The 71,170-nt window shown below is 51.9% G+C and overlaps 1 protein-coding gene and 1 long non-coding RNA gene across 3 annotated transcripts; one reads left to right on the forward strand and one right to left on the reverse strand.

The window, feature by feature from the left end:
* Positions 1–4,906: 4,906 nt before the first annotated feature.
* SLX9 (SLX9 ribosome biogenesis factor) lies at positions 4,907–50,866 on the reverse strand. 2 transcript variants are annotated; one of them, XM_063101959.1, is made up of 6 exons: positions 50,676–50,866; positions 42,571–42,685; positions 21,084–21,152; positions 14,311–14,458; positions 7,919–7,984; positions 4,907–5,218 (listed from the first exon to the last, which is right to left on the reverse strand). In XM_063101959.1, exons 1-6 carry the CDS (start codon positions 50,811–50,813, stop codon positions 5,095–5,097), a joined length of 660 nt encoding a protein of 219 aa, XP_062958029.1. In that variant the 5' UTR covers positions 50,814–50,866; the 3' UTR covers positions 4,907–5,094. The 2 variants fall into 2 exon arrangements, with proteins under 2 accessions (XP_062958029.1, XP_062958019.1); XM_063101949.1 differs by having other exon boundaries at positions 7,919–7,987; positions 50,676–50,864.
* A 108-nt stretch (positions 50,867–50,974) lies between these two features.
* On the forward strand, positions 50,975–55,838 carry LOC134362770 (uncharacterized). The gene is made up of 4 exons (XR_010021643.1): positions 50,975–51,336; positions 51,788–51,842; positions 52,629–52,758; positions 55,493–55,838. It is a non-coding gene; the product is annotated as an uncharacterized LOC134362770 (long non-coding RNA).
* The last annotated feature ends 15,332 nt before the right edge of the window (positions 55,839–71,170 follow it).

A 71,170-nucleotide genomic window follows, 5' to 3' on the forward strand; every position in this document is an offset into this window, starting at 1 on the left:
AGGGCCCACTCAAATCCTGGGGCGCATATAGGAGCCACACAGTGTCCAGAGGAGCCACTAGAAGATGAAGGCCTGCTGCGTCTTTCCCACAGGAGCCAGGCTCAGAGGACTGACCTGTGCCCAGGTTCTCCAATTACACATCCTCATGTAATTAGAATCTTCTCCCAGACCCAGGAGAGAGCGGCTGTGCTGCAGATAATTACCGCTGTGCTGGAAAATCCCAGAACCAGAAGCAGAGGAAGCTCTCGCTGCTCGCCCTGGGGGGGCGGGGGCTCTCCTCCGGGGAGGACCCCCAGACACCCGACTCCCTTCCTGTCACCCCATTGCCCTGACTGCATGTGGTCAGCTCTGCGAGGGGGTGAGGGTGAGGACTTTGGACCCTGCACGGCAGCTTCTCCTAGAAGGAGGAATGTATGTGTGTGCATGTGTGTGCATGAGTGTAGTGTGTGCATGTCTGTGTCTGTGGTGTGCATGTCTGTGTGCGTATGTGTGTAGTGCATGTGCAGTGTGCACGTCTGTGTGAATGCACGCATATTGCATACGCAATACGTGTGTGGTCGCAATACGTGTGTGGTGTGTGTACTTCACATGTAGTGTACAAATGTGTGTGCGCACGTGTCTGCATGTATTTGTGATGCATGTGCCCATGAGTATAGCATGTATATGGGGGGTAGGTGTGTGTGTGCGAATCCCCTCCCTGAGCTTGGAGGACCAGATGGATTGGCATGGAAAACATATCACCAGTTTATTCTGTCCCTGCCAAAGGGCTGCCCTGCCTCCGCCCGTGATGTCTAGGTGCTGTGCCTCCCAGAGACCTGCACCAAGGGCAGGAGTTTGAGTAAGTGGGGTCAGGGGCAGAGGTCAGACCCTAGAGTTCAGGAGAGGAGAGGCTGAAGCTCTGCATTCCTGAAGCTCAGCACCCAGCACCTGGCTGGGCCCAGATGCCTGGGATTTCCAGCCAGGCACCCACCTTGCCGGGTGCCAGGGTGGTCCCTCTTGGCAATGTGGCCAGAGCGACAGGGGGGCTGAGCCTCTGAGCCCACTAGGAGGCCTCACCGGGGCTCTCCACGCCCCAGGCACCGGAAAGGAATATTTGGAATCAGAAATACAGGTAATCACTGATTTCTCTGAGAAATATTCTACCAAACGTTTTAAAATTGGACTTTCTTAATTTTAAGGAAGATTTAAACACAACTCAACATCAGGCATAGGCCTGTAACTATCATTTTAACCTATATTATTTTACCATCTGTGGGGGAAAAAAAAGTTTAATTGGGTCTCTTTGCCTTTAAATAAGGTAGTGCTCCATGCAGACCTGAGGAGCCAGGGGCTGGGCAGATGCCCCAGGAACGCAACTTCAGAGAGAAAGGCCAAGGCCGGTGTCCTGCTATCTCCCTGGCCGCCAGCTCCCGACATCCTGGAAGCACAGGCAGCCCCGAACAGCCCTGGTTAGTCACAGAGCAGCAGCTGAGAGCCCATGGAGGGGCCGTGTCCGGGGGCTATGAGCAGACAAGACCTGGGTGGCAGCCAGCAATGACCGAGGATGCTGTCACTGGCATTATCACTGTATAGGGAACATTCCAGAAGCAGTATTTGCTCAGCACTTGGCTTCCTAGAGGCACAAAAGCCAGACTTGCCAGCCTGGGAGCTGAGTTCCACCCAACCCCCATCCCATCCCTGCCCTGTCCCCACCCCGCCAATGCTGCCCAGCCACTGGCCTCCTGCCCCATGCCTAGCAAGCTCACAGTGTCTAACTCCACCTCACCCAACAGGCGTCAAAGGTGCTGGGGTCACCTCAGGCCTGGGCTGGGCGCTGGACAGCAATGGGCAAACCAGAGGTAGGCCCTAGCTGGACAGAGTCCACATGGGGACAGGCGCACCCTCAGTCCAGCAACCCAAATATACCCAGCCCCTCACGGCCTGGGCCCTGGGTCCCACCACTTTCAAAGATATGCACCAGAAACCAAAGCAGCCCCAGGGAGCTGTGCGTGGGCCAGGGCTGCCCAACTCCACCCTGAGTCTGGGACAGGTAAAGGATGGGCCTCTCTAAGCCTCTGGAGGAGCACAGCCGCCACACCTTGCTTTCGGGTCTGGCCTCCAGTACTGCGGGAGAACGCACCCGTTTCAAGCTCACCGGTTTGTGGTGATTTATTACAACAGCCCCAGGACATTAATTCTTCAGTGAGCGAGTCCAGCCGGGACGAGTCGGCCTGGCTCAGACTAGGGGAAAGTACGTGGCCGCATGAGTGCCGCTGTTCACTCTGCAGCACCACTCTCGGCAGCTGCCAGCTGACACCCACAGCGGCCAGGGGCCGCCTGCTCACAGGACATGGCCCAGGAGGGGCCTAAGGAGGACCAGCACCTGGGGAGGGGGGTCCAGGAGGTGCTGCATGTGGTCTAGAAGTCTGGCCGGTGCTGGGGAGGTAACGTCCACGGCCTCCCAATCAATGAGCTGCCACACTGAGCACAGCCTGAGGACACTGCAGGCGGCCAGCCCCAAGCAGGGACAAGGGAGGTACTGGGGGCCTGGAGGGGCCTTGGGGGAGTTGGAGCAGGGGCTCAGCCAGGAGGAGCCCTTCCCTCCTGGCCTGTCGGCTGGATGCCCCCCGCCCCGGGCCCTCCCTCCTCTGCAGGCAGACTCTGCTCTTCCTTCCAAACTGCTGGGGAGGGGGGGAGGGGACTCCTCTGTTGTCCCCCATGCCTGGTGCTGCATGGCAACAAGGACATGTCCAGGGGAAGGTCTGTGGGTCTCATGCTGCCTGGGGGTGGGGCGGGGAGAACTTGTAGGCAGGCACCACAGCTCCTCCAACCCCCAGGAGGCTTTTATCTGTTCTGTTTACCTTTTAAATCAGAAAAAGGAACTGAAGACTCCAGAGTTTAAAACTCATGAAAACCACTGAACTGCAGAACTTAAGTTTATTACCAAGTAATTCACGTCCACTCTACAAGACTAGAACACACACACACACACACACACACACACACACACACACACACACACACACACACACACACACACACACACACACACACACACACACACACACACACACACACACACACACACACACACACACACACACACACACACAAATAGAAAAGTCCACAATCACCCACCTAGAGACCTGTGTCTCAGGGGATCTGCCTCCAGGTATCTGTCCACAGAAAATGAGCACAACTTGTTTTGCGGATGACCCTGTGTCTGTCTAGACCTCTATCTCCGCGTCACGTCCAGCACGGAGCAGCACTCAACAGAACAAACCTAAAAGTGAGCACCAAGTGCTTGCAGACCTGCTTTCCTGGCGACTGGATGAACCAGCTGTCTGAGCTGCGGCCACTGCTGGGCGCAGGCTCTTGGCTCTTTCCTTTGGTTGGACATGCACCCCTACATCTGTGATTTCTCAGGCTACTTCCCTGGGATGATCCTGAGTCCACCTCAGCTCTGCCTGGTCTCCTACAGCCCCCACACTCCTCTGCCCCATCCTCTGAGTGACTATCATCATGGCCTGGGGCCTGTTCTCCAGGCAGGACCTGAAGGGAAGGCCCTGGCTTCCGGGTGGGAGCATGAAGTTCCTGCAACCATGAGCATCACTCAAATGGGCCACGGGTTGTGCCAGCCCATGCTCAGCCATCTGAAGACCAGGGAGCTAGCTTCTCTCTGAAGAGAACACATAATAAAATGCACATTCACTACAAAAAGTTCAGACTACACAGAAAAGTTATGACAGAGAGAGTAAAAGCAACCTGCAGCCCATTTCCCAGTCACGCCATGTGGGCCCTACATCCAACAGGCTTTTTCTCCCAATACATATTTTATTGCAAAATGGGATGGTCCCAAATACTGTTTTGTAAACTGCTTTTCTCTATTAAGTGAGAACATATTCCTGTCAACAGCTGCAGCCAGATGGCTCAGGGATGGCACTGTCAGGCTGGACAGTTGAGCTAGTCTCTGACCGATGGACTGAGGGCTTGCACATTCCTGTTAGTCTCTTTTTATTTGCCACGTGCCTTTGAGGGTGCGCATGCCATGTCTGCAGTTGTCTTGTCTGTTCTGGTCCAGAGAAGGGGCCCCGGGCTCTGGTCCTGCCCAGCCACCCATCAGCTGGGCAGCCTCAGAGGATGCTGCTGGGCTCTGAGTCCTGAGCACCCCAGTCCGTGCTGGTCCACATGGCTGCCAGCCCTGCCTATCCCCCACAAGACATGGCCAGTGAATCCCTCTGTGCTGGGGACGCACCATCCCCGACTTCCCAATCCTGAAAATTAGGGTTTATCAATTGATGTTCCCCCAGTCCAACAACGGACCCCAAATCCCAGTGGCTTCTAACAATAGATGTGAATCCGTCTTGCTCCTGGGTCAGCCGAGGGGCTCCGGGCCAGGCCTTCTCATGTGTCTGAGGTGCAGTCACAAAGGGCAGTGTGGGGAGCAGCCTGGATTCAGAGCGGGCCAGATGGAGTCAGGGGAAGGCAGAGTCCCTGTGGGGTAGGCGGGAGGAACAGGCGCAGCCGTGAGCTCCATCTGTGCCCTGGTAACGAGATGCACAGCAGGGCGGGCGGCCAGCCCCAACAGCAGCCCCAGCAGACCTGGGCACTCCTTTCAGGAGGAGAGGCCCAACAGGGCCACTGCAGAAACAGAAGCTGAAAGCCAACAACAGCAGCTCAGCAAAGCAGGCTGCTGTGGTGAGGTGCCTTTCTCACACTTACTAACGTGTGCAGTGACACGGACTCCTTTATAAACAGAGCTGGGAAACTGTGCTGCGGTCTTGGGAGGCATCAGCTCTGTATAGGGCCTGGGGACTCAGGCTTGGCTCCCAGGGCTACCGAGCCCCAGAAAACACGAGAGCCCCCGGGAAACACAGGAGCCCCTGGGGCCGAGGTGAGATGTGGGAACAGGCCCGGGGTGCAGGAAGGTGCTCACAAAACACTTTATTGACCCTCACAGTTGGCTCTTCTCCTCCCCACGCCCTAACAAGTCAAAAGGACCCGAAGGGAGGGGTGTCCACCCAGGCTCTCAACATGATCCTCAGGCGCAGGCCCCTCTGGGCACCCTGTCTGCCTCCGTGCCCCTTGGAGCCTGGCGCACAGCCACCACTCTGGTCAGAGCTGGCCACCACCTTCCAGCTGCATCTGGTGGGCCAGCTGCTGCCCGATGGCCAGCAGGGGGCTAGCTCTGTAGGCCAGACTGGCCAGCAGCTCTTGAAACCGGGTCCTTTCTTCCTCCCTGAAAGAATGGAGACCAGAGGTCAGCAGGTGGCAGGGCAGGAAGCCCCCAGACCCCAACTGAGTGAGTAGAACCGTGGACCAGCATTCAGCATCTCCAGGACCCAACATGACTCGCCCACCCCACACCCAGGCACCTTGGGCACCTTGGATACCAGAGTGGACAGCAGAGGCCAGAGGTCACCACGAGACTGAATGCCTGGGGCCTCAGAAACTTCCAGCAGGACAAGGAGGACCCAACAGGGGCTGCCGTGAAGGCAGGAGGCTGAGCCGGCAGCTTGCATGCACGCAGACACGTGGCTTACATAAGAGGCGCCTCCCTTCACAGTGCACCCAAAATAGACACTCGCAGAAGAGCCAAGAGCAGGAAGGGCAGAACAAAGCGGCCTGTCAGGGGGCGTCCATGCTCGGGGCCTGCTCAGAGGGGCACTGGGCACCATGGTGACAAGCCCAACACTGCCCCAACCCCCGACCCCTGCTGCCAGCCCAGCGCCCGCTCAGGATCCACCTGCCTTTCCCTAAACCCAGCACGGTAAGGCCTCCTGCACCCCAGAAGGATGCCCTGTGGGACAACAGTGACCTGAGTATCACTCTTAGACACACAACTACAGGGCAGCTCTAGGACAAGCCTGTACCGGCCCTGCCAGACGCCGTGTTGGGGACAGCCCTGGCCTTGGGAGGATGCAGTGGTGCTGAGCCCATCATCTGATCTGTGTGCCCAAGTCCAAACCACGCTGGACCCAGGTTTTCTCTGCTGCATGGGAACTCCTCGCACCCCACTGGATGCCTACCTGAGCCAGATGCCCACACACCAGTCGCTGCAGGTGCCGCTCAGCAGGAGGATCCCTGCACTAGGGTCAGCCAGCCCAGCCCATCCCAACTGCATGAGGCAGCCAAGTTCTGCTGGTCACTGACCATCCCCTCCTCCTGCCACCAATACCCCGGCCCCTGCATGACGGCCCTGCCAGTCACTGGGAGAAATGCCTCAGTCAAACCTGGATGCAGTCCAGGACCCTGGGCCACCAGGACCCAGTGAGTCCCCACCTGGGCAGATGAGCCTGCTGCCTTCCTGGGGAGCATGAGGCCAGGGGAAGCCCCAGGCCAGGGTCCTAGCCCCAAGGTCCGTCAGCCAGGGTCCCAGGGTCAGAGGCGCGGAAGGAAAAATTGCCAGTGCAATGCCTGGAAGCTGGCGCTGTGTGGGTCTGCGTGCAAGTGGAGGCAGCCTGGTTGGCAGGAGGGGTGCTCCTGGTCCCCACAGCTCTGAAGCCCCCATTCTGGGCCAGGCCCCAGCTTCACACTGGACTACCATAAGATGGGGCTTGCAGGCAGAGGCCCACCCACCCGAAGGCAGCCTTTTGCTTGGTCTAGTGACACCCAACACCATGGCTGACCCGCATGCTCACAGGATCAGATGCAGGGTACAGACCACAGCCCCTGGCACGTGGTGGACACTGTCCTGCACCTGAGGAAGTTGGGGGTGGGGGAATACACTTCCCATTGGGGACCTCGGAGCCGGAGGGCCCGCCACATGTGCTGGTGTGGCCCCACACAAGTGAAAAAGAACAGACAGCGGCTTCAGAGCAGGAGTAAACAAGTCGCTTTCTTCTCTCAAAAACAGCTCAAAAGCAGCAAGAAACCCAACCGGGAGACACGTTAACCTGAGCTGCTTCCAAATGCTGTGAGAGCAGGGACATGGGGAGTGCTAGAGGCGCAACCGCAGCAAGACTGTGGGCCGGGCTTGCGCTGAGAGGCAAACCCTGCACCCCATGCAGACAATGAGGGAGGGAGGCGGGGATCAGAGACAAGCCCCCTGGGGACTTCTGTGTGTCCACAAGCCACCCTCGGACATCTAAATGAGGAAGAACTCGGTTCACAAAGGGCAACAAAAAGCACAGGTACAAAACCTGTGGAACACACAAATGCCCAGGCCAGAGCATCCAGAGAAGCAGCGGACTGGAGAACGGGGCCGGGGCTCAGCTCACACTTAACTGGAGTCCCAAGAAGAGCACCAAAACGACAATGTAGAGGGAACACTTGAAGCCTTAAGTCATACAAACTTCCGAAAATAATAGTAATTATTAAAAGACTATAATTCGAAAGGGCACAATGAGCCTCAGCTAAAATTGACACAGAATGTTCCACACTAAGAAATACCTTAACAAAGATACTTTAAAGACAAAAAATATCACTTCAGCAGCTAACCCCCCCAAAATCTTATAAGGGTGTAAAATTCATGCTGCCTCAGACTTCCCCAAATCAAGCACAGCAGAAACCAGAGCCAAATCTACAAAGAGGCTAAGAAAGTGTAGCCTGTGAATTTTGTACCCAAGATGACAACTGGTACAAATTTGTGCAATCGGGGCACTGGCCCTGCTAACCAGGGACTGGTCTCATGAACCAGACTCTGGCCCCAGTCACAAGGCCCTGAGGTGTAGTCAGTGAGGGGCTAGGCCACAGAGCAGAATGGAAACCTATGTCCCATCCACATCAGCCCAGATCATTACACGTGGGGCTGGGAAGGGCAGAGGGGAGGAGGGCCAGTGTGTCCTTCTGATGAAGAGGAGGGTGTCACAGTCCCGTGGAGCACTCCTGATGGCAGCTGGTCACCTCACCCCAGCCATGCCACTTCTAACTCCCTCTGAAGAGACCCACATACCACTTTTAAACGTGCCACAGCCTGCAGAGGGCAGGGCATACTTACAGGAGCTGGCGTCTCTGGGCTGCGCTCATGCGGCTGAGCTCGGTGGGCCTGGGCTGGCTACACCCCCTGCTGTGGACACAGAGAAGCCCGGTCAGTCTCATGCCTCACTTCACTCGGGACCGATCCCCCTCCCTCCTCAGAGCATCTCGAGGGACCCAACCTCTACAAAACCATGTGCAGCACTCTTGCTGCGGGAGCTGGGCTTGGATGAGCCAAGTAACTGCCCAATGGTCACCTGACTGCTATATCCGGAGCTGGACGTCCACAGCATGTGGGACCCTCCTCAACCCCTGGTGGCTCCCGTGTGAAAAGGAGGGAATGACAGGCCAGGACCACCGGATGACCAGCGTTTCACAACATGCACACCGAAGCCTCCCAGCCCATCTGGCAGGTGGCCTCACACTGCAGTCCCCGCAGCCTGGCGCTTGGGGAGAACTGACCCCGCCAGGGCAAAGCTGCTGCTGCTCTGAGAGCAAAGACCCGCAAGCCACCACCACCTGCCAATTCTCTTCTAACTTTTCTCTTAAGAAACAGGAAAGAGCACCAGGTTTGTCTGAAGGTGGGGTGCTGCATCTGCCACTTGGATGACTGACATCAGGAGCTGGGGACAGAAACTCCACGCAGACCCTGCCTTGCTGCACTGCTGAGGACACCAGTGAGCGCCAAGGGCATCTGCACGGGTGGGCTGTCTGCCGGCCGCTATGCCAGGGCACCACGTGGCGCTGTTACCCAGCTGCTCGCTCCTGGGATCTGCCCAACCACCATGCTGGGCCTTGATCCAGGGGAGGCGGCAGAACACCCTGGCCAGTTCCACACAACATGATCCAGATGGACTCTCAGGTCACCCTGGACCCGCTCACTGTGCAGGTTACCTATGAGAACCTTCAGGAGTGCGTGGCCTCTCTGCAGACAGCGCCAGCCAAGGCAGCCCTGCATCTCTGGCCAACAGTCAGACGACGCTGGGCCTCGGCAGGAAGAGCAACCTGGGGACCAGCCACGCCAGACTTCCTGCCCGTGGAGTCGCTGCCTGACCTGACGACAGACACCAGGTGGAGGCACAGAAGCCATATGGCGGACATGGGACCCAGAAGACAAGCAGAAAGGACAGAGACCCACTCAGACACCTCAGGCCAATACCTAAATTTAGTTTCCAGATCGGGAGACCTGATCTTTTATTCATGTTTCCTTTAAAATATGAATGAACAACGTGTTGTGTCTACTCAAAATAGCGCCTGCCCTCCCACCTTCCCCTAACCATCTTTCGTGGGCTGATGTGGGAAAGGGGCCCCAGGCCTGGATTCCATTCCCGCTCCAGTCTGCTGGCTGAGGGGAACCCCGTGTCTCCCATGCCCCTCTGCTCGCTCAGAGGCGCAGCTCTCAGTCAACGCCAGAAGCTCGCCCTCCCCAGGCTCTGCCACTCTTGTCAGCTGACCCCTCCTCTCCTTGAGCTGCTGCCCCCCCCCCCGCCCCGAAGCAGTAGTTGGCACAGGGCTTCCTTCCTGCAGGCAGCACCCCAGCTCTGGTGCCAGGAGGTCAGGAGACTCAGCCTGGGTCCAGGGCAGCCTTCCCATTCGGGGGGACCTTGGTGGATCTCCCTGCCCATCTGTAAAGAGGTGAAAGGGCAGATGGAGCTGGACCAATACCCCCAAGGTCCGAAGGCAGCGCAGTCACATCCAAGAGCCACACCCTCCTGGCCTCCCAGACGGGACACAGCTCTTCCTGAACAGGGCTTCGCAAGAGCTAATGGTACTTGGACAAAGTGCTCAGTGTTAATGTCACAGGCCCAGGTGAACCCTGAGGGTCAGCATCCTCTGTGACGTGACTCCCCAGGAGTGGGGATGGGAAGCCACTAAGGAGGAATCGAACCCAGGCCTCGGCCTTGCACCAGAACAGGTGGAGAAAAGTCAACAGGGTCAGGAGACAGGGAGCAAGGACACTGAACCCTGATGGGAAAGTGTCCCCCTCTCCCCAAGTAGCACTCTTGTGAGTGACTGCCCACACAGTGGAAGCAAGGATGCCAAGGCCTGAAGCTCAAGGGGCCACTGAGGTCAAGCATTGCTGGGACACCTACTTATACAACAGGCCCCAAACACGTGCCTGTACTCACGGCCTTGGCGTCCCACACAACAGGGATGGGGGGCTTGGGGCAGGCCAGGGCAAAATCCCCAGGAAGCCCCTCAAGTCCTGTTCCTGGACCCACTGCGTGGCTGCTGTGAGGACCGGCTCTGCCAGCCCAAGCCAGACAGCTCCCTGCTTCAGTGTGACATGTGCCAGGCAGGTCGGGCTGGAGCCCTGAGAAGGGTCTGTGAGGGGCTCCTGTGCTGCGTCCACCCCAGCCTACAGGTGCACTGAGGTGTGGCCAAAGCAGCCAGGCCTTGTCAGATCCCTGGCATGGGCTGGCTGTGTCTCTACCCCACTGGCCTGGTGGCTCCCCTGCATGAAGCTTTCCTGACTCGTTCACTAGAAATGAAAAACCTGCCAGACCCTGTGAGGCTCTTCTGCCCACAGGAGGGACAACCTGGAGAACCTACTCTCTCCCCGACAAGCAGGTCCACTGGCAGTAGCACTGTCCACACCCAACTCCAGTGTCAGAATCCCCCGTGGACGTGAATCTCCAGAATCCCCAGTTGTGCATGAGGCCCCAGGGACCTGCTGGGCAGTACAGAGCCTCAGGCTCCAACTGCCCCGAGAGGCCAATGTCGCTGGGCCATGGTGACTCTGTAGTCACAGGCTGTCCCCATGCCATGCCCTTTCCAACTCTGAATCCAGGACCCTCCTGGTAGGGGTGGTGGCAGCAGAAACACCACTCAGCAACCTGTGTGTCCCGAGAAGTCACCACCTGGGGTGGTGCAGTGTTAGATGGAACAGTGTTCTCCTCACTACAAGGAATCTGCCTGGTGAAAGCACCAATGCCAAGGACCATTTGAGGCTCCAAATACATGATTAATAAACACTTGAGGGCCAGGCCCTGGTTGTGGAGCTGTGAGGCCATGAAGTAATGACCACAAGGGACCCCAAACTTTTGGAACAGTGCTGGGCAGTCAGGCATCAGCAGGCCGGGAGGCCCGACGGGGTATGGGAGTGGAGCTCAGGGACCAAAGGCAAAGCCCGCCGCCTGCCCAGGGAACAGTGCTCGGTGCAAGTGGTCACACGAGGAGGCCAGGAAAGTAGCACTGTCCTAACCCCAGGAGAGGGGACAAGTGGAAGCCCTGCAACTGGGCCCTCTCCAGGCTGTGCCTAGGTGTCTCCTCCCTCAGCCGATTCCAGTCTGTCCTCTGCTGGGATGAACCACAAGCGTGAACGCAGCAGCCTGCGAGTCCTTCCAGAGAAGCATCAAGCCCAAGAGGGAGTGGTCTGGGGACCCCACACTTGTAGCTGGTGTAAGAAGCAAGCATGGCCTTGAACCTGGTCCCCTAATTTTGCGTGCATGGACACAGGTCCACGCTCACAAGCATGTTTCTTTGCTGTCTGCTGAGGGGGCCTAGAAGCACCCAGCACACCCAGCACCGGATCCTGGTGTCTAACACCCTTCTCAAGGCAGGGAACCAGGGCTCTTTGGAGAAATGGCTGGTTCTAGGGCTGGGCCTGGAAATGCCCAAGATGAGCCTGGAGTATCAGCTAGTGCTAGGAAGTAAGGAGGTGCTCAGAAACAACACATAACCCCCCACATTGATGGGGCACATCACTCCAACCCAGGAACCAACTGAAAGAGCTCCCGATGGCCAACGCTGGAACAGTTTCAGCAACAGAATGAAACAGTATTGGATCATAACCCAAAGTATAAAATAAATAACCATGAGTCCATACTGACATAAATAAATAATTGATAAATAAGTAAGTGGGGGAGAAGAGTAAATCTCCTGTGCAGAATTCCAAATAGATTCTGTAGACTTGAGCAGGTGGAGCATGACTCCCCACCCCTTAAATGTGGGCGGTACACAGCAATCTTCTTCCAAGAAGGACAATATGGAGAGGGGGAGAATGTCACTATATAGTGAGAAACCTGATCAACACCCCTCAGCCAGGTGACCAGGGTCAGCATCATGGTGACAGGTCATGTTGTAGTGTGTGCCTTGATAGGATGTAATGACGTGGGCATGTCATCTCTGTGGTCTCACTCCCAGCAGTCCACAACCCCTGCTCCTACCCATGAGGACATCATGAGCACATTCCAATCTCAGGACATCCTAAAAAATGCCTGACTGGTCCTCGCAACTGTCAAGGCCATCAAAAACAAGAAAAGTCTGAGAAGCTCACAGCCAAGAGGAGCCTGAGGAGACCTGACAACTAAAGGTCACATGTCCCAGATGGGATCCTGGGAGGAAAAGGACACTAGGTGAAAACTGAGGAAATCTATGGCATAGACTTCAGTTGAATATCATTTTAAATTTATTTTCATGTGTCAGTGCTGGCGCCGAAACTGGGCCCATGTGCCACACTGACATGGGATGTCACTAAAGGGGAGGCTGGGTGCAAGGCACACGGGAACGCGTGGTACTCTCTCTGCTCTTTTCCTGTAAACCTAAAAGTGCTCTAACATACAATTCATGCAAACAGCTCCCTGCAGTGCCAAGATGCACCTGAGGAGGGACGATGACTCCGGCTGACAGGTGGCTCTTGGGGCTGCAACTGGCCGGGGACTTCCTTCATGTAGGAGGAGCCCAGGACAGCCGGGCAGTGAGTGGCTGGCTGGGCACATTCCTCCTGGGGCCTGGCAGCCCTGCTGCTTACGCAGCAACCTCCCTGCTGGGAGCCCCAAGCACATTTTTCAGATGAGAAAGTAAAAACAGGGAAAGGATTCTTGACCAGGGTCACATTTTTGCTCGAGAACCAGCAATGGAATACGCATCGTTGGCTCTGCTCAGCCCTCACATCTCAGCTCTGGGGGGCTGCTGCTCATCCGGACCACATGTTCTCAGGAGCCAGCCGGGGCCACTTGCTCTGCAGCACATCACCCGCCAGGCCCAGGTCTGGGTGGCCAGGTCTGTGAAAGGGAGGGGCCCCAGATCTGGCAGTGCGTGCAGCCCCTGCCTTCTCCTCAGAGAGAAATTCAGAGAGAGAGAGAGAATTATCATCATTTTTTGGGTGGCTGGCTGGCATGGGGATCTAGACCCTTGACCTTGGTATTATAACATTAGCACTCTAACCAACTGAGATGACCAGCCAGCCCGAGAGGCCTCCTGCAGGCAGACCTGGGTCGGACGCCTCCCCAGACTCAAGCCTCAATTTCCTTTTACGGAAATAACAGCCCAGGAAGAGCAGAGAGCTGAGCCGTCACCCAAGGCAAACAGAGGAGCTTTCTGGGAGACAGGCCTGGGGCAGCAGCTTATCTTGGCAGATGGGGACAAGGACAGGGACGTGCACATCACATCTTCAGGACACATGGGACTAGTGACTGGCCAATGGCCCACCTGGTGCTGGCGGGTCAGGAGTGAGCACTTCAGTGCATCTGTGAGGGGGTCACATGCAGGGGACAGACCTCACCCCAACACTGGGGGGTTGGAGAGTCAGTGCTGGCCAGGCCCAGACCCAGGTCAGCTGGCATGACCACTCACACCCATGGGGAGCAGAAATTCACCACTACCAGCTCTCAGAAAGGGGCAGGGCAGGGGTCTCTGACCCTCAACAGTGACAGGGGACCCCATCTCTTCCCTGAGGACATTTGGAAAATAAATTGTGTCCAGTGCCCTGGCCGAGGCTGAGCAAGGGCCTCCTGTGCAGAGTCCTCAGGAGAGCAGCCACACTCAGGTTGGTCCCTGGTCCAGCCCTCTCCAGGACAGGCACGTGGTGCAGCTCCCACCCCGAGAGGACAGGCTCAGAGCTCTGGGCAGCTGAGGCCTGCAGGTGTGGGTTCCCCACACACTCACTGGGCAGTTGACACATGCGGTTGTCCAGGAGCTGGGACGTGCAGGATCACCCGCCCTAGTGTGGCTAACCCTCTGAGGGGCAGCAGCAGCAACAGAATGAGGAACTGCATGAGGAGCAAGGACAGGCAGACAGGGCAGCCAGTGCGGCCAACTGAGGAGGGGTGCTGCCAGAGGAGCCCAGAGGCTACACTCAGGGAGGCACAAGCCGAGGCCTGCAGCCCCAGCTGGGCACGTGGTGGCAGATGTGGCCATGGCAGGGTGCTGCTGCAGGAGTGGGCAGCAGCAATGGGATCACGGGGAGCCATGGCCAATCAGAAGAGGGGTGTTGGCAGTGCCACCAGGCCATTCTCTCCCCAAGCGTCCACTGACAAAGCCACCACCAGCCTTGTGGGCTCTACCCAGGGACTGAGGGCTCTTGTTTCAAGACACGGACCCGGCTTGCCAGCTTCTGCCAGGTCAGGCACCACCTGGGCCCTCACCACTTCCTTTGGATACCGCAAGAGCCAGCCTGTCCTGGACACTCACCCTCTGGCTGGCCGCTGACTACCAGCCTTCAGCTCCAGCACCTCAGGCAGGGCGTCCCTCAGGGGCTGCAGGTCCCCCACCACCGCCGTGGCCCTCCGCCTCTGCTCTTCCCTGCGCTTCTGCTCAGCCAGCTTTATGGCTTCAATCTCTGAGGAAGGGGGACAGGGGTTAGAGCAAGAAGCAAAAGCCAAACCACTAGCACACGGCCTGGAGGCCCCTCAGCAGCACACAATGGACGAGCCCATAAGGGTTTCACCTCGGAGCTCGCCAAGAGGGTGCTCGTCCACCAGAGCCCGGACATCAGCCCTGCTCCCACCCCAGGCAGGCTGTTCCCTTTTTCCTGCTGTCACCTCCATGCCACCTGGGATGCCAGAGGGCGGCCAGCTCCAAGTTATTTCCCCCCTTAATCACAGAGGCACACTGTCTAATTACAGGGTTGATTATGAGGCATTGCAGGCATGAATGCTGTTTCTTCTGCAAAGGGACCCTGGCACAGTGGCCTGGGGACAGTGGGGTGGGCGGAGGTGGCCATGTGCAGGCACAGAAGGTGGTGAAGGGGGAATGAGCAAGAACAGGACCTTGACTTAAACTGAGCAAGTCGCTCACTGGGCATCAGATGCACCTCTGTTCCCCACCACCTGGAGAAGATCACGGTGGGAGAAAGTAGGTCCCCACAGGGGACAGTGGAATGGGAGGGGAGCAACTGGGTCATGTGGTGCTAATACAAAAGACTGCAGGTCCTATGGCCCAGGCAGGTGGTGCCAGGAGAGGGACAGGGCCGGGGGTGTGGGGGCCATGGGAGGCCGGGCAGGCAGCAGACAGGGCCACATAGAGAAAGGATTCCAGCAGGGCCAGGATGGGGGAGATCCTCAGGATCCTGGGATGCCTGAGGATTTGATTTTCATTTAAGTGTATTTATCTCAAAATTGGTAATTAGACATGTGTCCAAATGCACTATTTGTCTGAACATGGCTTGTGGGAAACATGCAGATCTTGGAAAAAGCCCTGCTCTCCCAAGGGGGACAGGGCAGGACAAAGCCCGCGGTCCAAACACCTTGTGGCGCAGGGCGGGGGGTGCAGCAGGTTTCCCCGGGCAAGCAGCCGCCAGCTCCTCTCCAATCCTGCTTCCCACCAGCAAGGTCTGAGAGGTCGACCCCAAGTGGTACGGGTGGGGACACTACCCACCTGGGCCCTGGGTATCCAGGATTTGCTGACCTCATCCCAAACTGTTGACAAAGACCAGGGGACAAAGACCACCCTTCCTCCTAGGTCTTCAGCACCCAATGAGGGCAGAACTGGAACCTGTGCACAGATCCCCACTCCGTCCCCTCAACAGCCTTGGGGGTTGTTAAGGCTCATAAGTTGACAAGCCAGTACTTTTCAACCCTGCCTGGAATATGGCAAACAACTTACTCAGCACCTCATCAAAACCAGAGCTGAAGCACGCTGGAGGGCTGAGCCAGCCCTGGGTGGGGCTGGGGCAGAGGAAAGAAGGGGGGCTGGGCTGCTCCAGGATGGGGAGAGGCCCCAGGGCAGCTCGTACATAGGCTGGCAGACCGGGGGCTGAGGGTAGCGAAGCAGAGGGCTCTGCTCCTATGAAGACACAAGAGCCCAAACGCCAACAGTCAAAGCCACAAGTGCTTTAAAAGAGCAACATGCAAGGATGGCTCGATGTTAGGAAGTGAGTCAGCATGACCCACTGCAGGGGTTGCTTAAAAGGTAAAAAGCCTACAATCAGTACAGGAGTGCCAAAAAAGGTTTGATAAAATCCACTACCTACTCACAATAAAAATGACTATGGAACCACAAATAGAAGCAAGGTCCTTGACAGAAAACACCTCCCAGAAACCTATAATGAGTATCATACTTGGTGGCAGAACATGAGGCACTCAGTTACAAAGTCAGAACAAGAAGAGGGTGACTGCAATCTCATGACAATCCCAGCTGGTGGACCTGATGTGAGAGACACACAAACAGACACAGACAGACATGGAGGGCCATGCGGGGCGTGTGCAAGCCACCTTGTCTGCAGCAGCCACGCCAGCTACTGAGCAAACATGAGAATGAGCAGGAGAGCTCAGCTCTTCCCATGAATCCACACATCTGATACAGCTGCAATCAAAACTTAAACAGGTTTTTAACTGAACCTGTGAAGCTAATTCTAAACCTTCTCTATCAAAAAAGACTAAATGCATAAGAATAGTCAAAACAGTTTTTAAAAAGAACAAGAGAGTAGAACTACTGGATATTAAAGCAAATTATGGAACAGAAATGGTAACCATGCAGCAAAGAGAAGGAGCCACACAGAGGCATGCCTCCAGGAAGTCCTGCGTCAGGAAAGCAGCCCTGTAAACGACCTGGCCGTCCTTCTGGAAAAAAACGGGATCCCTCTTTCACTCACGCTATTTCTAAAAATTAATTACATACGAATTAAATATTACAAATAAAGAAAGAGAAATCAAAGGCCAACTCCATTAGAAATCAAGGAAAAGAAAATTACAACTACAAAATACAGAACTTCACCTCCCGATTGGCACACTGAAAAACGTTTAATAGCCAGTGTTAGGGAGAGTTTGGGGAGCTGCAAAGGGAAAGGGGATGAATCAGCCCAGGCATTTTGGAGGACAGCTGGCGGAAGGGAAACTCCATGTAGCATGAACCATTTCAAGGGTCACTGGCGCTCTGCCCGCCCCCCACCAGGTCCCGAGGACCCATGTCAGTGCACCGGCTGTCTGATGAGACTCGCAGCACCATTCTGGGCATTGTGAGGCATGTGAACAGGACAAAGCAGAGGAACAGGACAAGGAGTGACCGGGAAGTCCTCTGGGAGTGACGGCTTTCCAGAGAAAGAATGGCAAAGACACAGTGCAGGAGCTGGTCCTCACTGAGGCAGGCCCTGGAGACAAACCCACAGGAGTGGCACGGGGAAGTTCCAACACACGTTCAGAAAAACAGCAAACTGAGGGGGTCCACACACACAGAAAATATACATTTTTAAAGATCCAAAGGAATCTATACATAACTACCAGACCTAATACACGATTTTAGCAAGGTCACAGGATACAAAATTAGTATTTTTAAAAAACCAATTGTACATTTGTATATTATCAAAGAAGTGGAAAAAAATTCCATTTCCAGAAGCATCAAAAACTACAAAATACTTAGGAATAAGCTTATCCAAAAAAAAGTAAGACCTCTACACTAAAAACTATACAACACTAATGAATGAAATTAAAGAAAATCTAAATAGATAGTGAGATACATACCATGTTCATGAATTTGAAGATTCAATATTGTTAAGACGGCAATTCTCTCAAAACTGATCTATAGATCTAATGCAATCCCAGTCATAGTTCCACTAGGTTTTTATGGTTGTTTTTAAAGAAACTGACAGCTAGTGATAAAATTTATATGGAAATGCCAAAGACCTAGACCATCCAAACAATCTTAAGACAGAACAAACAAGATGTAGGACTCATGTCACCGGCTTCTGGACTTACTCTGAAGCTACAGTAATTGAGACAGTGTGGTACTTGCTAAGTCACAGCAAATAGATCAATGGAACAGAAGTAAGCCCAGAAACAGACCCACACTTAGGAGAGACCATCTGACTTTACACAAAGGCACCAAAATAGTCCAATGAGGAAAGAAAAGTCTTCAGAGCAAATGGTGCTGAAACAACTGAATGTCCATATTGAAAGAAAAAAAGGACCCTGACCACGAACTCACACCACAGACAGCATGAGTTAAAGATGGATCAGAAACCTAAATAAGAAAACTAAAACTTTAAAGTTTTTAGAAGAAAACAGGAAAATATCTCCATGACTTGGGATTAGGCAAACTTCTCTTAGACAGTACACACACACAATAACCATATATAATTATAAATCAAACTTCTCAAAAATCACACTTCTGCTCACCAAAAAAAATCGTTAAGAAAATAACAGATCACAGTCTGGGAGAAAATATGTGCAAAACATATAGCTGACCAAGGACTGGTCTACAGGACACAAGAAGAATTCTCAGAGCTCAATAAGAAAAAGGCAAAGAACCACCTGAGAAGCGGATTGCACTGAGGACAGAGCATGAACAGGCAGCACTACATGACAATGCTCTTCTGTGGCAACAACAGTGGCTGCCATGAGACAGCGCTTCACAGTCACAAATGGCTGAGGCCAAAGAGCCTCACACCGCACGCGCTGGCAGATCTGTGTAGTGACAGCTCCCATGCACAGCTGGTGCTAGTGCCACACACAGCCTCTTGAAAGCAACGTCTGGCCATTGCTTACGGAACTAAACATACACCTACCCTATGACCCGGCGTTCCACTCCTAAGTACTCACCCAAGAGAAAGGAAAACACATCCACAGGAAGACTTGTGGGGAGTGGTCACAGCTGCCTTATTCTCCTAGTAGCTAAAACCACAGAATGGCCAGGTGTCCACCCACAGGAGAAGGGATGGCAGACAGCGGGCACACCCAGAGAAGCTCCTCAGCGGGGAAAGACATGGGCCACTGCTGTGTGATGCCAGCTGTGTTTCAAAATCATGACATGAGCACAAGAAGCCAGAAACGGAAAAAGCATATCCTATGTGACTCTGTGTACATGAAACCTAGAGCAGAAAAACCTGAACTATGAGCAAACAAAGTCAGACAGTGGTTTTTACCAATGGGGTAGTCAGGAGTGGGAACTGACCACGAAGATTCCAGGCTGATGGTCTGTACCTTGAAAGGAATTTCGGCCACACACAGGCATATGTGTTTGTCAGAAGTCACTGAATGGCACACTTAAGATTCACATTTTATTGAATGTGAACACTGTCTTCAAAATAGAAAGAAAAAAACCCCACAAACACATACTGAACTACAGCCGAATTAATTACTTCGGGAAAGTACACGGATGTCTGCAACTTGCTTTGGAATGCATAAAAAGTGCTGGATGGATAAACGGACAGGAGCACATAAATGAACAGTGACGTAATAAAGAAGTAAGTGGTCAATGTAAAATTCTTCCTACTTCCCAAATGAAATTTCTCACAATAAAATATTAAGTAAAAACAACTTAAGAGGTATAGCTAAGGCTGTACTCAGAGACCAACCTATAGCCTTTCATTCCTAAAAAAAATAATGTGAAAATAGATGAGCTAAATAACACAAACAAACCTAGAGAAAGCCAGCATAAGGAATTAATAAAACAGAAGCTAAAAACTCAGAAAACTAAAAGAGTAGAATTGATCGTTACATGTAAGAATTAATTCCTGGAATGGAAGAGACAAAACTTGTTAACTCATCAGAAGTGAAGTGGAGACACAAGTAAAGAATGATAAAGAAAACGTACAAGACACGTAACAATAAGGAAGCAGCACATAAGCCTTTGCTAATAGAGACTGAGATCTGATAGGTCAGATCATTTCATGATAAAACATCGTGGCCAAAGTTGACTCAAATAGTAAGAAAAAAAAAGACCAGACACCATGAAAGAAAATGTACATGTCTTCAAAGAATCAGAGCCCAGAAACGTCTGGATCTGAGTGGTCCTGGTCCATTAACTTCTCCAGACCCACTTTACAAAGCACACTTTGCACAGCTTTATGAGAGGAACGGTGCATGAAAAAACGGCCTGGCCGGTTAGCTCAGCTGGTCAGCGTGCAGCCTTATGGCCTCAAGGCCACAGGCTCAGACTTATGCCAGCCAGCTGCCCTCCAAACAAACAAATAAACATTGTTGGCTAGCTGTCTTGGCACAGCTGGTTAGAGAGCAGCCTTATAACCCCAAGGTCACAGATTCAGATCCCTGTATCGGCCAGCTGCCAAAAAACAAACAAAAAAAGAAAACAGAGGAGCAAATAATTTCTTAGGAAATATCCAAAAAAGTGACAAAAAACATAAAATTAATGATCATGGAAGAAACTGACAAATTTCTTTAAGTATTATCCTCTGAAAAACCTTCCTCTGAAAACCTATTATTTGCATTATTTTTTCCTTCAAGGAAAAAATAATGCAAATAATATTAACACGTGAGAACATAAAGAAGAAAATATTCCAAAGTAATTTTATAGAAGTCAACAAAATCACATTAAAAAGAAAAGTAAGAGAAAAATTACAAAACGACCTCAACAAGAAAATCTCTAGGAAAACGTTAGCGCATATTCAGCATCACAGAAAACAACTAGATGTGCTGAGACACGGTGACTGAATAGGGCAGTGGGGTGACTGTAGCCGCTGTGGGCACCGGCTGCCGGCGCCTGGGAAGCCACCTCCCCCACAGGGGCTGAGAACAGGGACCACTGGCTCCCGACATGTGGGCAGGCGCCCAGGAGCCCCAACCCTGCAGAGACCCACACAGACACACGCCTGACCCACAAGGTAGCTCACATTTACTGTAGGGATTTCTCAGGCATAAAAGACTCAAACAAGCCTGTGTTACTTTTGTAAAATTTTCATCATGGGAACCAAAAATAGACCACTTTTACAAACAAGGAGCCGAGAGCAGCAGCTCCTTGAAACCATGTTCTACAGAAAGAACAAGCCTGGCTCTGCAGGTGCCCACACAGGTGGGTTGGCAGCATCACCCACTCCAAGGATAGACCACCTTGGCCAAGCTGGTGAGGCTCTCCCAGGAACCCCTGCGCCTCATTCATCACTGGGCCACTGTGGGCAGCCTGCAGAGGGTTCCACACAGTCCCCAAGGGCACCTGGCCAGTGTGATGCAGCAGCCTGGGGGGCCCTGTGAGGGAGGCCATGGGGCTCCCGGGACATGAGGGCACGGACTTACTCTGCAGCCACCACTCACGCCTCAGCTTCAGCTTCTCCTTCTTGGGCAAAACAGCCCTCACCTCAGCACCTGAAGACAGAGAACACACGGTGTAAGTAAAGGGTGTCCAGATGGCATTTCTGCTCAAATAGGACTAAAGCCTGGAGCTCCCCTCCCCCCACAGAGCCTGAGAACGGGGCTCAGGCAGATTCTGACTCCATTGGGGCAGCGCCACCCAGGCTTGGGCCTCCGTGCCTCATGGCAGCTTGTCTGTGCCTGGGTGGGGTAGCCAGTCCTAGCCTCTGAGCCTCCACATGCAGCATGGGGGACCCTCACCATGCATGTCAGCACGTCAGAGGCTCTCTAAGCACCAGTGTCCCTCTAAAGCAATGTCCTGGTCACTTACCACTGGGCTGTCCTAAAAAGTCCAGGCAGACGTTTACCAGGAAGGAGCCATCCCATCCATTCCAGGGATGACCTTCAGGACTGGCTGTCGCCTAACTATGCAGCCGAGAGATGGCCCCACAGCTCGCAAGGGGACGTGACAGAGCAACAGCCCGCAGGCTCCAAGGAGGTGCTGCTCAAGAGCCTTGTGCTCTTCCAGGGCGATGGGAAGTCAGCCCGGCACAAGTTTCTGCATGCTGCCACACCTCAATGACACACACACGGAGGACCAGAGGACCACCATCCCCTGGATGCCCCAGAGCACCAAGGTTCTGGGGACACCACCTAGGAAAGCACTCAACCAAGGCCAAGTCCCCAACACAGGGAAGACGATGAGGACATCCCAGGGATAAGGGAGCTCTCCGCACTGAGGTGGCCAGGCCACTGCTAGACACCCTCACCATCAGGGATCTGCATCCCTGTCCTTGTGCCCACTGGCCCCATCCAGCCTCTGGGGGGCACTGAGAGCACTCAGTTCTCATCCCAAGGGACACCCATCCTTCAGCCAGCAAAGACCACTGCTGAGTCCCTTTCTTTGACCCAGGCTGGATGTGCCAGCATCTGCCTCTGCTGGGGGCGGGGGTGGGGCAGAGTGGGAAGCATCCAGAACAGGACCACCATCCCAGGTCTGACCCATCCCCATCCATGGCCCCAGGCTATCCCGGGGACCCTGGGTGTCCCTCGTCTCACGTGCCCTATTGCGACAGACATGAGTTCTGGACTGCCTGTCCCAGGACAAGGCAGGAGCAGGAACGGGACGCTCTCGGCCCCTGCATGACCCTGCACCCAGTGAGGCAGACCCTTGAGAAGTGGAGATGGCTCCCTCCTACACTGCTTAAAATCATAAAAACACAACACAGGAAACGGTCCCTGTGGGGTTCCTGAGTGTGCACTGAGTGCTTTGTGAGACTCATGCAGATAAAGGGGACAGGATGGGTCCAAGGGCCTCCCCCCAGGAAAAGATCAGGGTGTCACCAGGTCCAGTGCCCAACTGTCGCACGCTCCTGCCTTCTGCCAAGCTCACGCGAGCTCTGGGCACTGTGAGACATGTGACCACCTTAGGCTGGCCCTGCTCAGTGTAAGTTATCAGGAAACACTCTAAAAGGACAACAGATGTTGAGTGCACACCGCCCACTGCATAGACTGCACACCGCCCACTGCACAGACCACACTAACCACAAAGACTGCACAGCACCCACTGCACAGACTGCACACCAGCCACTGCACAGACTGGACACCACTCACTGCGTAGACTGCACACCACCTGCATCAGGGCATGCCTGCACATGGATAGTGTCCCTGAGCTGAGCAGGTCAACCAAGCTGGGCTGCCCTACGAGGGAGCATTTAAGGAAATGAGAAGTTTTGCATGAACCAGGACAAAGGAGACAGAAAAAAGCCCCTGGACAGGGTATGGGAGGGGAGAAAAGGAGGGAGAATGGCGCTCCCCAGACGGTGCAGCCCGCCAGGGAGCACACAGGGTGGGGGCTGTTCCAGTCATGGTTTTACGGTTTGGACAGTCCCACACTCACCAGGTGGAGGAAGAAATTCCCCCAAGGTTGGTGAGTGCCCAAGAACTCCTCCCAAGGCCAGGGTGGCCCACATGGGGCAACAGCTGGACACTGAAGGTCAACCACAGACATCTGCTCAGGTGAGAGCGGATCCTGGGATCAACTTCCTCAGGCAAGACTGGGTGTGATTCAATCAAGAATCATGAAGTTTTGACGCAAAAAAATGAAACGTTTGACAGCCCTGCTCCCGCCTGCTGGGGGTCCTGCAGTGCACAAGGACACCCTGGTGCAGATGTTGCCTCCTCCTCCCCAGGTGCTCAGGATTCTCCCACCTCCTGCCCTTTTCCTATCGCATCTGCATAATCTGTGCCTCACCCACTTCTCCTCCATTTATGGTTTACTATTTCTTCCAAATGAACCAGCTCCTGCTCTGTTTGTTATGTCTACCCTTCCCTTGTTCTTGAGCTCAAATATGCCCTGACCTCTGCTGCATTCTTCCCGCTTTCTCTGTGTTCCAATCTTTGACTTCCCCATTGCTGTCTCGTCCTCTCTGTCAGGAACACATACTCCTCACACGATGGACTTCGGTGTGCTACTTCAGCTCATCCCGAGTGGGGTCACGGTGGCGCTTCTCCCGTGTTCCACGCCAGGGATGAGCTCCTTCCTATCTTGGTTCCCCCCAACTGGAGCTGCTGGAGACTGGTGGGCCCTGATGCCCTGTGAGCAGAGGGTGTGGTCTGTGTCCTTCGTGCCAAACGTGTGGCCAGCTTGTCAAGAGCATTTGAGCAATCTAAATTTTATCTTTGGGGAATTATATTTGAAGTAGGTTAATTAGATTTATTGTACTAAGTTTGTTCTTTAGGCCTGTAAACATCTTTCCCCTTTTTTGCTTATTTAATCCATCAATGACTGATAAAGAGGGGCTGAAGGGCTGTCCTCAAAGCCAACAGACTCCCAGTTCACAGGGCAGGCTGTCAGCCACCCTGGCCAGCCAGGAGCCCAGCAGTAACTTAGCAGAGCTGGGACCACACAGGCAGTTCCCCAGAGACCTTGGCCAGAGGGCTGCATATCCCTGCATGTGGGGTCAGAACATGCTGGACAATACATCCCATCTGAAGGCAGAGGGAGGCAGCTTCGCCTCCTCAGGTAGACAGTTCCTTCCGGTTCCCAGTCAGGGTTTGCCCTGACACCCTGATCAGCCCTCACTGTGGACATGGGAGGCAAGAGGACAAGAATCACTCTGAGACAGGTTGAATGGCAGGCAAAGCAAGGAGCCTGGCAATGCCCCAGGAAGAGCCAATGCTGGCCAGAAGCCATCCTGCTGACCCCTGAATCTGGGCATGCTGAGCCTTAACTCACAGTTCCTAACGTGCCTGGAGTTCCTCTGTGCAGGTGCTGTGTGAAGTGGGGCTCTCAGGTTGGTGTAAAGTCTGAGCAAGACTGAATCCACCAGCATGAGAAGAAAGACCCACTTCTTTTGGGCAGCAGCTTCTCCAGGCCGCATCTGTCCACCCCCACCTGCCAGCAGGGGGCATGCCGGGGCATGCAGTGTGGATGCAGTGTGCAGTGTGGGCACGAGACCTGCCTGGGCCTCCTCCTGTCCTGGAACACCTCGTCATCAAAACGCAGGCCACCAACTCCCCACCCACAGCTCCTGGTGCTTCCCCCAGCTCCCTGTCGCATCTCATGTGGGGTGACCTCACCTGGCCCACTTCTGTGGCCTCCCCCCTCAAGAGCCAGTCCTTACCCCACCCCACAGCATATCTGTACTTCCTCACTGTTGTGGGCTGAAGCATGTCCCCTCTAAATCCAAATGCTGAAGTCATGACCCCTAGAACCTCAGAATGTGTCTGTATTTGGAGATAGGATCTTAAAAGAAGTGATGAAATTAAAATGAGGTCCTAAGTCATCAGACCATATACCTTAAATATATAATCTTTAAGGGTCAAACATAATGTAAAAAAATTTTTTAAGGAAAAATGAGGTCACTAGGGCAGGCCCCAATCCAGTCTGACGGTGTCCTTATTAGAAGAGGAGATCAGGACACAGACACACACAGAGGGACGTCCCTGTGAGGACACAGGGAGAAGATGCCACCTGCAGCCCAGGAGAGAGGCCTTGGAAGGAACCAGCCCTGCCCCATCTTGATCCTGGACTTCCAGTCTCTAGGGCTGTGAGAAAATCAACGTCTGTTGTTGACATCACCCAGTCTAAGGCCCTGTATCATGGCAGCCCAAGCTGTCTGACACACCCACCTTCCCAGCAACAACGCAGCACACTATGGTGCCTGCCACCAGCCAGGCACAGTCCTCGCACCCCATGGAAACAGGCCATCCACAAATCACGCCTGCTGACTCTCCATGAGGGACAACAAGCAAGTTTCCAGGTGCCAAATGCCCCACACCAGCCAACCTGATCACCTGTGAGGTCTCTGAAGACACTCAGGAGCACCGCTGGTTACATCAATCAGCCCCAGTTTACAGATGAGAAAACCAAGGCTCACCCAGGTTGAGGGGACAGTAACTGGCCCAGGGTCACGGGGAACTGCTGAGGCCAAATATTCGAGGACCCACTGTGGCCGCAAGTAGTGCTGTGCTGACCCTTCACCTGCACCCCAGGGACCACACAGCTGAAGGATTCTGGAGACATGGGATTTGGGAGTTTATTACCCAAAGTAAACCATGAGCCAAGGTGTAGACATAGGTATAGCTTCTCAGAGTGCCAAGAAAACACACATCCAGGGCATGGGGCTTCCTGGACCGCCAGGACTGCCCTGCTGCTGACTTGTGGGCCTGAAACATGGCCGCCAGCCTTGGGGTGTGGTGACATCAGTCAGGCCTGCTCCAAATTAACTGGAAGCTGACCAACAGCCAGACAAAGACGGTCAACCTGTGCCAACAGAACACCATGTGGACACAGCCAAACCAGGCAGCCCTGCAGAGGCATGGGCAGTGCCAGCTGGCGCTTCACACAGCTCTGCAGCACCTCGTCTCTGAGGACCACCACAGTTCAGATAGTGCCCAGATGGGATAGAGCCAGCCAGAAGGGACACTGCTCTTGACAGGACATAAGGACAGGGGGTAGGGACCACACACTGGTCAGCAGGAGTTGGGGATGAGGAAGGAGGGGCCTTCCCAGGTCACTGAGGCTCTCTGAGCCTTGGTGTCTTTGGTGAACGGAGGGAGGGATGTCAGATGACTCTAGGTGGATGTTTGAGTTCATGATGTAAATCTGGAGACTGTCGTCACCTCTTTGGAATTCTTACAGGCATGGGGGAAGAAAGGCTGCCTCACAGGGGAAGAGAAGTGAACCCTGCAGGCACTCCTGTGCCCAGGTCATGTGGAGCCCTGGTACCCACCCGGCAAGTGGGCAGAAGAGCCTACACTGCTCAGGAACAGGGTCGGGCTAGCCAGGTGTGTCTGAGCATTACCTTGGGCCGCCTGACATCAGGGCTGTGACAGGTGGGGGCACAGGCAGGAGGGCACTGTTACAGCATCTCTGCTTCTGGTTTGCGCTAAAACAAAGTGGACTACGGGGCTAGCCTTGTTTCCTTCCCATGGCGTCTACCAACTGCAGAGATGCTCTCCCAGAACACGTCTACAAGAAAGGACATCTCCTGACTTCTTTTTACTTCATGCAGGTTGTCCTGGCTAGTGCCACAGATCCCTGATGTCCGAGGAAAAACAAAGCAGAAACTGTTTCTGTCAAGAGAAAGGTAGTAATCCTGTCCAGCTATTTCAGACATCATTTCAGGACCTGGTACAAAACCTACAAAGCCTGTGACCCACAAGGGAATTTAATCCCTTTCCCAAGAGCCATGACCCAGGATGCTGGCAGCTGCTGGAGCTGGCCCACTCTCCTCTGCACACAGCCCTGGCTTCTCACTCCCCCCCCCACGGGACAGGGCTGTGGAGGGTGAACAGGGGCGGCATGGCCAAGGGCTGGGCCCGGCACCTGGGATCAACACTACTCCTCCAGCTGGCCTGAATGACAGACACCCCAGCTGTGCTCACTGCACCCCACTACCATGCGGCCACCAGGGCCAGGGAGTGAGAAGGTGTCCACCTGGCTGGGCATAGCATCAAAACAGGAGCAAGGGAACAATGGCATCCAAGGTGGGGTGCTGGGGATGGAGTGTGTCTGGGGACCTGGGTCTGGAGCATAGGGAAGCTGGCAAGGGAGATGGAGCTGAGCCAGCAAGTACAGCCAAAGAGCAGGCAGGGGATGCCAAGTGCCCGTGACAGGACTTATCAAACGGAGCAAGAAGAAACTCTCTCCAGACTATTTCTGCAGCTTTTCTGTAATTTTGAAATTATTTCAAAAGAAAAAAGAATCTAAAACAAGTGGAAACTGACCCAAACGGTAACCTGCATTGTGTTAGAATGAAGAGGCAGAGCAGGCCAGGTCAGGAAGGCAGCGCCCTGACCCTTCCTGGCTCCAGCCCCAGGGAGCGCCCCAGCTCCCATTTCCATGGCACCAGGGAAACAAGAACCAAACACGCAGTTCCTGCAGGATGCACGCAGAGGCTCTGGAATGCTGACTCCTGCAGAGATTGCCTGGAACTGCTGGCAGCAGCCTGCGGCGCTTTCTGGGACCAAGGAGCACTCCCTGAAGCCTGCACATGCTGAGGGTGACTTCCACCCCCTTGACAACCACTACACAGGCTGAGCTAAGGCAGCAGTTTATAGGGGGCACTCTACCTGAGTGTCCTGGTCCGCCCCCAACGCCCCTGTAGGCAGAGAGGGAGACACAGAGACAGGGCGGATGTGTGCACCCCCCACACTGATGATGGGGATGCTTGATGTCAGCTTGGGCTGGTCTGGCTTCTAAACTCAAGACAGGCACACAGACCACTCTGCTGTGGCTGCTGCTAGAGCACGTGAGCTCAGGTGAGTAAACAGAGCAGAAACACCTGCTCAGGAAGGTGGGACAGACCACGTAGGCTCCTGGTCTCCAACAAGGCTGTGTGGACGTGTGACGCTGTCCTGGGCTCACCCAACATGAGGCCCCAGGGCGTCAGCACTGTGGCCCCACTGGCTACAGCAGAGGAGGTCAGCACACACTTCTGATGAACAATGAAGTCACGACAGCAACAGACAGACCACTCCAGCCTGAGCTTCTCTCCCAGAAAGCTGGAACTCGCAGCAGCTGCCAGGAATGCCAGGGCAGGCCCAGTCAACCTGGAGCATCCCATGACACTGCTGGCAGTTTGTTCTTCGGGATGAACCCAATTCTCCAGGACTTACAACAAAAATAAGACGTATCATGATTTACCTACCGACCACACTGAGAGTGCGGGGCGCTGCACAGATGGGAATGGCTAGATGGCCGTGACCCCGGTCTCCTGCCCCATGGACCCAGGCTTCCTCCTCCAGACCCATGCCTGCCCGCTTCATGCCCCAGACTGCTTGCTGCATGTGCGGCCCGGATGTCTGCAGCCGGCCCTTCTTGCCTGCTCTGTCTACTGCCCAATGGTGCCAGAGAGAAGGGCAAGTCCCTGTTAAACACACCCCACGGGACCCTGGCCAGTGGCTGAGGTGAGTCCAAAGGGAAGGGCTCATCCCTGAGAGCCCTGCCACCACCCAGGGCCCTGGCAGGGACCAGCGGGGACAGCCAGATCCTGCCTGAGCCAGAAGCTGGGCCTCAACCTGGGGGAAGGTGCTAGAGAGAACTGCCAATTCACTGTCCCTTACACTTATGGGAATCCTCTGGGGCTAAGCACCACTGCTGGCAGCGAACAACCTCAAAGTCTAAAGATGACGAGGCCCTTGTGTAGGCCAAGCGGTCCCTGTGGTCTGGGTTGTGGTGCTGCCCATTGGTACCCAGGACCTCCAGCCACCACTGTGTTCGTGCCTGAGCCAGAGCTCAGAGCATCAGCATCACCCAGGGAAGCAGGGTAGGTGGGCGGCGGTGGCGAGGAGGAAGACGGGGAGCACGAGTGTGGGCCGAGCTCTTATCGGGCTGTGGGCTATGCTGGGCTCCCCGCAGGACTCTCTCACCTGGCTCCCACAGACCCACTCCACACAGAGGGCCATGACTTGCAACAAGCAGCTGGGCAACCCTGGGCCAGGACTGCCACCAAGTCCACCAAGGCTCAAAGGGCCCCACAGCTGGGGGAGCAGACGGAGCAGACGGGAGGGCCCTTTGAGGAACAGCCTCTCTGATGCTAGACCCTGGAGTGACTGGAAACCACCTCTGAGCTGACTCAGGCACAGGCTGCACACAAACCCCCCTGACAGGGCCATGTGGCAGCAAGGACATGCACTGGAGCTACTGTTCTGCAGTGTGATGGCCAAACTGCCCACATGTCTGAGCCACAGCCACCACAGGCTCTGTCCTAACCAAGGAGCCGCACAAACTAACACTAAGGACACCAAGCTTAAGGGAGGACCCAATGCTCACAGCCACGGCACTCCTGTGCTCAGGAGGCCCCTCACCCCAGCCTTCACCAGTTAGGGCAGAGTGCAGGAACAGGGAACGGCCTCACAGATGTGGAGTTCCAGGAGGATGCAGCTCAAGGGGTGTCATGGACATGTGTCTAACAGAGCTCTAAGAAAATTCAAAGTGCCTTACCCTTCTGTGAATGGCATCAAAAAGCTGTGCCTCTCCGTGCATGACAAAGACCTGCCTGAGAAGCAGGCGATGGGACTCGGATCATAAGACAAAGCACCACAAGCTAACGGCATTGCATGTTGCTGAGGCTCTCATCACCACAGCTTCTTCGTGAACCTAAAACACAGCAACAGGACTGGCCATTTTGGGGTAAAATTAAAGTGAGACTGTACACCTCCCTGTACACCAAAATAAGGGATTAAATACGTAAATAAAAAAGAAAACTATAAAAGTTCTACAAAAAAACACCGATGAGTTCCACAAAGGGAACATAAAACTACACAGAAATTTAAAATCTCTGCAGGAAAGGAAATTACATGACCAAATTCAAAAGGAATTATTAATGAGGAGGAAACACCTGCAGATAACAAAACAGGTCACTTCCTTCATATATAAATAGCTTTTTCAAACCAATAAGGAAAAGATTAACAGCCTAAAAGAAAAATATGAAGAGGTCATGAATCGGCAGCTGACAGAGAGACCACAGCTATGGGAAGTGGGTTCCCGTCTTATCAACCAGAGGCCAACGTCCACGGAGCACACGGCAGAGCCCGTGGCGCTCAACGTCATCTGGGGAAGGTGGCACAGCAGCATCTGCCAGCATCTGAGACGTGTACACGCTTGACTCAGCGACTCCACCGCCATGATTCCATCCACTGCTGCACCTGCTCGTGCTCACAAAAATGTGCATGCAAAGTCACTCCCTATGTCACTGGTCTCATACAACAAAACGCAGCTGCCTGGAAGAGGTGCACCAATGCCACGGATGCCAGGAACGAGGTCAAGTGCAGCCATGAGGGCGACACACCTGCTCGAGTGGAGGACAGAGGAGCGGAGGACAAGCAGCCGGCAGGGGAGGCTGTCACTGTGTGAGTTCTCCACATGCCACTCCTCCCAGCTTACCGAGAGGCCACGGGGACAAACTGCAGAACACGCCAGGGCGGCCAGAGCACAGGAGGGAAGGGAGCAGGTGGACATCCACGGAAGACACTACCAGAAGGACTCTGCTTCCTTCCTTTTCCCTGCTGTCCAGGTTTTCTTCGTCACTTATATAGCACCTTTGTAATTAGGTGTCCATTTTAAAGAAAACCCCAAAAATATTTTTAAAAAATTGGGGACAAATTGCCCTAATCAGAGGCAACACCCTGGAAGAGAACTGGCAATATCGTTAACCACACAGCCCACATCATTGTGTTTTCTAAAACACACGCCACCAAGTGCTACTGCTAAGAGCGTCATTTCTGTGGATGAAAAGCTTCTCTCCCATAACAAATTCTTAGATGCCCCAAACCGTTCTGCATCAAAAGGACAGATTCCAAACTCCTATGACTGACTTCTAATGTGAAGACACATGGGGGTTTGGCCAAACGTGCAGCTTTCAGAGCTGGGAAGGCTGCCAGGGAGGCCCAGGCTCCTGTTCTGCAGTGGCAGAGCTGTCTTCCTTCAGAGGCACCCCCACGCCGCCACCTCCCCCCAACCCGCTGACCAAGAGAAGGAAGCAGGCTCCCACCTCCTCCCCATGAGGGATGAGCAGCAGCCAGGGAAAGGCAGGAGGAAGGCACAGGGAGGGCCCAGCCCCTCCTGGGCGCAGGCCAATGCACCCCCTGGGCTGCAGAGAGCAGCCTGTGGAGGGGAGCCCCCAACCCCTCCAGCAGAACATGGGTGACTCCTGCCTGTCCCTCTGCAGGGCCCTCCCTTCCCACCACCACTGACCAGTTGTCTCCATCACCTTCTCCAGGTTATCATGAGGAGGGACCAGGTAAGGGGGGACCCTCCAGATAATGAGGTGTGGCACGGGCCACAGATGGGCAAGAGTTCTGAGCATGGAGCCAAATGGTTTGTCCCCACTGGCTCCCGTCTCCCAGGACCCAAGGGTGCCATCCAAAGCCACAGATGCAGCCTCTATAGGAAACGAACCCCCACCCCTGACAGTTGGAGCTTCCCAAAGTGCTGGCTGTCTTGGGGTGGGAGGCCATCAACATAAGCCTCCCCCACAGGGGGCTCGACATCTGCCAGAGAGAAGGGGGCCCCAGGTAAGAGGACCAGGACCTCCTGAAGGAGCCTGCACTCGCACCCAAGGTGTGCTGGTGCCTCTTGAGCACCCTCTGCCCCATTTCTCCATGAACCACACAGCCAGGAGACATAGTCTCATAGGTATGGACCTTGAAAAGGTCATAGAGATGATACAAGTAAGAAATGTGGGCTCAGAAGCCCCACACGATGATGTCGACACAGAGACAGACTTCTGATAAAACTCCCCACCCAGTCCTGATGCCAACACAGCGTGCCAAGGTGCACCAGCACAATGTCCCGCAGGCAGCATGGATGATGAGGAGCGGTGTGGGCTGCGGGACAAGGAAGACATGAGTGCTACTCCTCGCCATTCTACGAAGCTCGTGGCCAGGTCAACAAGGCAAGAAAACATGGGAGGCAGTAACACGGAGAAGATAAAACTATCTCTGTATACGTACAGGACATGGCTGCACGTGTAAGTAAACTTAGCCAGGCGATATCAAGCTGCGTTACAGATAAGTACCAACAGCTGCCCAAGCAAAGAGCAACTGCAGCCTGAGAGACACTTGGAGGTCGTGCCCCTGCCCCCACCAACCTCACAGCTCTGCAGCCAGCAGAGCAGACCTCATGCCCATGTCTGCGTGGTCAGAGGAGGCGCTGCGCCTCCTGTGGCCCCCCCTTGCCTGTGGCCTCCACATCTGCTCAAACTATCCCAGTCTTACTTGAAAAGAAGAGTTAGCACCAAATCACTGTTTCATTCACAAGCAAACAAGAGACAGACTCCTTGAGGTCACCCAGTCAGCTTGGGGCAGGGCACACAGGCAACTGTGCTGGAGGCTGTTTTGCAGTTCATATGCACAAGGAGAACTCTTGTGGAAGGTCCTTTACGTCCTGCCCAACCTCACCATAAGGGCCCACCCTGGTGCCGAGCAGCAGCCAGCACAGGCTTCACAGCCACAGGTCTAGGGACAATGAGCCCTGCTTCACACCTGCCCTGATGCCCCTGCTGCTCAAGAGTCCTACCCTCAGCTTGCATGGGCCCCCTGACTGTGGCCAGGTCAGCAAGGAGCCTGCGAGGGAAGGGACAGCCCCTGCAGCCAGACGAGTGCTCAGCCATCCCCTCACATTAGAAATGACAGTGCCTCCTTGGAGAGGTCAGGGTCTGGACCAGTCCTCTGAACACTCCAGGAGGGCCCATTTCATGGACTCTGCTGGGTGTCTCGATGTGGGGTTTGAAAAACACACCAGTGTGTGAGGGTGCCAGGGAGGTTGCCAGAGGCTCAGCACTGGGCCTATCAGCCCCAGAGCAGCGTCTGCAGCATCAGAAATGAGGCAGCACGTCTTGCACGCGTCACCAGGGCCTCCCCCCTCCTGTGAAAAACCGCAGCTGCCCTCCGGCCCCAGCTGCTGATGCTGATGACGAGAGGAGCAGACAGCCTCAGGAGGACGCGCCCGCCGGGCTCCACAAACACAGCAGAAATATGCTGAGAGCCTTAAATAGCTCCCAGCCACTGCGTCCAGAGTGACAGGTTTTGAAATAGCAGTCCACATGCGCAGACATCTCTCCTCCTTCCCCAGGCGGGAGGGTGTCCAATGCGCAGGACACAGGCACAACCAGGCAGCAGCACCCCAAACAGGGGCCCTGAGAGGACCTCATAACCCCAATGTCCCCCTAGTCAAAAGACCATTGCTGGGGGCACAGCCCCACAGGGAGAGAAGGCTGGCTCGGGCCAGCCTTGGGAAGTGGACGGGAATCACCCAAGGACCTTCAGGCCGGGCCCAACTCCATGACATCAAAGATCCAGAAAATAATTCCAGAAACTACTAAACATCACACCCAATGGCAGGGAGCTCTGACGAGGTATCTCTCCCTCTGCATGGCTAGTGAGGCCTCGAGCCATTGTGTGGAAAACGGGAAGAAACGGGGACCCAAGCCTCACAAGTTGGACGTTCTTCAACATGACAGCCCAGTGACCCCAGCAAGTCGGCACATGAAGGCCTGGGCTGGTGAGATTCAGAGTCGCTGTGTGCACCCATGACAGCCACATGTGCCCAGTGGCGCTATTCAGACAAAAGAAGCGAGGATGCTCTGAAGACCTGCTGGCCAAGGTGACGGCTGCTTTCTGCTATGGGAAGGTGGCACCATCCGTGGTAACCAGGTCAGCAACCAGCAGGCACAGCTCACCCTGCAAAACCACGTGTGGGCACACACACTGAACGTGCTCACATAAGACCCTGGCACAGCAGGCATCTTTGGGGGCAGATTCAGGTTTTTATCTTCAAACGCTGCTTATGTCTTTTCTACAATGTGCATATACTGCTTTTTCAATTATGAAATGTTATTTTTTACAAAAGTCATTTTAGGGAGAGGCTGGTCTGTATTGTTCAAGTCTCTTCCACAGGCAGGGCGGCAAGGGAGGGTGCAGCAGGACATGTCAAGGACTCGGAGTAGTGATCCAGATGACTGGCTCAGTGCCTGGGGAGCCAGGAATGGACAGACAAGACAGGTGAAGGGCCACATCCACAGCTGCCTCCTGCTTCCCACAGGATCCTGCAGTGACCCCGGAGCAGGCATTGTCCCTCCCCTTCTCCCTCCCATCTCCCTGTGCGTGGAGATGTCCCACCACGGTGAGATGCTGGCCCCTCGCATGGCAGCAGGTTTCCATGCCACTGGCAGGCAGGGAATCTGCTCTGTGCTCAGGCTGGCACCCAGACACAGTCTCTTCACAAGCTGAGTGAATGGGGACCAAGCCTCCTCAGAGCATTCAGAGCAGGCAGACAGCACACAGGAGGGATTGGATGAGCCCATGGAATCTTCTCCTACACGTTCTTCCACTGGCACATGTTTAAACCACTTTTAAGGCCTTAAAATCAACAGGCAACTTTAATTCAATGAAGGTTTAGCTGGCCATGCCGTCCAGGAGTGTGTGTTGAGTCGCAGCCACATGCTGCAGGACAGGGGAAGGACAGGATCACCATGATCCTCACGGGCCGTCCGCACCTTGTCACCTGCCTGGGCTAGCCTCAGCACTCCAAGCTCTGCAAAGATAAACTCAGGGGCTCCTACAGCAGCCTCCCCCCTGCCCCCTTCTCATGGATGAAGGAGCTGATCTCAGGCCTTGGGCTGCCGGCGAGGAAGCAGTGGGCGGACAGAACCGAAGACTGGCTCCTGATCACCCCACCAAGATGGGAGGAGGAAACAACTGAACACGCCTGGCCTGAGACAAACATTCACCTCTGCATGACACAGCTGTACAACAAGACCAAGAAATGCCATGGAGGGGCCACAGAGAAACATCCACCTGGATGGCCCATGGGTCTAGTGTCTCAACAACTAGTGCCGCTCAGAAACTGCAATGTGCTGGGCTTCCCACCTCCCCAGCTGACAGTCGTCACTGGTAAGGACACACACCTGCCCTCGCCATGAGTCCACATGCACACGCGCAACTCCAAGCAAGGCCAAGGCCGTCTCATCATCAACCTTGCTTCTATAGAGCAGTCTTCACCCACCTACACTTGTTTGTTCTTGTTTTAAATCTGTGGGTGGGTAAGCAAAGAATACGTTCGACATAATTTTCATCATACCCGACCTCACAGCTGTAGAAGAAGGTCTTTTAAGGGCTATCTTTTTTAAAACATCCCTAAAGACAACTCTCTAAACCCCTCATATTCCATCTGTGTGCAAGGAGCTGAGACTTTCCAGGTCCCCTTTCAGCAAGGCAGGAGCAGGACCCCTGCACATCTCTATCCCAAGACCATCTCTCCAGCCTGGGCCAACCTAAAAGGAAACACAGCTTTGCTGCCCTCTGCTGGGCAGATCTTCAGTGCAGAAGGACGTGGATCTCACAGGAGAGAGGGAACCAGCCACAGTGAACCAAAGGTCACGCCCACCTCGGCCAGTGGGGATGCCCACGTAACACTCACTCTGCTTGGGCAAGGTCGAGGTCTAAACAGGCACAATCCCACCCAGGAAAGCTGGCCCCGCCCTAAAGGCTGGGAGCACTCCAGTCCCTGCACCACAGCCACATCTTGCAGCCTGGCACTCCTGCAATGCTCTCCACTGCTGCCTCCTGGTGGCCTCCCACCATCTGGCATGCTGACCGAGCTCCATCTCCAGTGATGCCAACGTGCCTTCCTCACACCCTCTGCTCCAGGAGCTCCCAGTCCCACCCCGGCTCCCAAATCCATGGCAGGCTATTCTGACTGCATCTCTGGGCTTGAGTCTGGGCCCAAGGGCCAGTGCTGCCCAGTCCAGGCCATAGAACAGAGCACTGGGTTGACACCCCAGGGGCTTGTCTGAGAACTGAGTGGGAAACAGAATTCTAAAATGTGGTCCTTAAATCATCTCCTCTGGACAGCAGGATGCCAAGTGTCAGCTTTGTGCCCAAGGCCAGCAAACGTAGCCACCTGCTAGCACACGGCCAACCGCTGCACTAATCGGCCATCTGCAAGGCCAGGGAAGATCAAACAGGCTGGCTGCTCCAGCATGAGGTGGCCCCAGGCAGGTGGCAACAAGTGCAGGGAAGGGGCACAGGAGACAGGGAGCTCACCCCGGATCTGCCATGAGCCCCTCAACCCCCTGTCCAAAGAACAGACAGAGGAGCTGTGAGCCACTTTCCAGGTGGGTCCATGGGCTGGGGTGGGGTGAGAGCAGATGCTCCAGGCTGGCCTCAGCTCTGCACCCACACGTCTCCTCCTCCCCATGGTTCTCTCCCAGGATGCAAAGCCCCTGCCTGAATGAGAAGGCAGACCCAAGGGCCAGAGGGGACTTGGGCAGATGTGGCTCTGCATAGAAACAGGAATGATGCCACCAGCAAAGCACCCACAGGGACAAACAGGCCCATTGCTTCCTGAGGCTGCAGGGGAAGGAGGGGAAAGTGTGCATGTGGGGGAGGGAAGCATGTACACTGGAGGGTGCACACACATGGGGGGCAGGATGGGAATGCACGGGGCGGGGGGAGTGAAGCCATAGCAGGCGTCTGTCCACCAGCAGGTGATATGCCCACAGCCAGGCAGGGCTCTGCCTCTTCCAGGCCACACTGGCTCTAGCCACCTCAGCTACTGGACCAGAGATGGAGCACAGTGCTATTTCTGACTCAGCCCAGGGCAAGGACAAGGCACATGGGAAGTAGGTGTCACACTAATTCAGGCAGACAGGCACCCAGAGGCCGCTACTGCCCTTGCCTTCACAGCCAGGCAGGTCACTGAGTAGCGGTGGCCAGGTCACAGGATGCAGCTCTTCCACGACTTGCTCTTGCCCCAGGCCCCAGCACAAACCTGGGGGAGCTGCAAGGCCCCCCACTCCACCCGTCCACCTCGCCACCTGCCAGGAACCAGGTGCTGGCCAACTGGGAGCCAAAGAGACCAAGACCAAGAACAGAAAGTTGCAGGAGGGAGGGCATGGTGGAGCCAAACACAAGAAACCTGCTGCCCACAGGGGACCTTGAGAAACTGTGGGGTGTGGGAGACTCCCACTCCACAAGAGGGCCACCTGGAAGGAGTCTGGGGCCACTCCTAAGGGACCACAGGGGCCACAAGCTCCCAGCCAGAGCCATGCAGGGCATCCCCAGGCTAAGGGCTACTCCCCCACACCCCACATTATCTGGGAAGCCATGACACGGGCCACACTATGCAGGGTCCATGAGAGTTCAGATATGGTGACTGGTCCCTTACTTAAGGTTTTTATGCACAAATAAGGATATCCAAAGATTTTTAAAATTTATTATCCAAAGGACTCAATTCATTATGATCTTCAAATTCTTTTCAATTAATTGTTAAGTCAGTTCTTTCAAGAAAGCATTTCTGTGCTATACTTTCGTAATGTGATTCTGAAATTTGAAATCAGTTTTTGAATATTCTAAAGTTCAGGCTGCCCGTCTCTTCCCACCACAATTACTCTGAATTAATGAGGTTTGTGCTTACAAGTAAGGAAGAAGCAGGGCACTGACAAACACCACTTTAGCCCAGGAATGCCAAGGCTAGGTCTTTGCCAAAGTGGAGTTTCCTGAGAGAGACACATGGGTAGCTGGGCAGCAGCGGAACGCCAGTCAAACCAAACCCAGCATCTGGATAGGGAAGAAAGGGGCAGGCAGGTCAGAGGGCAGCAAGTGAACCTGGGGACCCGCTGAGCCACAGGGGCTTGGAAGAGACAGACGAAAAGGGACAGAAGAGATAGGAGAAGGAGGGCACTGCTGTGGAAAGGCCCAGGGTCCAGCAGGAGCTCTAGAGAGCTCAGACCAGGGCCGACAGGTCAATAGGACCCACATCTTCCCCATAGCTCAACAGTCCTACAGAGAATCCACAAACTCCTCTGTGGAGTTACCTGGCCCAGTCTCCTCACTGAGTCCTCCTCAGAGAGAAGGAGCAAGAAACCAGCACTTGTCAAATGTGCCTGGATCTCTCTGCATGTGCAGGTAACCCTCAGCCTCTGAGATGTGTCTGTTGCGGCTCCACGGACGAGGGAACCAAGGACTGGAGACTCCTCACATCACATGACTTGTGAGCAAGGAGTCAGTACTGACCCCACCTCCGGCAACTATAAAGCCCCCCATCCCCAGCCTTGCTGCCAGGCCAACGTCATTCATTGGGACGAGGGGCTGGTGGCCTCTACAACATTCATGGAGCACTTACTGATGCCAAGCACCGTTCCAAACACTTCACATCTACTAACTCATATTAAGCTCAAAAACGAAAGAACTGAAGAGGTAAACAAATACTACTATTTATTACCTCCTTCGACAGATGTGAAGCCCTGGCCAAGAGCGAGCAAGTTCCTGGCAGAAAGCGTGGCTGGTAAGGAGCAGAGCCCTGTGGGCCAGCTCTTAACTTCCATGCAACAGCTCACCCCGGCCAGCCCGCCCGCCTGCCCACTGCCTGCAGCCCCAGACCCAGGCTCCTGTTCCATGCTGAGGCCTTCACGGCCCTGCTGACTGCAAGGCCACCAGGCTCAATCCACAACGCAAGGCCATGAGCCAAGCTCTAGCCCTGGCCCATGGCTTGCAGGTCCATGCCCCCCAGGCCGTCAGAGACGTACAATGTTCTCTTTGTACTCTGACTTCCTTAGACACTGGAGAGAAGAAAATGCCTCCTGGATTTACTCCCTGGGAAGTGACACCTGGGCCCTCTCTGGTCACCCGTCCTCAGCCTGTGTAGCAGTGCCACTTGGCCTGGCTGTGGCAGCCTGGACCTCTCTCCACACATAACACATGGCACGAAGGTGCAGTGTGACATGTTTCCTGCTGAGCACCAGACATGCAAGTGACTGCAGATGCCCAGATCCACTTGCTGGCCAGCCTGACACACTGCGGGGCTGGCACCTCACGGGCACCTGATAGAGCCTTAGTGGCTACAAGGACCCCAACCAGAGGATCAGGAAGGACCTGCCATGCACAGCTCAGATGGAACCCCAGAGGGCCCCGCGTAGGCTTTAGGATCTTGTTATGGAGAAAAGGGAGAAGGATGGGGCTTCCTGTGCTCCTGGAGCTCAGAGGCAGGACCCCCACCTCAGGTGCCCCCTCTGAGTCAGGGTGCTCCTAGACCTCGCTAGAGATGGCTCAGACTGACAGGACACACTTTAGCCAACGCAGGACTGAAAGCCACATCCTTGGAGCACTCCCCTACGTGTGCCCCCAGACTGTGGTGGCAACTCCGAGGGCCACCCCGGCAGTACTTCCGCTTGTGCCCCTGGAAGGAGATGGCAGGTCCAAGGGCCACACCAAGTGGCCTAGAGCCCAGATCTTGCTGCCAGACTGGGCTCTGACAGGGCTTGATCAGTCTGGGCTGTGTGGCCCCCACTAGCTCAGAGCCGCATTCCTTCATCTGCTTGGCTGCAACTTGTGAAACAGCCAGAACCACGTGAGGAGCGAGGGAGGTAAGGGCTCTGCGGGCCCAGAAGCTCCCCCCACCTGGCTGCCGACTCCCCAGGCTGGGACCAGGAGGCCCCGTGTGAGCAGTTGCATGGGTAAAGAGACAGGGACACTGTCCCAGGTGGGTGCACCCCTGAAGGCAGAGCAGAGGGGAGGGGGACGGCGAATGGACTAACAGTCTTTTCCCTGCCCTCTTAGCACGACAAGCACACAGGAGGCTCTGTGTTCCCCACACACCATGCAGGCAACTCGGCAGCGGACACCAGCGGGGTGTTCCCCAATTCAATTCTGACACTGTCTACCTGGAGAAAGTATTGGATCCCATGGGGTGAGGGCTCAGTCCCCAACACTGCCCCACTTCAGATGCCAGTCACAAGTCCAAGCTTCCAGAAACTTCTAACTGACCAGCTTCAAGTTGGGGTTCTCATAATCCCCTCTTTGGATTCCATTAATTCACTAGAGCAGCTCACAGAACTCAGGGAAACAGTTACACTTACCCATTTATTACAAAGATACAGATGAAGAGATGCACAGGGTGAAGTTTTGGGGAGGGGCGTGGAGCTTCCATGCCGTCCAGGGGCAGACTGCCTTCCAGGAACCTCCACGTGGTCAGCTATCTGGCAGCTCTCTGAACCCAGTCCTTTTGGGGTTTTATGGAGGCTTCATTACATGGGTATGATTGATTAAATCATTGGCCACTGGTGATGAGCTCAACCTTCAGCCCCTCTCCCCTCCCAGGAAGGTGGGGAGTGGAGCTGAAAGTCCTACCCTTTACTTCTGCCCTGGTCTTTCCCATGACCAGCTCCCATCCTGAAGCTACCTAAGGGCGGCCAGCCATCAGTCAACTAGTTAGCATACAACAAAACTCTAAAGGATTTTATGAGCTCTATGCCAGAAAAGGGACAGGGGAGAAAACCAAACACATATTTCAAAATATCACAGGCAGGAATTGCCAGAGCCCTGTGGGATTTCAGAGCACATCTTAAAGAAAGCAAGGACTGCCCGTCATCAAAAGCGAACAGAAAGCTGGCCACGTGGAGAGGCCCTGAATGAAAGTCAACTTTGTGTTAATTTGACATACAGTAAAGCATGTTTCAAAATGAGGGGAAAGGAGAGTTTACCTTAAAAATACTGTTCTGAGTGCCACTGGGAGAGAAGAGACTTGACTCGAATGACCACTAGCAGAGAAAATTTAAACAACGCAGACATGTGCGGTGCCGTTGGCTCTCCGCAGGACTAACTTACTTGGCTTTACAGAATTTTAAAAACCTTAAAAGAGTTATTTGTATAAAACAGTAAAGAGCTAACCTCTATGATACATGAAGCACTCATTCAAGTTTAAAAGTGACCAAAACTACTCCCAAATACCCAAACCATGAGAGAATCAGTGAACAAGCAGGAAACTGAACCTGTTAGCCACCAAAGAAACTGAAGTTCCTGTAGCTCTAGTCTCAAGGCACAAGCTCGCCCAGCCAGGGTACAGAGCAGCCCCCACTCCAGAACGCTTGACAGCAGCAAGTCCCTGCAAGGTAGTCATGAAAGCAAAGCACTCGGGCAAGACACAGCCCAGCAGCAAACCAAACGCTGCGCTCTCCTCTGGAAATGCATCCTGAGACAGTCAGCAGGATGGACCCAGTGCTAAAAGGACGGCATAGAGATCTGGACACTTCTCCCCAGTGAAATCATAAAAATCCAAAGCATTTACGGAGATGACATAACTCCACAGACATAAACTATGCCTTTGAAATCATGACAGCTTAAAACTGAGAGTTGTTTATAAACTGCAGATGGAAATCTGGAAAATGCTTAATTATCCCCCAAGAAAATAGTTAAGAAAATTGTATACAAAAACAAAACAAAACAAAACACACCAAAAATTTTTTTAGAAAATTATGTGCATTAGGGCCGGCCCGTGGCTAGTGCAGTGCTGATAATACCAAGGCCATGGGTTTGGATCCTATATAGGGATGGCCGGTTGGCTCACTGGCTGAGCGTGGTGCTGACAACACCTAGCCAAGGGTTGAGATCCCCTTACTGGTCATCTTTTAAAAAAAGAAGAAAAGAAAAAAAAGAAAATTATGTGCATAGATTTAATGGAGTCTTATGAAACCGAAAAGAATGACTGTCAAAGCAATAAGACAAAAAGGACAGCTACCTACAATTTAGGGATTAAAATATACATTAGGATTAAAACCATCTAAGAAGGTGTGCGCATGACCGTACAGCAGGGTTACAAAAAGAAGGGGGCAAATGGCCCTGCCCTGGAGGGCTTGAGCTGGGAGTGAAGTGCTTGGTCACATCTTACAATGACTGTAAGAGGTCAGCTGCAAACGCAGCTGAAAATGCCATGAGATGTAGCTACGACTGACTTCTCTCTAGAAAGTGGCAGGTGGGTGAGCCCTACCTAGCCTTCAAGGCATGGTCCCCTTCCCAGAGTGCACCCTGTGGAGCAGGGCCACTCTCCACCCCAAGGCCTCAGCTCAAAGACAGAAGCAGCTCTGGTTGAGAATGTCAGCAGGTCATAGACATGTATCAAAGGTAGCAGGAGAACACAGCCAGTGCGATCCAGAGAGCCGGACACGCAACAGAAGAATGACCTGCTTCCATGTCGTGGAATCATCGAGGAGAAAGGTGGGGAGGGCTGTGAGGCAAAGGCGGCCTTGTCTACTCCTGAGTTTTCAGAAAAACATAGGCGAGGATCATGAAAACTGGAGCATTGTGGGCTGACTTGACATTGAGGAGTTATGCTCATTTATCCAGGTGAGATTACGGTGGTGCAGGTACGTTTATGTTTATTTCTTCAAGAGCCCTTAGAAATATATACCAGAGAATTCATGAATGAAATGCCATAAAGTCCTAAAGAATGCATTTGCTTCAAAATGATCCAGCATGAGTGTGCTGAGGGCAGGTGTCAGGCACACGGGGTTTCTTTACACCGTTTCTCTCTACACTAAAACATTCTTAAGTTTTTCCATAGAGGTGAAGCCCTGAGGAAACGCAGAGGTAGCCTGCACGCTGCTCAGAGCTCAGCAAGGGAGCACCCCCATGTCGGTGTGGCCCTCACCTTTCCTGATGGCAGCGGCAGTGACACTCCTCACGTCCAGCTCCAGCCTCTGCACCAAGGCGCTGGGATCTATCTTCGTCCTGGCAAAGATGTCGGTGTTGATAGCAGCCCAGTCCTAATGCCCCCAACAGAAAGGAAAGAAAGACGATGCATGAGACTTGCTCTGCAGTTTCAGAGGGAAATGCAAAAGGCCAGTCGCGCACCAGGGAGAGGACGTGCAAGGATGTGGATGCACGGCTTCCCCGCCAGTGAGGATGAAGGGACATGACCCTCCCCTCCCAGGGCAGAGCCTGGGTCCCAGAGCGCCAAGGCAGGCCCGCTGCACCCCAGGCCAATCTCCTTCCTGACTCAAATCACCAGGAGGGCTCTGCTCCTGGCTCTCGAGAATAGGGATCAGTAACTATTATGAATGAGTCTCAGCACCCAGAAGCATGCGGGAGGGGAACCCAATTTCCTTCTTTCTACAACACGCTCCTTTTTCATAACTGTAGCTTCATCTCAGCAGCCTCCTTCCCAGCTCCCAACCCACATTTGTCCCTCCAAGACACTGTGGCCACACTGTGACAAGACGGGTGCCCCCACCCCACCTCCCACGCCCCTCCCACTCATCCCAGGTCTAAGCTCCACGGCCTCTGCAGGGACCACAACATCAACGCTCAGAGGTTTCTGAAGGGTGGCATGACACGCCCCCCAAAACATGTCAAAGGCACTTAAAAAAAAAAAAAAAAAAAACAGCAGGTGCAATAAGGGCACTCTGACCCTCCCCTTTTCTTCCTAAAAGCAGGAGGTCAAATCCCCATATGGAAGATGCCCTCCCTACACTGAAAGGAAAGCAACATTCTTATCACCAAGCAGAGGCTGAGAGAATTCTGCACAGACAGACTTTGTTAAAATGACTCTCATCTTCCCGCAGCCTCCCAGGCAGTTTGGTTTTCTACAACTGCCTCTCTCTGTCCCACCTTGTGTTAGGTTGCATTAGGTTCTGCCACTTCTGTGGGTCTTCATCTCCTTACAAGGGCTCCCATGTTGTGTAGAACTTAACATTATATAAGCGGGTCTGCTTGTCTCCTGATAACGCTTTTGTCAGTTTAAATCTCAGGACCAGACAGAAAAATGCTAAGACAGGAGAGGTAAAACTTTGCCTCCAGGATACCAGAAGAGATGGGACAGAGGTCAGGCAGAATAGGCTGGAGCCCCAGGAAGGTACCGGGCTGGGCTGTGTCTCCCTGAGGCCCCTCAGAGCAGCTGGGGTAGCAGCTCCTGCTTATGGGAGTTTACATGAGGGACAAGACTCAGTAAACAATATCAGAGCACTCACAGGGGAGTGGTGCTGGGCCTAGGCAGCTGAGGGGCACAGTGAAGCTGGGTGCTCACAGGCCAGGAGGAGCCCTGGGGAGACAAGGGTGGGACATACATCCTTCTAGATCATGTGTGGAAGTCTGCATGTAAATATGGCACCTTTTCACACTGTAGCTGGGACATTTTCCCACAATGGCGCGCTTTCTACCTTACTACTCCATATTTTTGGATCTTAACATAAAAAATGCTGATATTTACTGTTTGCATGTCTTTCAAGGTCTAAAATGTTATTATCTGATTAGAAATTAGAAATCCTGGGTCTACTCCATGTTAAAGGTCAATGACTCTATAATATATACAAGTTCTACTTGTTGCTTTTTTCTCCAAATCCACCTAGTCTTTTTCAGGGCTTTTTGTTCCTTTCTCTTATTTGATTCCTTAGTATAGCCAGCTCTCTGTATCAATGGGTTCTGCAGCCTGGATTGAACTAACTATTGATTGAAAATATTACAAAAAAAAAAAAGAATCACTGCATCTGTACTGAACATGTAGACATTTTTTCCCTACCATTATTCTCTAAACAATACACTATAGCAAGTATGTAAACAGCATTTATATTGTATTAGATATTATAAGTAATCTAGAGATGATTTAAAGTGTACAGGAGGATGTGCGCAGGTATATGCAAATATACCATTTTACATCTGAGACTTGAGCATGGACTTAAGTATCCACAGGGAATCCTGGAACCAGTCCCACTCGGATACATAGGGACCACAGTATATCTTTAATATCTTCTAGTCTCTATCTGATCGCTCTGTTTTCTGATTTCACAGCAATCGAATCCTGATGCTTATTCTTTTTTGCTGATCTAGTTCATGATGTGTTGTTTCCCTATAATTGTGGCTGTGGTCCTGTGTCCAGTAGGATTTTTACCTGCTGCTGGAATCTCACCTAACCTGTCCAGCTCAAGATTAAAAATTAGGGCTGTGCGGAAGCTGATGGTGGGACTGGTAGCAAGGCAGTGACAAAACGTCTCCCCAACAAACAGCCACTTTACTGGAGAAAATTATAAATCTTGTTATGAACAGCAAGAGTCTGTGGTATATGTGTCACAACCTGCTCTCCACCCCCATATTACAGGAACCACCCAGGAACTCTACTCCCTTTCCCCAGGCCCCAGTCTAGAGCTCTGGCTCCACTTCAGGAGGGAGGGGCAGGCTGCCCACTTCCCCTGACCCCTGCATCTCCCTGGCACCACGTTGCACAGGCTCTACCCACGCAGGCCAGGCCAGAGAACCAGGGCTCACTTCCCCAACCCCACCTAGGGCAGAAGCTCCACCCCACACAGGGAAGGTCAGATCACTGGGTCCTCATCAGCCTCACCCCAGCTCACTAGCAAGGCAGAGATTCAGATGAGCCAAGAAAGACGACTAGGGGCAGCCCCCCAACCCCCCAGCTCCAACTAGTAGAGTGGGTGTCATCTGACAGAAGCTGAAGCGGTCCCCATTTCTTGTGCCAGGAGAAACTGGCCATAAGGAGGAAGAGCCCCATAGCTCAGCATGTGGAAACTGACTTCATCTGGGATGAACGTGGAGATCCCCCACCAAGAGTGTTGGTTGCAAGGAAGGATATCCAGGTAGTGAAGGAGGAAGAGGGCAAGGTGCTCAAAGCTGTGGGGTCCTAGGAGCAACATGTTAAGGCCGAGCAGTGCCGAGGTCTAATGGGGTGAGATGGCCAAGAGCCCTCCTGGGATCACAGTCAAACTTGGGCTCTAGGTGGCACCCACCCAGGAGCACACCAGCAAGCACCCCCAAGCCAACACAGCACAGGGTGGAAGCCCCACTGCACATGGCACAAGCACAACCTCTGAGCATACACCTGCCGACAATAAGCTGCTCTGACCCAGGAAACAGTCCCCACCACTCAGGAAGGCTGTACACATGCCCAAGGCTACACACATGCCCAAGGCTGCACCCTCCCAGGAGTGAGCAGAGGGAATCTCCAAGTAGCTAGCATTGGCTGTACAAGGGTCAAAAGCACAAACACCCTGAGGTGTGATGGTAGCCTCCAAGCTACAGAGGTAGCCACTGGTAAAGGGCAGAAACCAATTGGCCCAAGGGGCTTAAGAACCATCTTTGACCACTAAGTGGCTTAAGCCGACCCACGCAGTCAGGCTAATAGGGGAAAACAGGAAAAAAACAACGAGGAGGGACATCAGAGGCTGCACTTGGGCCAGGGAGGGACCAGATCAATAAACAAATAAAATAACCAAGCAAACAACATCAACCCCGATGGCTACAATACTACCTAAAATGTCCAGATTTTAACTACAAAAAATGATACATTCAAAGAAATAGGAAAGCATGACTCAGGCAACAGAAAATGCTTATGAGTGGCCATATATTGGACTTAGCAAATGAAGACTTCACAGAAGCCATTTAAAATACTTCCAAAGATCTAAACGAGACCCTGTCTAAAGAACTAAAGGAAGGTATGATGACAAGGTCACATCATACAAAGTGTCAGTGCAGAGATGGGAAGTCTTGAAGAGGAGGAGGAGGAAGGTGGGGAAGGAGGAGGAGAGGGAGAAGAGAAGGAAGGAAGGAAATAAACTCTAGAGTAAAAAAGTACAGTAACAGAAATGAAAGTGTTCACTTGCAGGGATTCAAAAGTAGATTTGGGCTGGCAGAAGAGAGAATTGGTAAACTTGAAGAAAGACACATTATGCCATCTGAAGAAAAGAGAGAAAAAGAGTGAATGAACAGAACCTCAGGAAAAACGTGAAAGCACCTTAGAGCAATGTGGGACACCATTAAGCACACCAACATATGCACTGATATAATGGAAGCACCAGAAGAGAAGAGACAGAAAGGCAGAAAAAAATATTCAAAGAAATAACGAAAACTTGCCAAATTTGATGAAAAACATTAACCTACACATGCAAGAAGCTCAACAAACTCCAAGTAGGATAAACAAACTTCAAACATAATATATGCAAAGAGATCTACACCAGGACACATCACAGTCAAAACATTTAAAGGCAAAGAGAAAATCTTGAAAGTAGTTTAAAAAAAAAAAAAAGGACTCATCAGATACAAGGGAACACCAATAAAACTAACAGCTGACTTCTCATCAGAAACAACAGAGGCCTGAAGGCAGTGGCATAGAATATTCGAAGTGCTGAAAGAGTAAAAGCAGTCAACAGAGAACCTTGGCGGGGGGCGCTAGCCAGTGCAGGGATCAAACCCTGGACCTTGGTGTTATCAGCACAACACAAACAAAAATCTTATAACCAGCAAAGCTATTTTTGAAAAATGAAGACATTCCCAGATAAAGCAAAGCTGAGAGAATCTTTTCCTTATAGACTTGCCTTATAAAAAATGCTGAGGAAGTTTTTTAGGCTGAAAGCAAATGATACCAGACAGTAATTCGAATCCACAAAAACAAAACAAAGAACACTGGAAATGGTAAATATGTAGATAATTATAAAGAATAATTATAACAACTTATGGCTGGGTTTGCATCATATACAGACACATCTTATATAACAAAACTAGCACAACAGAGGAGTATAAAAGAACAGAGCTATATACAACTCTACATTTCACTGTAATTAAGTCAGTATAAACTGGAAGTAAGTTTTGATATATACTGCAAGTCCGAGATCAACTGCTAAAGGAAACACACGAAAAACCCACAGAAAACATCACACTTAATGGTGAAAGACTGGATGCTTGTCCCTAAGATCAGGAACAAGATAAGGATGTCTACTCTGGCAATTTCTATTTAACATTGCTGTGAGGGTTCTAGCCAGAGCAATTAAGCAAGTAAAAGAAATAAAAGGTGTCCGTATTGGAAAGGAAAAAGTAAAACTATCAGGTGATATCATCCCATACACAGAAAACCCTAAGGAATCCACAAAACCTAATAAGTTCAGCAAGGTTTCAGGATACAGGATCAATATACAAACATCAATCATACTTCTTTCTGTACAAGTGATAAATAATCCAAAAATAAAATTAAGGAAACAATTCCATTTACAATAGCGCCAAAAGTAATAAAATAAGATCCAGGGTTCAATCCCTGTACTGGCCAGCTGTCCCCTCCCCCCAAAAGGTAATAAAATAGGAAAATAAGTAATATTAAAAAGTGCAAGAATTGTACACTAAAGACTACAAAACATTGTTTAAAGAAATTAAAGACACAAATTAATGGTAAGACATCTTGTGTTCATGGACTGAAAGGCTTAATATTGTTACGATGGCAGTAATTCCCAAGTTGATATGAGTATTAGATACAATCTCTATCCCAGCTGCCTTTTTCACAGAAATTGAAAAGTTCATCCTAAAATTCATATGGAAATGGAAGAGACCCAGAATTGCCACAATAATCTTGAAAAAGAAAAACAATGTTTGAAGATCTACATTTCTGGATTTTAAAACTTACTGCAAAGCTACAGTAATCTAGACTATGTGGTATTGGCATAATGACAGCATTAAAGAACATGGAACAGAATTGAGAGTCCAGAAATAAACCCATATGTTTATGGTGAACTGATTTTTGACAAGGTGACAAGATTGTTCAATGGGGTCTTTGCAGCAAATGGTGCTGGAACAACTGGATATCCACACTCAAAAGAATGAAGACAGACCCCTACCTCACACAATGCATAAAAATCAACTCAAAATGGATCAAAGATGTAAAAATATAACAGGAGAACTACAAAATTATCAGAACACAGATGTAAATCTTCGTGACCTTGGATTAAGCAACAGTTTCTTAGATGTGACAACAAAAGCACAAGCAAGAGAAGAAAAAAGATAAATTGGACTTCATCAAAATTAGACACTTCTGTTCTTCCAAGAACAGTATCAACAGAGTGAAAAGACAACCCACAAGATCGGAAAAAAACCCTGCAAACCATATATACCTGATAAGAGTTCAGTACCCCGAGTATATAAAGAACTCTTATAATTCAAAAGAAAAAGACAACACAATTTAAAGATGGGGAAAGGACTTGAATTCAAAGACATTCAAAGACACACAAATATCCAACAAGCTCACAAAAAGATGTTCAACATCATTAGCCCTTAGAGAAATGCAAATCAAAATGACAACAAGATAGAGCCTTATATCCACTAAGATAGCCAGAATCAAAAAAGACAGATAATAAGTGTTGGTGAGGATGTGGAGAAATTGAAACCCTCATACACTGCTGGTGGGGATGTAAAAAGCAGCAACCACTGTGGAAAACAGTCTGGCAGTTCCTCAGAAAAGCTAAACAGTTACCATATGACCCAGCAATTCCACTCCATAGTTCCACAGAAAAATCTATACACAAATGTTCATAGCAGTATTATTCATGGCAGCCAAAAAGTAGAAACCACCAAAATACCATCAACTTACGAATGGATAAACAAAGTGTGGTGTGGTATAGTACAGCCATACAAAGAAACATTATTCAGCCATAAAAAGGATGAAGAAATCAATGCTACCAAAAAAAAAAAAAAAAAAAAAAAGCTACTACGATGAACCTTGAAAACATGCAAAGTGATAGAAGCCAGACACAGAAGGCCACATATTGTATTACTCCATTTATATGAAACGTGCAGAACTGGCAAATCCATAGAGACAGAAAGTACATTAGTGGTTGTTAGAATGACTGATGGGGATTTATTCTTGGAGTGATGAAAACATTCTGAAGTTTGTAGTGATGAATGCACAACTCTGGTAATATACTAAAAAATTTTGAATTGTACACTATAAATGGGTGAATTTTATGACGTGTGAACTACACTTTAATAAAGACAGAGTTTTCTGGGTTGTTGTTGTTTAAAGCCAAGACTCTGGAGTCAGGTTCTGGATTCAAATACCAGCTCCTCCACTCAGTAGCTGAGTGTCCTTGGTGATGTACTGAACTCTCAGATTCGTCGCCTACAAAATGAGGGTTAGGGCTGCTGTGAAGATGTAAAGTGCCTGGCACACAGTAAATGCTTAACAAACACAGCTGTTTTTACTAGCATTACTGATCCAAGGCCATGGCCCCCAAGGGCCAACGTCTTCTCTGCTGTTCCCAGCAAGCCCCTTGGTCACAGACACCAGGAAAAGATTCCAGGGCAGCTCAAGGATCAGCACCTGTTTAAATAAAACGTGGCCTATTCATACAATGGAATATTATTCAGCCACAGAAAGTACTGATACTATGCCACAACCTGGATGGACCTTGAAAATATCATCTCAAGTACAAGAAGCCAAACACGAAAGGCCACAATCTACAGGACTCCATTCACAAAATGTCTAGAATAAAGACAGAAAGCAGATTAGTGGTTGCTGAGGGTTGGGTGGGATGAGGGGACAGGGACATGACTGTTAATGGGTACAGGGTTTCTTTTCAGCTTGCTCTTTTTCTTTAACCCTGAGAACTTGTTTTCCATCCCCAAGCTCAACACCATTTTAAGGAAACTTTGCCACACCCGCGCGGCACTTCCAGACTGTGCCGGGAGGTTCCCGGTCTCTCTCTCCCACGGCACGGGGGGTGGTGTTATCAGCCCCCCAGGGCCGTCGCGCCCGGGAGCGAAGCCTCAGGATCCGCGACACTTCGGGAACCCAGAAGGCGCGTCGGTCGCACAGCAAACACCGGCAAAGGCCGAGGCGGGCCGGGATCGCGGAGCCCTCCCCGGGCGGCGCCCCGCCGCTACCCCGATCCTCCGCCGGTCTCCAGCAGAGCTCGCGCGGCCCGGGACCCATGCGGCGGCCCGACCCCGGACCTGCGGCGCCCCCGGCCCGCGCCGCCCCGACTTTACCTTCCGTCCGGCTCCGCCGGCCGAGCCCTGAGGAGGGGCCGTCTCCTGAGCGGGGGGCGCGGGGCCGGGAGCCGCTTCCCCCTGCAGCCTTACAGCAGCCTGGTGCACCCGCGCCCGCAGCCCCCTCACTTTCCCCATTTTCCCGGGCGGAGACTTCCCGGAAGCTGATCCTGCGCTCGGGTATCCGCCAGAAACAGGAGCCGCGGCGGCGCAACCCGCGTTCCGCAGGCCGCGCGGCGCCGGAAGTGCCCGGAAGGGCATGCCGACTGCACGGGGAGGGGGTGGGGGGAGAGGTCGCACGGGTCAGAGGCTGCGCGTCCTGGAGACCGGATGTTCTGCTGCAGACGTGAGGACCGAGGCAGCGCTCCTGGGTCGGGTGCTACCGCCCGTTCAGAGCGGAAGCGAGGCTGCTCTCGGACCCGCTGCCGCCCCGTGCACGCAACGCCGCGGGAGCGTTAGGGACAGGCGGAGACGCGGTCTCCTCCTCAGCGGACGCAAAGCTGTGTGGACCCTGAAAGAGCCGGTCTTTGGAGAAGGATCCCGAGCGGCCAAGGGGGTCTGAATTCCGAATGGAGCCGAGCAGGATTTGCTGAGTCCAGGTTACACATAAACCCTGTGTCTTCTGGAAAAAAACAAAAAAGCAAAACCGAGAGATCCCAGGGTGAGCAGTAGTTGGACTTTAAGGGTTTCGTGGCTGTCTGGCCCTGTTTATGCTGCCAGAATCAACTACTGCGCGGGAGCCCCATTTCACCCCCAAAACCAGTGGACTGTAACCTGTCAAGTGTTAACTGGCCAGAACTGGCAGGCCAGAATCTTTGTTTTACACATCAGGCCAAACCGATCAGGACTGGACAAGCTTGAATCCCTCATGTGCACAGAGGGCCAGAGTGGGAAACTGTGCGAGAACTCTTGTTATAGAGTGTAAGAAAGTAATCTAAGTGATCCATTTTCAGAAATGACTTATCTGAGGGATTCATGCCCAGCCCAAAAGTGGTCTGACTGGTCCAGCCCATTCCTGGAGGGTCTCTGAACAGATAGAGCTCTCCTTGAGATGGTAATTAGTTACTAGCCCCCATTGTTTTCGTCATTCCCTGGTGTTTCTCCCTTCACAGGGCTTTAGCTGGACTTTTTCTCCGCCTCCCAGACAAAGGAATTCCTTGCAAGGGGGTAAGAAATTTTAACCGTCTTGGGGAAGATCGTGCATCCCATAGTACTCAGCTAATGAGGAAGTGGGAGGAGGGACTTGAGTACTGGGGAATAAATTGCTTGCTATAGCCCTTTTCTATGTGCCTGCCCTTCAGACACCCGAACCTTATAAGGCTGTAATTAAAGTCCCACTTTGCTGTACCTTGTGTCTCCACGTCCTTCCTTTGGCATTGGACAGGTAAGGGTATTTCTCACATAGAGGGCAATCCCTCTTTGTTCTGGTGGAACACACTTTCATTTTGTACTAAAGGCTGTACCTCCCCGATTTGCAAACTGCACTGAAATAAAGTCTCTTTATCTTTAACTTCCTTTTCAGTAAAACTTTTAACAGATGACATATCTAGAACAAAATTTTGAACAAAACAGGCTACGGTTGGAGGCCACAAAAGAAGGCTACTGAGTCCAGACTCAGCAGCCACACCTCTACCCTTCTTCTCAACAGTGGGAAGGGCCTCATGAGCCAGCACTCCCCTCCAAGAGTCACCCCTTCCAGGATCCACAGTGAAAACCCACCCACACAAAATAGACTTTGAAGAGGAATAGTAGATCCTGGGCAGAGCTAGGCTCCCCTCAGGAAAGACAGAGGTACTCATCCAGCCGGGACAGGTGACCACATAGACTGCTCACAGCCCAAGGTGTTAGACTCTATGATTTATTCAAGGCTGGCACTCACTTGAATTTGTATCCACTTATATACTCAAGGCTTTATTGGGTATTCACAAGTCCTATTTTTCCCTCTTCCCCTAGACTTGTTCTCAACTACTCTATCCAGGAATGCAGTGGCCATGAAGACTCCACAGATGGAAAATACAGAGTATGGAGCCAAGAGTCTGGTGTGTGTTGAATTCTTTCAGCATCAGCCCACTTGATTCTGGAGGTAAAAGCACTCATCTGTGTGTGCCTTGGATGTAGGTGAATGTTTGCTTCTGCAACCCGAATTGCTTTCCCTCTTAATAACCATACCAATCTGAGTTTACTTCATGAGATTGTGCCTATTTCTAAAGACCATATTCTTTAAAAACCAGCCTCCTCTTCCACAGTCCACCCAGTATTTGGGACTGCTGAGGTTTCAATGTTCACCCCCTCCCAAACTCAGGTTGCAATTTAGTTGCCATTGACAGTGTTAATAAGTGGGACCTTTAAGAGGTGGTTATGCCATGAGGCACCTGCCCTCATGAATAGATCAGTGCCATCACCTCGGGAGTGGGTTGATTATTGGGGGAGGGAGTTCCTTATAAAAGGACTAGTTTGTCTCCCTTCCCTCTCTCTCACCCTCTGTCACGGGATGACGCATCAAGAAGGCCCTCGCCAGATGCCAGCTTCTCCATCTTGGCCTTCCCAGCTTCCAGAACCATGAGCCAACAGATCTCTGTTCATCACAAACTGTGCAGTCTGTGTAGTTCTGTTACAGTAGCACTAAACAAGCTCAGACAGAGACAAAGATACTCATCCCTAGAGGAGGGGTGGAGCTGCAGAAGGCCATTGCAGAGAAGCCCTCACACACAAGGAACTGTGTTAACTAGCAAAGTAATTAATTTTTAAAAATTTTAAAGTAATATGAAAAGGATGTATACAGTGAAAAGTCTTCCTTCCATCCCTGCCCCTAGATACTAGTTCTCTCCCCAGTCATAACTGTGATTACCAGTTTCCTATTGACTTTCTAGAAACTTCTATACTAACAGAGTTTTATCTATGGAAATTTATTTTTCACGGATGCTTTTAGTCACACCAAGCAGATGTGTCTCTCTGCACTGCTCTGAGCCTGGCTTCTTATGTGCAGTAACAACCTTGCAGTTTGCCCCCCACTCCCTCTGGCTCTCACTACCATCTGTTGATGTGGCCGTGGATCCATTAGTGCCCACATTTCTTGTCCTCAGTCTTCTGCTGTAACAGACATACTGGCATAAGTGTCCTCCTTGTACATACAAACAGAAGCTTTCTAAGGAGAAGTTTCAGGAAAGAGACAGTTAAATGTCTGGCAATTGAGATATAGATATATAGAGATAGATAGATAGATAGATAGATAGATAGATAGATGATAGATAGATAGATAGATAGATAGATAGATAGATATAGATATAGATATATGAAGTTCAGAACTGCTGGTCTCGAGTACTGTCATACCCAGAAATGGCACCAGGAGGCCATGTTTGGGACAATATGACTGAAGGCAGCTGTTGGTTATGTGACACAACCCGAATTCATGAGGAGCCCTGTGAGCCCCTTGAAGGGACTGGCAGCACCTTCGAGAGCAGCTGCTATGGAGGCGTGGTTTCTACCCAATGTGGGGACATGTCTGGGATGGCTGGACTTAACATGAGGCTTTATGGGGTGCTCAGGGGCAGCTGAAGCCGTGGTCCTGGGCAGCGCCCACCAGGGCCAATGTGGCTTCTGTGTGAGGACCCTGTGGGCCAAGAGATGACAGAGATTACCAGCCCTAGCCCCCTGTGTGTCTCCACACACCTGAGCAGCAAAAGATGCCTCTTACTCCATTGGGACGCCGAGTCTCCACTCTGCCCCCAGGGTCTGGAGCTGGCATGTGGTAAATCACGCTCACATTTGATATTCTGATGCCTCTTTCTGATCAGTACGTAAAGCCTTGGGATGCAGGGAGAGGGGTGTCAAGTGAGGTCCCTGCAGACCTGTGGGGCTCAAGGCTGCCCAGAGCCAGACCATGTGGTACTGTTCTGACCCAGCTGAAGCCAGTGATGGACGAGGACTGAGGGGATCACTGGTGCCTGTGGAGCACTATGGCCCTCAGGAGGAAGGCCGCCTGGTATGCACGTTCAGGGGGTACGCAGATGTCTCAAGGTCCAGGGCATGCATGAGTGTGCAGGATCCTTGCAGAGCCAGTGCTGGGCTTGGAACTCTGCAGGCACAGGGGATGCCACAGCATGCATAGTTCTTGTCACTGGAATTGTAATGGCTGGATTTCCTCTCTCCTGGAGGACAAAGATGAGGGCTTTTCATTTGGGCCTCCCCAGTGGAAGCCCAGCTCCTGACACACCTGGTGAAGGTTTTCTAAAGGAGGTGCTGGGTGTGGATAACAATGCCAGCTGCCTGCTGTGTGCCATGCTAGGAAGGTTTCCACAGTGTATGTCATTCATGCTCTCAGTAAGCCTGTGAGTTTGGTGGTAATGCCTCCACTGGATAAAGGGCAAACAGCCTGCCCCTGAGCACACCTCTGTCCTGCTCCCAGCCTAAGTCCTCAGTACCCACCAGGCCAAGCATGAGGAGGTAGTCCAAAGCAGTGGGACACAAGCATGCTCCCTGGGCAGCAGCAGCCCCATCTGCATCTCTGACCTGGGACCTTGTTGGAGAGCAAATTCTCAGGCCCTACCTAGACCTGCTATATCAGAGCCCCTGTGTTCAGGGCCTGCAGTCAGGGTTTCACAAGCCCATGGGGTCCCCAGTCTCTGTCTGCAGGTGGGACTGAGCGCTCAGCCCTCTCCCACCCTGGTGCTCCCTCAGAGATGGCACCCAGGATGTGAGCATGACCCAGGGACTGTCCACTCAAGGTCCACCTTCTCCAGGATCCAGGTAGAATGCCTGTTACCCAGTCCTCTGAAAGGCGGTAGTTTACTGACATAGGCCTCTGACCTCCCTCTCAGAGCATTTACTGGAAGGGCCTGCAGCTGTGACTCCTTCTCCTGTCCTTTGAGATGTCTTTGCACCTCCTGTAATCCTCGAGTGTCTTTCTCCAGGACCCAGGAGCCATGCCTTTGAAATGGGATCCTCAGGAAAGGTGGGCCCCTATCTCCCAGTCTCATGGGAGGGTAGAATCCTGGCTTGGACAGTTGCCAGCTAGCAGACACAGCTGGCATAATGGCATTTACTGACCAAGCCTCTGTCATTCTTCACTTGAGCCCTTTCCCCTCCCAATACCATACCCTCCTTTAGAGTGCCCTTTCCCCAACTGCAGCAGTTACTGAATAAAATCTGTTTTCACTGCTTTAACTAATGTCTGGCTTCATTTATCTTTGATAGTGTGGCCTGAACTGGCCCTACAGACAGTTGTCCTTTGAAGATTCAGTCCATGGTTTGTCTCAAGAAAACTCAGTGACTTCCTGTCGCTGAAGAGGAGAGATCGGGGAGAAGAGGGGTGGGGTGGCCCCCCAGCTGGGCTCCCCCAGGCGGAGTGCTGGCCACCGCTGTCAGGGCCACCAGTTCTTTTTTTTTTTTTTTTTTTTAAAGATGACCAGTAAGGGAATCTCAACCCCTGGCTTGGTGTTGTGAACACCACGCTCAGCCAGTGAGCCAACTGGCCATCCCTATATAGGATCTGAACCCATGGCCTTGGTGTTATTAGCACCACACTCTCCCGAGTGAGCCACGGGCCAGCCCTAGGGCCACCAGTTCTTGCTGCAAGGGCAGCTTTGGGGGTGTCTGCAGCCCTCTTCCCTGGGGATGGCCCCACCTGAGGGAGGGGCCCCTGGCAATTGAGTTTCTTGTGCCTGGGTCCAGCCTACTCCTATGCTTAACCACTGGTGCATGGGGGTGGGAGTTTGACCCAACCTGGGCCGTGGAAACCAACTAGGAGTGAGAGGAAAACCGAGGCCAGATTGAAACATCCCTGGAGGAAAACCCCAGGAGCCAGCTCTTGGGCTCGGCACCCCACTATGTACAACCGCCTGGCCACCAACGCCTGTCCAATTGTGAGGATACCGGGGCTGGGGGCCTCGGGAGCCCAGTTCATCCTGAGAGGAAGCAGCAGTGGTCCCCCACCTCTGGAAACTTCCAGAACCCCTTGCCGGGGCTCTGAGCAAGGCTGGCAGAACTTCTGGAAGGAGTGAGCTTTCTGGAGCATGGGGAAGGCTGTCCCCACCCTCCATTATGTCCCCACCCTCCATTATGTCCCCACTTATCCTGTGGTATTTATTTAAAGGGGTGTCATGAGATGCTGTGAGGGAATCTCGAGGACAGAGAGTGGTGCATGATATGAGAGAACGCAGAGGTAGCCACCGCTGCATTGGTGACCATGCACGGCACACAGATAACACTTTGCTGGGCGTTAGGAACGTCCCCCTCACACAGCCTGGACTGAGATGCCCGGATGATTCGGGAAGCAGCTCTGTTCTGGCATCACTGGGGCTGATCTGCTGTAACCCGCTTGTATGCGCCATATTTCAGGGCTCTCTGGGGTGCCTGCGTCTGCCGCAGGGAGACCGGCTCTGCCCCTGGCCTGAGGACATGCTCCTCGGCCTGCCCCAGCAGTCACGGCAGCAGGTGGCCAGCCCCCAGGGGTCGTGCAGGACAGCCTTGACCTTGGGTTGCTTTTTGCCTCCTCTTGCGGTCCATGTTTGCTCATCAAAAGGAAAAACGACAGTGACCACTGCCAAACGCATCTGTTATGAGTACTGAGAATCCTGGGCCCCCTTGTCTGTCCCATTGTCCCCTCAGTGACCTCCTCCTCCCCACACGTTCCACCCCGCACTCTGCCACTCTGACATTGTCATCTGCAGCCCGACCTCTCTCTGCCTCCACCTGATACTTCTGGAAATCCGGAAATGGAATTCCTGGTCCCCACCCGCCCCCAGCAGTATGTCTCCTCCAGAATAAAGGTACCGGTCCCCGCGCAGTGGCCCGAGCGAAAACCTCCCTATCACATCCAACCCAACCGGGCTGGTCCCCTTAGCTGCCCCCAGGCCCCGCCCCCACATGGGCTCCGCCCCCTCTCCCCCAGCCTCCCCCCTGGTCCCCTATCCCCTGCTCCGCACAGCCCCTTCCCCACACGCGTTCGAGGGGAGCCCCTCTGCTCCCTCAGCGCTTATCTTCCCGGAGGCGCCTCCGACCACTCGTGCCGGCCACAGGCGCCCTCCCTCGCCGATCCTTCCTCCCAGCCCCCGGCTGCGTCCGAGTCCTGTCCTCTGGACGGTCCGCTGGTGTCGTCTGCCTCCCTGCGACCGTGACTGCGCGTGGCCGGGACCTCGGCCTTGGCGGTCCCTGCACCCGGCCCCAGCGCGATTCCGGAGCCTGCGCGGGTGGCGCCAGTTAATTCTCTGGATTCTTCCTGTGACTCGTTCTCGTGTCACCAGAGGGCGCTCGTCTCCTGCGCGGCCCGGCTGGGCGCCCCGCGTGACTTCTGGGCTTCCCGGCGGGCGTGCGGGGCCGTGAGCAGCGTCGCCGGGGCGGCACGAGCCGCGTGCTCCGGGGACCTCCGCGTCCTGCGCCAGGGGTCCTGCCGCAGTGGTGAGGGATCTCTCCTGGGAGAGCGCGGGCGGCACTCAGCCCGCCGGGCCGCTGTCGCTGGCTCGCTCGGCCCCTCAGGGCCCTTGTCACCGCTGCGGCCGCCCGTCCCAAGCCCGCGAGGCCGCGGTTGGAGCGGACGGCGACCCGCGGACATGCGCTCCACTCCTGCCTTTCGTCTCTCCCGCAGCTAGTCGCGGCGGGGACGCCGCCGAGGCAATCCCGGCCCCACCTGGCCCTGGGCGAGCGCCCCGTCCGTGTGCCCGGGTCTGGGACTTCCTTCATGGGTGGTCACAGGGTCGCCACCAGCCCGCCGGGCGCATCCGGGTGGATGCGGCTCCAGACAGGCCTCCCTCCACCCTCCTCAGCCCCGCCAGGCTGCGTGCTGTCGCCCGTCTCCCGCCAGCCACCCTCCGCCTGCCCCTGCCTGGCCTGAGTCTCCGCGCCCCGCCTTTCCCTGGAAGGAGGCTCCCCTCCCCGCCCCAGGGAGGCTGCCGGGCTTGGAGGATCCCTGCTCTACCTCGCACCGCCGGTGGCGTGGGCAGGGTCTGAACTTCCTGAGCCTCAGTTTCCCCATATCTACAATGGGGCTTCCATGGAGGTTGTTGGAGGAGCGCAGGCGAAGCTCCAGGAAGCGCCTGCTCGCAGCCGTGCTCAGTAGATTCCAGGCCCTGAAGCGGGTAGGGAGGTCCCGGAGCCGACTCCAGTGTCGGAGTGTCAGGGTATGGCGGTGTCAGAGCCCGCACGGGGCAGGGCGCCCCATGGCAGGCGGAGGTCGGGCACACCAGCTTCAGCCCGTGTCCTTCAGCCAAAATCCTGAGTCCAACGCCAGCCCTTGCTGAGTCGCCCCGCAGCTCTGGGCAATGGGGAGGGGCGGCTTCCCCCTCTCCCCGCGTCTTGGGACCCACACCCTGGTGTCCAAGGAAGGGGCTCTGGAAAGGAGGCGCACCGCTCCTGGGCATGCCCGGAGACCTGCCGCAGCCTCCTGCCGCAGCCTCCTGCCTCAGTGGACTCCACCCGCAGGGCTTCGGTTTGGGAGACTGAGGCACAGATTGGGAGACTGAGGCAGGCACGAAATCCCGCCGCCCAGCCTCCGCCAGGCCTGGTTCTACAAGGGATGCCCCAGTTCGTCCGGGCAGTTCCCCGAAGCCCGGTGTGTGGAGAAGGTGAGGGGCTGCGCACCGGGAACGGGGGTCACCTGTGCCAGGAGGACACAGCGGCACCTGAGTGCGGCCGCCTTCCAGTCACACTGCCCAACGGAGGCGACTCGTTCCTGGCGTCCCCAGGCCTGGCCGGGCAGAGACCTGGCATGCTGGGCCCAGAGGGGACAGCTGGATTGGGGGTCGCCTCTGCCCCAGTGACTTGGGGCCTCTGCTTTTGTTAAGGCACGTCTGGGCCTAAAATGACCATTTGGGTTTCTGCAGTGCTGTTGGTCGTCAGAGCATCTCCGGAACTGCATGAATTTCTGGGAATTGGGCTCCCAGGCCTCCCACTTGGTTCCTGGGGCAGCGCAGCCGCCTCTCCGCCACCACCTGGGTGCCTCTGCGCTCAACGATCCCGGGATGGCAGGTCTCCGCCCGTCCCCGCCCGGGGTGCTACAGGAAGTTCAGATGCAAAGGATTTGGGGCTGTGGAGTTCCCACATTTGGAAACTCTTGGGGTAAAATAATGCGTCCGCCTTGTACTGTGATTAACAAGGGAGATTTAGAGGAAGCGGTTGGGGGTGGGGGCAGGAGGAAGAGGCCGAGGAAGAAGTTGCCAAGTGGCGATTTCGGCAAGGGCGCTGGGCTCGGTGCAGGAGGTGGGCAGGGACATAGGCGCGCCCCCAGCGGTGAGCGCACTGACGGTGGCCCCCGCGGCATCGCCCCCGGGCGGGGCCCAGAGCGGGCGTCTGTCCTTCCCGAGCTCCGTTCTTTTCCTTTCATCTCAACCCTCTTCCGAGCAGCCTTCTGGGGTCTGGTCCTTTTGTTTTTGTCGTGTGGTCCGATTAACTTGATTACAGTAACATCCTTTTCTGATTGTAAAGTTAATACATGGCTACCTTAGACAACTTGGGAAATATAGAAAACTAGTTTAGGAAGTTAGACTCTTGCTCCCACACCCAGAGGCGCGACGCAGAGCCTGGTGGCCAGCCCCACCAGGGTTTGGGCTCCCTGGGCCATGTAGCCCTTTCTGACCTGGAGTTTTCACTGTTACTGACAGGTGAAAGGGTTAGGTCTCCCTGGTACTCTCCACGTGTGACCTTCAGAGGGTCGCTCCCTGTGAGGACAGGGTCACACCCAGAATAAACGGCCCCCAGGAGGAAGCCCTCCTCATCTGCAGCCTCCCCACCCCTCTGCCCTCCTTCATTCACCAGCCTTGCTGGGCCCCCACCCCACCCCCTCCTAATTTTTAGGCTCTGCTGGGAGCTTCCAATATTCATCTGCTCGTCCCTGGGAGGCAGACCCCTCACCCCATTTTACCAATGGAAAAGGCTCCTTTCAGGAACTGACCTCAGGCCGTGCAACCACCTGCCCAGCGGGTGCCCTGGACGGCAGCTCAGGCTCTCTGGAGCCCAGCCATGGGGGCCGCCACCACTCACTGGCCCAGCTCCTCTGTGTGTGAGAAGCCAGACTGGCCCATGGGGCCCACTTGGGAGAGCTGCTGTGCCTATGAGAAAGAAAACACAGGAGGCGGCAGAGGGAAGGCTGCCCTCCAGCCTGCAGGAGCTTCCTGAGTAGAGGATGGCAAGACCTTTCTGGACAGGCCCTTCTGGGCTGAGAGGTCAACTCTGGACTGGGACCAGAACCAGAGTGGGGAGGGGCAGGGAGCAAAGGCCCCTGCCTGGCTGTGTTGCCTTCAAGGGTGACCCTGAGGGTCAGAGGCTGGAACACTCACTTTGGGGTTTTCAGTGAGAACTGGGGAGCCAGATAGGGTGCCTCAGTCCCCTCAGATGAGGAGGAGTCCTAAAACTGATGGGAGAGGCCAAGAGTGAAGGTTGTGGAGAGAGAGAGGAAACACCTAGGGTCCTGCATCAGCATTCTGGGTCTCCAGCTCTGTTCCCCACCTTCGTTGTCCTCTTCCGTGTCTGTGCCATTTCCACATTCCTGTAGGCAGCCCTGTCCCCCATTACACTGTCCTCACTCCCATGTCCTTTCCTCTCCAGGATGACTAGAGAAGGGATCTGTGAACTTCCACCCACAGGCTAGCCCTCTGCCTGTTTCTGTAAATAAAGTTTTATTGTAACGTTGTCATGTTCATTCATTTACAGATGATCTATGGCTACTTTGTTGCTACAGTAGCAGAGCTGAGTACTCTTGGCAGAGACTATAGGGCCAGAGAAGTCTAAAACATTGTTAAACAAAAATTATGGGAGGCCATTATTTTGAACTGAGCTTCTGCACTAGGCCTGCACAGACCAGACCAAACCAAACTGGAGTTACTCTTGCTAAATGCCATATAGTCAAACCGAAACTTTAAGGAAGCAGATAGATCCTAAAAAAGACCAGTTTTTCCTAAAAATTGGAGATTCCAGTCTACCTGAGGCAGTACGATAAGAAGTCCCCTCTGCTTTAGCCCTTACAGAAAAGGAAACTGAAGTAACCTGATGTTAGCTAATCAGCTTTTTTTCTACTTTTCTGTTCCCTTGTTCCCGACCTGCTGTTCCATTATCGCCCAGTGGGCACTCTCATTCTAGTTTGTAGAACAGAGGCTGCCCCATTCATGAATCACAAACAAAAGCCAATTAGATCTACAACTAAACTTGTTATTTTGTCTTTGACGGTTCTGGCCACCGACAAAGGGATGTGAAGGACACTGCTGAGCACTTTGAGACCCCACAAGGAAAACAACACAGGAGAGTTGGCCCCTCTTGAGATCCCCTGTTCCCCACAGAGCCCTGAGGGTTGTTAGGTCCCCTCCGGTCAGACTCTTCTTATTTGCATTGAGCCCCTGATCTTTTTTCTTTCCAATCTGGAGTTAGCTTGTGCTGTGAGAGAGCATGTGGCCTTTGGGGGATTGCAGGGGTTGATGAGTCCCTGGCAAGAGTGGAAGGCACAGCAGAAACAGGTCTGGGTCCTGCAGGGGGGCCTCAGGTGTCTGACTGGGTCAGACAGAAACTGGCAGTACATGGCAATTGCTACAAGGGGTGTGAACTCAGCTTATGGAAGTTTGCAGGGATTTTGTGTTCTGTCCTTGTATTAGTCCATGTCTGTTGCTTGTGACAGAATACCTGAAACTGGGTAATGTATAAAGAAATGAAATTTATTTCTTACAGTTTGTAGGCTGGGAAGCCCACAGTCCGGGAAACACATCTGGTGAGGTCCTTCTTTGGTAGTGACTCTACAGTGATGCAGGGTGTCACATTGTGAGAATGACAGGAACAAGAGAGAGGCCTAAGCTTCTCACTCTCCTTATAAAGCCATCTGAGCCATGCCCACTATTGCAAGAATGGATCAATCCATTCACAATGGCATAGTCCTCACAATCCAATCACCTCTTCAAGGCCCCACGCTTCAATTACCATAATAGGGTTTCCCACTCTCTTAAGAGTCATGGTGAGGATTAAGTTTCTAATAAATAAAACTTGGGGGACACAGTCAACCCATATCAGTCCTCTTCATTTATTTCCCTTGTGCACTTAAGTAGGGGAAATCACTGTTCAAAGGAATCTCAGAGCCAGGGCTGGCCCGTGGCTCACTTGGGAGAGTGTGGTGCTGACAACACCAAGTCAAGAGTTAAGATCCCCTACCGGTCATCTTTAAAAAAAAAAAAAAAAGGAATTCCATAGCCAAAGCCACAACTTGACTAGTGAGCATCAGCACTTAAAAGCTTTTAGAGCACTTGCCTCCAAAAAGTAAAACTCCCGTGTTAGGGTAAGCCGGACACAGCACAGGGTGGCACCCACGAGCCTCAAGAAAATGTTTGTGCAACAGTTACTGTGAAAGCATTACATGACTCAACCCTGTGGCATTTCTCTCTTAGGCTTTTATCTTGACTTTGAGAGACCTAAGTTTCAACATAAAAAATGGGATCCTTAGAGTAAGTTCTAGTGTTCCACAGCACTGTTAGGTGACTATAATTAACAATAATTTATTTTATATTTTTAGATACCTAGAGAAGAGGATTTCAAATGTTCCCAACACAAAGAAATGATAAATGTTTGAGGTGATGGACATGTTAAAAACCCTGCTTTGATCATTACACATAGTACACATGTATTGAAATATCACTCTGTACCCCATGAATATGTACAATTGTTGCTTTGCCTCCCAAGGATTTGTCACCCCTTTTCCCCTGGGTGATGGAGCCACCAAAGATTACTCAAAGCCCACCTCTTCTGGGCAGTGAGAAGCCCCCAAAAAGAGTTAATCTCCTGGAACCCTCAAGATAGAAGCATTCCTTCCATTTGGGAAATTAACCACGAATTGGGGTTCTCTTCCCACATTTATTCTCCAGACCAGGAAGTTACAGGAAGAGAACATAAGTGGGGTTTTTGCTAAGTACAGTTTAACAAGTTTAACAATAGAAGCTGGTAACATTCAGTAAGACAGGAAAGGTCACATTGCATAATGCAATTTGCAACAAAAGCTTGATTTTAGCAAACATTCCCTCCTTACAGCAATTTCCCAGTATCTTTTTTTTTTATTTTTTTATTTTAAAGATGACCGGTAAGGGGATCTTAACCCTTGGCTTGGTGTTCTCAGCACCACATTCTCCCGAGTGACCCACGGGCTGGCCCAATTTCCCAGTATCTTTACATATTAGTCAGTAGCCTGTCTGTCTTTGAGCCAGCAATCTTGCTGTGTTAACAATTCTTTATCTTACAACAGAGACTATATAGCCTGGGGAAAATTTCCTGTCCTTTGCAAGGTCAATATTTGAAACTGTAAGGCTTTGGAAAACCAGGCCCTGTGAGGTACATTTGCTTTAGGCATACTCCACATACAATTATTACATTTTTTTATTTTGTAATTTTTTTTTTGGCCACAAAACAAATCTTAATACATTTAAAAAGACTAAGATCATAGAAAATATGTTCTCTGACCACAATGACAGAAGGAAATTTAGAAAATTCACAACTGTGTGCATTCAACAACACTCTTCTTAAGTAAACAATGGGTAAAAAGAAAAACCACAGAGAAATTAGAAAGAATTTTGAGGTAAAAATCAAAGCACAACATATCAAAATTTATAGGATGCAGGGCTCATGCTGTGCTTAGAGGAAGATTTATACTTGTAAACACCTGTATTAGAAATAAGAAAAATCTCAAAGCAGTAATGGAAACTTCTACCTTAAGAAAATAGAAAAAGAAGAGCAAACTAAACCAAAAGCAAATATAAGTAGGAAATAACAAAGATCACAACAGAAATATATGAAATAGGGAATTAAAAAACAATAGAGAAATTCAACAAAACCAAAACTTGACTCTTTAAAAAGATCAACAAAATTTGCAGGCCAAATTTTGGTCTTTATCTAGACTGACCAAGAAAAAGAGAGAAGACAGAAATTACTAAAGTCAGAAATAAAGCAGGGGCATTATTACATTGTCATTATGTTTTTTTTTTGTGGTGGTAAGGTTTGGTTTCTTTCTCTTGCTCATTTGCATTTTTGTTCTACTAGTGAGTTTTGTTTTTGTGTGTGTATTTGTGATAGTAATAATTGTTTTTCACATTCCAGATGCAGGACTCCCTTGAAGATTTCTTGTAGGACTGGTCATGTGGTGGTGAACTCCTGCAATTTTTGTTTGTCTGGAAAATACACTGTTTCTCTCTCATTTCTGAAGGATAGCCTTGCTGGGTATAGTCTTCTTGGCTGGCAGTTTTTTTCTTTTAGTATTTTGAGTATATCATACCATTTTCTTCTGGCCTGTAGAATTTCTTTTGAGAAGTCTGCTGTTAGTCTGAAGGGAACTCCTTTATAGTTGACTTGATGCTTTTCTCTTGCTTCTTTTAAGATTATCTCTTTGTCCTTGAGCTTTGCCTGTTTGACTATAATGTGTCTTGGAGAGGATCTTTTTGGGTTGAATCTGTTTGGGGATCTTTGAGCCTACTGGATCTGAAGGTCTGTGTCTCTCCCTATACCTGAGAAGTTTTCTGTTATTATTTTAATCTATGTTGAATAGGTTTTCCATGCCTTTTCCTTTCTCCTCCCCTTCTGGAACACCCATGATTCAGATGTTTGTGTGCTTAAGGTTGTCTGCTAGCTCTCTTAGATTTTCTTCATTTTTTAAAATTATTTTTTCCTTTTTTTTTTGTCCACTCAGGTTATTTCAAAATGACTATCCTCAGGATCAGAAGGTCATCTCATATTGCACACAAGTATTGATATTCAATACTGTACTCCACAGATACATGATTATGTTTCAAAAAATAAAATAAAATAAAATATTTTTTTAAAAGCCAGGCACAGAAAGAGAAATACCACATCTTCACTTATAAGTGGGAGGAAAGAAAAGAAAGAAAGAAAGAAAGAAAGAAAGAAAGAAAGAAAGAAAGAAAGAAAGAGAGAGAGAGAGAGAGAGAGAGAGAGAGAGAGAAAGAAAGAAAGAAAGAAAGAAAGAAAGAAAGAAAGAAAGAAAGAAAGAAAGAAAGAAAGAAAGAAAGAGAGGAAGAGAAAGAAAAGAAAGAATACAATATACATTGAACTTTTGGAAGGAGAGAACAGAACTGTGGTCACTAGTGGTGGGAAAGGGGGAGGAGGAGAGGGGTTAGGGAGAAATTGGTTAATGGACACAAAGAACGATTATGTTTTGTAATGATGAACATGCTAATTATCTTGATTTGATCATCACATATCGTACACAGGTATAGATATTCAACTCTGTACCCCAGAAATATGCATAATCAATTATGTTTCAATAAAAAATAAATAGATAACCATTTTGACATTTTTGACCAACTTCCCAAAATTAAATTCTAAAGTAAATCTTTTTGATCTGGAATTAACTTTGGAGTTTTCCAGTTGGGCCCTTGGAAAGCCCCAAAGGATGTGTCTTTCATCTTGCGAAAGAGAGATATTAAACTAATTAGGCTTATTTAGTATGTTAATTGTATGGGAAGCATTGCCAATTAATAAGAGATTCTAACCTTCTTCAAGTTATATTTATGGGGTATGTTATTTTTATGAGTGTTCCAAAAATTGCATGCGATTTCTAGAAATATAATGCTATCAGTCATAATTTTGGCTACTATGTTAAAATGTTTATGTCACAGAAATAACCAAATTTTCTTGTCAATCCTAATTATAATGAACTCTCATCAGATTTTCAACCATGACCATTCTGAGTCTTTGTCATTCATAGTTATTATTTTAATTCTTCCGTAAAAATATTTGCAATCAGCTATGGTTCAAAATCACTTCTTCAAGAAGATTCATGGAAAAGACTTTGACAAGTACACTGGAATACAGATTTTTCCTCATAGTTTTAAGATCGTACCATTGGACCGGGTAAGAATTTTCAGAACTCTAATGAAGAAACTGATGGCTTCATGAAATTGCTACCCAGGATCAACCAGAACAAGAATTAATTACATGGGACTGAATGAACTGATGAGGATAATGTTTTCAGGATTTTTTCAATTTGAAATTTTGCAGGTTCTTTAAATGTTTCATTTTCCAGATTTAAGGAAACATGTTTTTCTTTTAAGCTATCTATAGCTTACAGCAATGTGACAAAGTATACTTTTGTGAACAAAAATTGAAACATTTACTTTTTCTGCCCTACCTCAACTCTCCAGATTTTGGAAACTATTTGTGAATATCTCATTTTTATAGTAAAATAGTTATTTGCACAAGTTCAATAAGAATGTGCTCTCTTTATAACAGGATACAATTGGAAATATTGGTTATGTTGCCAAGGCATTGACTGAGATGTAGTATTGAGAGTGTTCATAGAATGAATTTACACATTCATGTATATTACATCTTCAGACTCACACAAGTGAAGTCTGAAGTCTGCCGTGGTCTGGCTTCCTAGCCTCAAGAAGTTTATAATAGTCCAATCTGAGATTCCTTATCAAAAGTTCAAGAAAGCGAACTTACGAGACTTTGTGATCAATCACTATTCTTGCTGCACTTATGTAAATGATCAGGCAAACTTGATTAGATTAAACTTATTTTGCAAACAAATTAGTCTTACTCTGATTATTTTTGGCAGAAATGAGGGTGACTATAGAGAGAGCTATATTTCAGAAGAAAAACTATAGCATTCTTGTTATTAAATTTCAGCCCTATTCATTGTTTTTAAGTTTTTATAATGTACCTGTAGACTGAATTCCTGGGGCCGCCAGAGCTCAGGGGAAGAGGAGGAGAGACCCACAGAGTGGATGAAGGCAGGAGACACCATGATGAGAGAAAGAAAGAACCACTGCCACCATTTCAAGCCCCAGCCTCTTTAAGGCTGGTCCTGGTGAGCACAAGGAGCAGGAGCTGGCAAAAGCTGTAGCTGTGCCCTTTGTGTGAAGTTGCTTACAGTCTGCAGGGGAGAAGAGGCCTTGGTGGCCCCTAGGCCAGCAAGAGCACTAACAGGGTTCCTGTGGACCCACATGGAAGTGTGGGGCCCCAGACAACTGAAAAAAGGAGCCACTCAGAGGCCGATGAGTCCCATGGGAAGTGTTTGGAATGTGGGCAGAGAGGGAGACAGGTTCACCAGGGGAACACTGGGGCCCAGCATGGACAGCTGATCTGCCCTACAATCAGCACAGGACCACTCAGTGGAGACTGGTCAGGAATATAGAATTGCAGGGGGAACAGTTTGCTGAAAAGATTCAGGCCCAGAGTTTCCACAAAACCTAGGTGCACCAGACCTCAGAAGACCCAGAAAAGCTTACAAGGTCAACAATTAAAATCCGAGCTGCACAAAATGCCTTCCTCAGAGAATCAGCAGCAAAGCAGCAAATTAGCTCAACCACAGAGCTCAAGTGCTGGTCCCCACAGGGAGTTCCCCCATTTTAGAAATGAAGGACAGCAAATTAGTTCCAGTGTAGAGTTTAAGTGATGAGAACAGCAAATGTGAAAAAATAATAACAATAATATTAATAAATAAGTAAAATTAAATTAAATTTAAAAAGAACTGTTCTTTTCCTGAAGCCCTGCAAGTTGAAGCCGGACAATTCAATATAAATTTCAGGGGGTCTCATGCCTGATGTGTGAGCCACACAGAGAGCTCACCAAACCACCCGATGCCATATCCAGAGGCATTCAAACTGCTAACCAGAATTAGAAAGTGACAACGTCATGCTGTGAAGAGGTTTTCCCAAGAGGTCAGAACAAGACTCCGCATGATAATGAGACTCTCAACTCTCTTGTTTCCTTGCTTATGCCTACCTCTTTCACTTGGCAGGATAATGTCATAATTCGAATTTCACAATCAGTAGCTTCTGTGGAAAACTTGACAATGATGGATCTGTCATGGAAAACCCAATCTTTGCATGACATAAAGATATCCTTTAGTCTACCCAGTGGCTAATTTTAGCAACATCCCTAACTCAAATTGTTCAAATTGTTCTAGTGGTCCCTTTTATAAAATTAGACTTCTAGATCCACTGTTCGCACTGTCTGCTTTAACTTAACCTGGTAATGGAATGCTAGATAATAGAATTGCTACCTACTAGCTGAACAGAGAGGAGTCTGTGCAGTTGCTGACACTTCTTGTACGTGGATAAATACATTGGGTGTTGTAGAGATTCAGTTGCAAAACATTAGTGAAGAGATTAGTTGGTTAAAATGGGTAGACTCCTCATCTGGCTCATTCTTTGATCTATTTGATTTTAGCTGGTTTGGTTCATGGAGACCCTGGCTTAGGAGCATACTCCGAGCTCTTGGTATTATCCATATGATGGTTATAATAGTAGTCTCCCTGGTGTGCTGAATTCTCTCAAAGATTTAAATGTTTGCATGAAGCCATTCATCGAATGTCAAGTGGTCTCTCTTCAGCTGGAATGACAAGAAAACCTCAAGGAAATGCATCATCATGAGAACACTGTACCGTGTGAATGACATGTTGAGACCAGAAACCCAAAATGATGGTAAATAAAAGTAGCACTAATGCCCTAAAGTGAGAGTGTGACTGAAAGAGGGGAAATATTAGACAGAAATGACGGAGGCCATTGTTTTGAACTGATCTCCTGCATTAGGTCCCAACAGACCAAACCAAAATGGAGTCATTCTTGCTGAATGCCACATAATCAAACTGAAACTTTAAGGAAGCAAATAGATCTCGAAACTGACTAGTCTTACCTGAAAGTAGATTTCAGTCTACCTGAGTCAGTAGAGTAGGAAGGAAGTCTCCTCCCCTTTAACCCTCACAGAAGAGGAACCTGAAGTAACCTGATGTTCACCCATCAGCTTTTCTCTGTTGCTCTGTTCCCTTGTTCCCACCTTACAAACCTGCTGTTGCACTGTTGCCCAGTGGGAGCTCCCATTCTATTTTGTAGAATGGAGGCTATCTAGATTCATAAATCAAAAATAAAGTCCAATTAGATCTACAACTAAATTTGCTGTGATTTTGTCTTTTGACATGCACTATCTGCCCTTCAGAGAACAGCCTGCCCACCCTGCCCTTGCACCAACATCATGGGTAACATTTATCGAGCACTCCCCCTGTGCCAGGCACCATTCTGTGTCCTGTACCTGCCCACAGCCCATACCTTCACACCAGGTGACCTCAGCACAGTGGTCATCACCCTCACTGGGAGGGGAGTCAGGTCCAATGAGGCTGAGCAAGCCACAACCACAGCAGAGAGCTGGGAGGCCTTCATCTACACCTGACACAACTCGCAAGACACATTCCTGTGTAGAGTGCCACACTAGGGCCCAGAAGGGACAGCTCCCTACCAGCTGGGGATGTAGCAGAGATGAAGGGCACATGAGGGGACAACATTTGGGTTGGACCCTTCAGGATGGGAAATGTGTGGACAGGCAGGAGAGGTTTCAGGGACCACACAGGCGTGTTCAGGGACAAGGCAGGTAATTAGATTGGACTGAAGTGCTGGGTGTAGGGTCGGGGACTGAAAGTGTGGGCTTTTTCCTGCACGCCTTTCCAGGGATGGAGTGGGCAGCAATGTGAGAAAGAGCTTCTCAGACGTTTCTGGTCATCCAAAGTCCCAACCTGCAGGAAGCCCACCCTCTCCCGGGACAGAGAGGAGAAGATGCCCCCAGGCCCCTCTGCCAGGCCTTCCTCTGCGCACCTCACTTCATCTTCCAGCTCAGGAAGGCCGCTTTCTCATCCGCACCACACTTCTGGGAGGCGGTGGGGGGGTGGAGAATTTGATTCCCATCCATCCTGCGCAAGGAAACCGATGCAGAAAATCAAATCACTCTTCCAGGCTCAAAAGCTCAAATGTGGAAGCAGAAAACTCAAGGGGAAAAAACTTCTCTAAGTCCAGAAATGGACCCTTCACTTAAAAAGAAAAATCCGCTGTAATTCTATCAAGAGCTCCACGAGCTCCGGGACCAGGTCCCATCGATACTTTTATCAACCACATCTTTTCATTTATTGAGCACCTGCTGTGTGCCTGGCCCTATGCAGGACCCTCTCACTGTGCTCATTTGTCTTCACAACTCCAGGGTACCGGGGAAACTGAGACCCAGGCAAGGAAAGGCACCACGTGTCTTGAAGGTGCCACCACTGTTCCTGCCCATCTTCAGACCCCAAGGCCAAGCTCCGTTCCTAATTCAGCCTCCACATCCCCAAACCAGGCCCCTGGGCCAAGAAGAGCTTAGAGAGTGCTGTGGAAACCAAGTCACAGGAATGCGGGTGGAAGGTGCTGTGATGAAGAGGGCCAGAAAGAAGAGCAGCGACGCGCTCTGTGCTCCGGGCGCAGAAGTCACTGGTGGGAAGACGTTAAAGAGAACGAGAAGGAGGAGGGTCAGGAAGCGACGCGCGGCGCCGGGGACAGGCGGCGGGGACGAGGACGAGGGGGCGCGCGGGGACATGGCGGGGGGGGGGGGGCGCCGCGGCAGCTAGGCACCTGCGCGCTTTCCGCCGCGGCCGACGGGCTGTCCCCTCCCCTCCCGCTCGGTGTCGCTGGACCGGTTCACTCCCGGCTGCCGCGCGCGCTCCTTCGCCGACGCGTCGCACCCGGTCCCTGCCCCAGAGGAGCCCGCCCGAGCTCGGGGGACGC

Source organism: Cynocephalus volans, chromosome 1, assembly GCF_027409185.1.
Source record: "Cynocephalus volans isolate mCynVol1 chromosome 1, mCynVol1.pri, whole genome shotgun sequence".
Taxonomy (NCBI): Eukaryota; Metazoa; Chordata; class Mammalia; order Dermoptera; family Cynocephalidae; genus Cynocephalus; species Cynocephalus volans.

What these genes read in the sequence shown, in the direction of transcription:
- SLX9 (XM_063101949.1), bottom strand. Translation starts at nt 50,813, where the DNA reads ATGGGGAAAGTGAGGGGGCTGCGGGCGCGGGTGCACCAGGCTGCTGTA. An exon ending in TGCCGCTGCCATCAGGAAAG is followed by an intron (nt 21,153 to 42,570) that starts GTGAGGGCCACA and finishes CTCTGTCTTCAG; the next exon opens with GTGCTGAGGTGAGGGCTGTT. An exon ending in GCGTGAGTGGTGGCTGCAGA is followed by an intron (nt 14,459 to 21,083) that starts GTAAGTCCGTGC and finishes CCCCTTCCTCAG; the next exon opens with AGATTGAAGCCATAAAGCTG.